The 72,089-nt window shown below is 42.7% G+C and overlaps 1 long non-coding RNA gene across 1 annotated transcript in view; it reads right to left on the bottom strand.

Annotated features, from left to right (window-relative positions):
* Positions 1 to 71,535: 71,535 nt before the first annotated feature.
* Positions 71,536 to 72,089, bottom strand: part of LOC146890395 (uncharacterized) — a 17,063-nt gene continuing 16,509 nt past the window's right edge. Inside the window, exon 3 of the long non-coding RNA XR_014998735.2 lies at positions 71,536 to 72,089. This exon is cut by the window's right edge and continues 68 nt beyond it. This is a non-coding gene — a long non-coding RNA (uncharacterized LOC146890395).

The raw sequence follows: 72,089 nt of genomic DNA, 5'->3' as shown, positions 1-72,089 counted from the left end.
AGTGGGATTGGGACAAGATGGGGGGATATGTAAATCTGCAGAGAATGGTTGTTTAGGAATGGGCGACTGAGCAAGACCAGAGATTCCGGGAGATAGGAGTGGCATCCACCCAGAAACGGCAATGCTAGTGTGGTGGGCGGAAAAGCATCCCCTCACAGCCCCAGACCTGTGGATGGTACTCTATGTGCCAACAGAAACAAGCTGAGAGTTGAGATGAAGAATTGTTCCTGGCTTGCAAGGGAAGACCCTAAATGCTAGTGTGTGTATCTCTTTAGGGGGAAGTGGGACCAGGGGATGAATACTCAAAAGAGAGGCCATGTCTCTCTTTTGACATGTCCACCATGTCAAAAAAAGAGGTGTCATGTCCACCATGACAGAGTGCATGATACAGCCACAAGCAAGGAAACTAAAGCCACCAGCAGCTAGAATAGAGAGGAAACAACTTCTCCCTAGAGCCCTCTGAGGGAGCCCTCTCTTGAGGACACTGGTTGTAGCTAACTGATGCTGACTCCCACCTTCTGGGCTTCAGAACAGTGAAAGAAGCTTCTGTTGACATAAACTACTGTGCTTGTGGTTGTTTATTAGAACAGTCTTGGAAACTAATAACACTGAGCTATTGGGTATGCAAAACGGATCTTGAGATAGTCTTATTTAGAGCAGGCTGGTAACAAAAAGGAGCAGGAAAAAGAGAAAAAAAAAAAACAAGGAACGGGATAGCTCAACTCACATGCTCAGTGGGAAGAACAGACCGGAAGGGTGACCCTGAAAAGCTGGAGCAGAGGATGAAATAAAGGTCACCGTCTAGAAATGACCACGACTACTCAAGAGCAAAATGAACATCAGCCCTCCTGGCTTCAGGAGGATATAGAAAGATCCCTGTCCCTAAGGTCACAGCTAGACCCTTGAGTTGGTCTTTCTTAAGTGTTAGGAATGGGCTAGTGTGGAAATACATGTCCTATCATTCTTCCACTTCAGTTCTTTAAGTATCATTGCAATTTTAATTCAACCTTGGATTTAAGATATAGAAATGTTGTGTTTTGACTGGTCCTTATTGAATCCTTCCATTCAAACACCTTTTACCTGGATTGAGGGGGATGGTGGTTTGAATTGTGCCCCACCTCCTCTGCCACCACCTATGTTTTGTGTCAGGCAATGCAGGACACATCCCATGACAAATATACTTCCAACTCTGCATGTCTATTCATGTAAATGGCTGCTGTGGCCCAGCTGACAACAGGGGTGTACCTGGAAGTCATTCTGTCGCCACAACACTTGAAAATAAACTGTATACGGAAGTGGCAATAAGCCACGCCCATCCCTCCTTCTCTACTTCAGTAGATAGGCCCCCAATTCCGCATCTCCTTGCCAGAAATCCAAACCCCTGTGGACATTTCAATATCGCCTTATTCAAGAAGTGTGGTTTTAAAAGCGGGGAGGGGAGTGAGAGTGGAAAAATAATGTAACAAGCCTTAGCAATAAAAAAAAAAAACTCTACTATCAGGGCTGCAGAGGTGGCTCAGAAGTCAAGAACACTGACTGCTCTTCCAGAGGATGCAGGTACAATACTCAGCATGCATATGGTGGTTTACAGCAATCTGTGACTCCAGCCCCAGGGAATCTCAAGCCCTCTTCTGGTCTCCATGGACACTACATGAACACAGTACACAGACAGAAATTCAGGCAAAGGCTAACACTCATAAAGCAGTATCTTTAAAATAAAGTAGCATCGAAACCGCACACACGCCACAGCACGGCTACGTTTTACTCGCCTTCAGTGAATATGCCTCTGGTTGCAGGCTTCAAAACGCATCCCAAGAGCCATATGCAGAAATCTACATCACTGGGCTCCAAGGGCTGACCTACTTTCAGAGCCACCAAAACATTTCTGCTAAGTCGAGTCCATCTCAACAAATTCCACGGGATTCTCGCCTTCATTTGCTGTCCCCCAACTTGACAGTGTTGAACATGCGGATGCGAGGGGCTCCTTGAAGTGCAGCCCACAGGTGTCTGTGACTGTCAAGGTCTTGTCACTGTGATGGCGTTGGCGATGGAACCCGATGTGCGTTGTCCTCCCGAGTTCATTTTGCACTGTTATTTAAAGTTGGTCATGTCATAACAAAATTGAAAATGAGTGAGCACCGACTTCTGCTTTTTATGGCATCTCCAGATCATCAGATTGTTGATAGAGATGAAATGTCTGGTATAAGAGTGAAGCCTACGCAAGTCAGAGATGGCTTGAAGACAACAAGAACATCAGAAAGACTCCCCAAGTCACCTAAATCTGTCCATTTTGTTTCTCTTCTATCCAGGGAGAGTCAACACATGCCTAGGAAGTGGCCCTCTAGTGCTAGAAGAGCGGAAGAACCCAGAAGAGCTGTTTTGTGGTACAGCGCCATGTGGGAGTGGGTTGGATAGCATCCATATCACGGATTTTCGTCAAAGGCTTTTCCCTCACACTTCACACTTCCTGAGTCTGTCTCTGTGCTCGTATGTGACCTTCTCCATAAGTAAACAAAGTAACAGATGAGACAAAGTGTGGTGGTTTGCAAAAGGAGTGGCACTATTACGAGGTATGGCTTTGTTGAAGTGGGCGTGGCCTCGCTGGAGAAGTGCATCACCGCAGCGGAGGGCTTTGGGGTCTCGTATATGCTCAAACCACACCCAATGTTCACTTCACTTCCTGTTGCCTGTAAGATATAGAACTCTCAGCTTCTCTCCAGCACCATGTCTGCTTGCACACGGCCACATTCAGCCATGATGATAATGGACTAAATCTCTGAAACTGTAAGCCACCCCAATTAAATGTTTTCCTTCATAAGGGTTGCCATAGCCATAGTGTCTCTTCACAACAATAGAAACCCTAACTAAGACACAAGGCAAAAATGAAAATCACTTGGAAAGGTGACTTACAGAGGTCAATTCATCGACCTAAACTGACCCATCTTGCCTTAGAATTGACTAAAGAAGAGGTTTTGGGGGGCCTACTACCCAAAGATTTTGATATAACAGCCCTGGCTGTTCTGGAACTCACTTTGTAAACCAGACTGCCCTCAAACTCACAGAGATCCTCCTGCCTCTGTCTCCCAGGTGCTGGGATTAAAAACATATGCCACCACACCTGGCTAGAGATACCTAATTTTAAAGAAACATTACAGACCTGATGCATAACCACCAGGCTAGCACCATGGTTATCAAAGGTAATGACAGAGAATTCCTTGAGGGCAGGGTAGCACAGAGGATAAGGACTTGGTATTTGAAGTCATTCTTAATTTTGAGCCAGTAGCATGCTGTGTCCCTTTGGCAAACTTCCTCCTTGGCCACTAAAAGGAATCAATAATGCCACCGTAATAAAACATGGGTGAAATCATGATTCCAAAGTCCCTGGAATATCAAACAGAGCTAAATAATCAGTAGGTATATATAGTATGTGGCAGGGTGGGGAGATGGGAAAGAAGAGAGATTTATAACAGGATGACAGCGGTTTAAAAAGAGGGAAAGCTTCAATATCCAGAAAAACAACACCAGAGAGAGTATTGCCTCCCAACTATGAATGTCTCGTCATGGTTAACCTATTTGGGATGTGGTTTAGCGACTGCTACTACGACTGGCAATCTACGGCTCTCCAGCAGAGGGCAGTATTTGACCCATCAGCCTTTTTATTTCGTCCCGAGTTTGGACTTTCCCTTCCCTCCTGTTGGCCCAGTGATCTGTGAATCCACTCATGAGATAGACCAGATAAGGCAGTCAGCACCCTCTGAGGGAAAAGCAGAGCCACCCTCCCGGTGTCTGCTCACACAAGTGCTGAGTTCCCTGGGCTTCCAGCTTCTGGAAAAAAGATGCATCTTCGGGGTTCTGTTTTTAGAACTGTGTGAAGCCGTGAATGAGCTGAAGATGGCCAATACCCAGCCAGATCTAACACTTCTGTGAAAATAAGCAAATACCTCCATCTCGCTTTCATCTTTAATAAATGGTAGCATTGTGTAAGTCTAGCGAAGACTTGCTTTTAAATCAGTAAATGTTTGACTTGTATACCTATTTTATGTACCTAACTCTGGAGTCAAGTAAAATCTCTCTTGGAAGAAGAGCTGTCGTGAGTGGGAAAGGTTAAGGAAGCCCTACTGCAGAGCAGGGCTCAAGTCAGGCACCTGCTCCTATAAATAAAGATTTATTGAAACGCAGCAGTACCCAATTCCTTAAGGACTGTGCTACAGCCAGTTCCTTTTGCTCTGCAGCAGAGTTGAACACTTGGAACAGACATTGCCTGTGGTCCACAAACCAGAAGGTTTGTTTTTTGAACCCTCAAGAAAACGTTTGCCAGTCCCTACTTGGAACCAAAGTGTCTGGCGATTTTGACTTCTGCCTGTTAGAAGCTACACAACCTTGAGCAAATCATTTCGTTTCTGCCGACTGTAAATAACCACAGAATCTCTGTGTGGGGTTGCCGGTGAGGACGGTGGCCTCCCTCACAACAGCAGCGCTCACACCACCCGGGGTTTAGAGGTGAATTTTACTCCTCCACTGGTGTACTGAACGGATGTCCTGGGCCAGGGCTCCAGTCTGTGCACCCATGCGCTCCCAGGTGGTTCCGAACAGGGGAACATCTGAGAACTAAATGGTTAAGTGCCAAAACTCCTGTTCTTTTTCACCCGGAATTGGAATCTGATCTCTGTGTGTTTGGAGGACTCTAATCCATGTGTTTGTTGAAAATTATCCATATGCTCTTGAGTTCTTCAGCAAGAAGAATGCATTTGATGCTCTCGTACCCGCCTATAGAAAGCAAGTTTGAGATGGGGTACGACGGTTAGGGCTCTCACACAGGAGCAGAGGAGAAAGCAGAACACAAGATGGCCTCCTCTGCGCTTTTCCTCTTTTCTTGTCTGCTTCTGCCCCTTGCTGGGGCTGTCTCGGCCTCCCTCCTGCCTAGTTCTCTTCCCCTAGAAAAAAAACTCTTTCGCTCCTTCCAGCTGCTGAAGAAAGCAGAAAGGACCGAACTCTGCATCGCATCATGGAGATGGTTGTTTAATCTGAGATGAGTGTGACATTACTCATTGCTCTGAGCCCCTTTGATCCGCCACCATTTGCTTCTTTTATCCTCACGCAGTACACACATTAGCGCTCCGAGCGCCTCCCCATCTTGTTGTCTTTTAGATGCTGTCAGAGATTATTTACTTGAGAAAGCAGATGGATATCTTGTTTAATGTCAAAATAATTACTATTTGGTTGGCCTGATAGTTTGTTTACGCTTTCAATATTTTTATGTTTACATCAAAAGAACATGGCCAAAATAATTTTTTGGTCTGTTAAAATAAACAGGATATGACAACCTTTTTTTAAACCTAATTTTTCTATTTGATGAATTGCTTTAGTAAAATGGTTAGAAGATAGCTCAACCAAGTGGGACTGGTCACTGGAATGGAAGTCTCCAGATGGATGCTTTTATTTGTATAAAAGCTAGAAAGGGGCTATAAACAGTGCTGTCGATGGGGGAGGGGACATGGTGTCGAGCTAAACACACTTTAGCTAAGCACAGTTTCAAATACCTGATTTGCTCTCAGTTCGATTTTCCTCTGAGCCTCAGTTTCCCATCAACAAAGTGGATGATGAGAGTCCTCAAGGAACTCATTTACATACATGAGCTATGTATGCAAATGAGTTCAGCATCGCCTGTTACTCAGATAAGGCCAAGTTTCAAAAGAGTTCTACAGTTACAAACAGGGACGGGAAAATTATGCTTTGGTGAGGGAACTAAAGGCTCAGAATGAGACTCCACAAACCACCATCTCTCAGTTTCTGTGGCCCAGGGCCAACTTGTCTCTGTTTCTGATTCTAGAAGCTGTGTTGCGAGACTGCATTGATGTCTTTGTCTCTCAATGGAGTCTACACAGAGAAGGCATTCCAAAGTGTGTTTTGGGCTCTCGGGATCGCTCACTCAGTAAGTTGCTTGTGTCCCAAGCATGAGGAACTGAGTTTGTCTCCCAGAACTCATGATAGATAGATAGATAGATAGATAGATAGATAGATAGATAGACGGATAGGTGGATGGATGGATAGATAGATGATAGATAGATAGATAGATAGATAGATAGATAGATAGATAGATAGATAGATAGATAGATAGATAGACGGATAGACATATGGATGGATGGATAGATAGATAGATAGATAGATAGATAGATAGATAGATAGATAGATAGACAGACAGACAGATAGATAGGTAGATAGACGGCTAGGTGGATGGGTGGATAGATAGATAGATAGATAGATAGATAGATAGATAGATAGATAGATAGATAGACAGACAGACAGACAGACAGACAGACAGACAATAGATAGACAGACAGATGGATGCCCAGACATGATAGCATACTGCTGGGGAGTAAGGAGAAAAAGGATGCCTGAGGCTTGCTGGCCAAACAGCCCAGCCTGATTGGTGAGCTCCAGACTGATAAGAGACTTTTCTCAAAGAAATCAACCTCTGACCTCCACAGGCATGAGCACACATGTATCCCTTACACACACACACACACACACACACACACACACACACACACACACACACATCTTAAAGGTAAAATTACACAAAAATAATGTGCCCACTATTTGTCTTTTCCAGGACCTGTTATAAAATGGTGTTCAGGAGTCTCCCTAGCCACCCACTTCTCATCATCTTCATTTCACAACATTTAATTCACCTCTTGAGTTCCCTAGAAAAGCCCAGCCGAGGAAAGCTCTCTCAGCAGTTACCCCGACCCCGCTGGTGGGAAAGAGCGGTAAGAGACGGCTGTTCTGCGCCGGCAGCTAGCCTGCTATTTTGACTTTACTCCTGTGTTACATGGCTTCTTTATTCTCTTCTTTATCCTAGAGCTTTCTAGCAAAGTAAATATATATTATTAGGTGTGAATGTTAGAGACCAAGTTGTTTTGGGGTTGTTTTTCAGCAGCCTCCCTACCTAGTTGCTGAAATACAAGTATTGGTCCATCCAAGCCTCAAGGTTCGATTTCTCAAGCTAACTATAGCTTGTGACGAGGGAAGCCAAATCTACAGCAACTTAGAATACAAGAGACACAGAGCCAAAGAAAATGTAATAAACATTGTTGTGGCGAGTGAGGATTTTCTTTTTAATTCCCTGCATTTCCTGTCCATATGCACTTTCCCACAGGGCTGACAATGGAACCAGCAGGCTAGATTTTCCCTTGAACTTTTTTTTTTTTGAGACAGAATCTCACTATGTAGCCCTGACTGACTTGAAACTCACTATATGGACAAGGCTGGCCTTGAACTCACAAAGATCCACCTGCCTCTGTCTCCTAAACATCGTGATGAAAGGCAGGTAACAGTACACGCACCTCAAATAACTTTCTGTATAAAATCCTTTGTAGCCACTAATATCTGCAGTTCTCCAGCCGTGGAAGCACGGACTTCTGAGAAAGCATATGAACAAGTGGAAGCATACTACAATTCCTTTGTAGTATGTCTACTTGGGCACAGAATTGAAAGTCACCCCCTACTTAACACAAACTCACCTATGCCTGGAATTTCCTTTCTACTAATAGATCTTTTTCCTTTTAGGTATTTCCTCTGTCTGCAAAGGTGTCATGATGTCTCTCTATCCAATCTTAACAGCTCATCTATGAAGCTGTTTTTCACTCCTTCATCCGGAACATTGACAACTACCCTGTGTTTCCATGGGATTCTTTTAGTTCGCAACTCAGCGTAGAGGGAGATCTCCCTGACAGACACTAAAGTTACCAAGATGGTTTTATAGACTCGTCTACGCTTCCACTTGTTCATATGTTTCTCAGGGATGAAATACATAGGAAGCCTGATGCCTTGCTGCATAGCGGAAGCCTAATCTGTTGCCCTGGTTTACCCCAACCATTTACTTACGTCTCTTTAGTGAGTCCACTCTCCAAGAAATGTACCTCTAATCCAAACCCATAAGTTAAGATTAGAAATGGAAAAGACAATATCTTTGTCTTTTTTATGTAAAAAGTAAAATTTAAAGACCTTTAAGGGCTGAAAGATCAGGTGAGCTGCAACAGGGCTGCTAACCAGAAAGAGATGAGGGGAAACACCGTGTCTGAAATTGTTGCACATCTCTGCAAGCCCTCCAAGAAGAATTCGTGGAAATGTTGAAAAATGTAGAAGGAAATCTGTATCGAGCACAGGATCAATTCAAAGGCAAGGGCCCAAGTTCTGAATTACAGAGAGCGTGTTTGCTGTTGTCTGCCTCCTTAGCTTCATAAGCATGCTCGCTCATGATAAATTATTATTATTGTGGAGCAGATGGATGAAGCTCAATCATGATACTATAATGGAAGATTAAACATTTTCTTAACTTCTATTCATCAAATTAAGTCTTTCGACTCACAACAAAGGACGAAGCATCAATGTTATCATTAGGGATTTTAAAATATAACTTTAGCGTGAAGCATAGGACATGATTAATGTGGTGGTGGAAGTAAATACTAAACATCAGTGTAGGTTGGAATCCCTTTGTCTGCCCCCGGCCCCAATTCGTGGCTCCTTGTCCTTTGACAAATTGTCTCAATGAGAAATAACCATCAGAATCAATTGATCTTTTTATTTTTATTTTATCTTTTTTGTGGCTATTTCTTCTATTTTAGCTACACCTTTGCTTCTTAAAAGTGGGGGGAGTCCCTAAGGAAAGGAAGGAAGGGAAAGAAATATCTGTTCTACCTCCAACAAGAAGACAGGTTTTTCATTTGGGCGGGTTTCATGCCACCCTGCACAGACTTGGACAGAGTAAAGAAAGTTCCAGTGACTCTCACTTCTCTTGTCCTCTTTTCCCCTGATGTGCCAGGTTGACTAGAACCACTCCAGGTCCCAAGCATCCCATCTGCAGTATCTGAGCTGAGTCCAGTCTCTCTCCAGAATGCATTTTCAACACTTATCATCATTACCGTCTTAAATTAATAGCAAGAGGCGGGGGACCTACACTCCAGAATAACGATCACTGCCCTGGGAGACACTGGGTGCACTTGACCCTGGGATCCCAGGTCAAGCCCCTGATCTTCTGCTTTATGGACCAGAGCACATCCTGCTTAGTCTCTTCCTAAATTCTTCCACTCAGAGCATTTATTACCCTCTCCAACAAAACACATGTCAAGCTTGTTGCATAGAACATCTTAGTTCACTTGCTAGGAAACCCTTCCCAACTCCACAAGTCTCGTACACACGGCTGCTGCTCTTGACAATTTATGAAAAACAGAAAAACCCGTGAAGGCGTCAAGAAAAACTGCATTATTTAACAAGCCTCATGAATTGTTCAATAAACTATGAATAAATATTTGAAAATAGAACTGGGTTTAGTAACTCATACCAAACTCAACACTCAAGATACAGAGCAGTGGGTCTCTATGAGTTCAAAACCAGCTTGCTCTGCATAGCAAGTTTCAAGCCGGTGGGGCCAAGTTCAGGCTATGTAGTAAGACTCTGTCTCAAAAGACAGCAAGAAGAAGGAGAAGGGGGAGAGGGAGGGGGAGGAGGAGGAGGAGGAAGAGAAGAAGAAGAAGAAGAAGAAGAAGAAGAAGAAGAAGAAGAAGAAGAAGAAGAAGAAGAAGAAGAAGAAGAAGAAGAAGAAGAAGAAGAAAGGAAAGGGGAGGGAGGTTGAAAGGAAAGAGAGGGGGGAAGGAGGGAGGAAGGAAGGAAGGAAGGAAGGAAGGAAGGAAGGAAGGAAGGAAGAAAGAAAGAAAGAAAGAAAGAAAGAAAGAAAGAAAGAAAGAAAGGGAGAGGAAAGGAGGGAGAGAGGAGAGGAAGAGAGGGAAAACAAAGGACTACAAAGGAATCTCAGTGGTTGGGAACACTTGCTGCTCTTGCAGAAGACCCAGGTTGGGTACACAGCACTCACATAGGGTAACTCCCAACTGCCTGTGACTCCAGCTCCCCCAGGGGATCCAGTGCCACCTTCTGACCTCTACAGGTGTCCACACACATGTGGCATACATTCACTTAAGCCCACACGTATAAATTTTAAAAATAGAACCAAAACTTTTTAAAAGTCTGTATTATTCTTGGTTTTATCTAATACAGATAGATGTGCTGTGCTGAATTTGGGAAGAGGCCATGAGGGAGCCCTGAGTCAGCCAACCCAGAGGCCACTGTATTCTGGTGAGCAGAGCATCGGACTCAGTGGCTCAGTCACACCAAGCTTGGAAAAGGCCCACCATTCACAATATGATGCCAACATCTCCCTTGTGGGGCTTTCATCATTGGATTAAGCATTCAAGGTGACATGCTCAGCAATGCCACATAAGAAATACCAAACTTACCCAACACACAGCTGTCTTCCCATACTAGGGTGCCCCCAGATCACCTTCCTTAAGACTGAGACCTCCTGGGCTCCATTCCTGCTCTTCTGTATTCAGAATAACCAGCTCATTTCTGCCTCCAAAATATAGCATTTATTTACCCAGTAAGTCACACTGTAAACCCAGAAACACACCATTTCTGGGGGTATTGGTGCTGCGAGCATATATTAAACAATCACTTGGAAACAACCTCCCCCGTATTTTTTTAAGTGTTAAGAAAAATTATCACCAATCTAAGCAATGGTTTGAGTTTCAACAGATCTCTGTCTCTTTTCAAGCAAATCCCACTGGTCAGAGTGTCATAAAGGTCATAGTAGTCACCAACCACTTTCTGATTGGATTTAAGGTGCTGAGTTCATTGAGATGGAATCTACACTTGACTAATAAAGGGACCATGAACCTGAGACTAGACAGGACATAGGCTATCATTATTCTGTGAAAGAAACAGCAAAAATTACTCCTAATGACATATTGCTATGCCCATAGATCAGCGCATCACTTAATCCTCATCAGAGAAGCTTCTTCTTGCAGTAGATGGAAATTAATACAATGACCCACAGCCAGACAATGTGCAGAAACTGGGAGAGTTTGGAACACTCAGTCCTACCTGGGAAACCTTCATCAAACCCCTCCACTAAAGGCTAGGCAGACTGCAGAGCATAGAGCCAATACAGAGGAATGTTAGATAGTCTGGAGGTCTGGTCTTGGATACATAGTGAAATTTGATTCTGTGTTAGGAAAACAGAGAGCAAGCTCCTTGGAGACAGACGTTTTGCCTTGTTCTCGGTTCTGTCCCCAGCACCTGACACATCACAGGAATTCTGCAGATGTTTCAGTGAGGACTCGGCTGCGGAGTCCTTGGCCCTTTGGTTCTCTGCCTTTTCACAACACCACATGTGTGTTCTTGTGTCATGTCGTGTTTTTATTGTCAGTCAACACAGAACCCACACATTTGGCTCTTGGAGTTGTGGTTGCGACCTGGGTGAGCATTTTGTGAACTTTGTAGATCCCACTGGGTCTTCGCGCCCTCAACGACAGACTGCCAGAGCCAGAGACTGTCAACAGCTACGGCTAAAGCAACATTCGAGAGACTTTCACTTCGTTATTTATTTAGTGGGTGTTCTGCCTTTGTTTGGTTTTATCTAGTCGACTGCTATGATAAACTATGTGTTTGGTTTTGGCATGACTACAGCATTTTGAGACAGCATATGTTCCTTAGATATTTCTAACTTTTGTTGACACTGAACACTTTATAGGAGTTGTCTGGGGCATCCTGCCCAAGTACAAGTTTATCTTCAGAAAAGTTTACCAAACCTGGCAGGGGATGTGTAGGAAAGTACCTGCATTTAAATCAGATTTCTAGAAAGTGGACATAAAAATGCCTCACTGTCAGAATAATATTATGGACCAGGAATAACAATTATAAAAAAAAAACAAGGGGGAAAGATTGTTACATAACCATTGACATTCTGCTGATTCAAGGCAAAAGCGTCTCTAAACTGAGCTTTGCAGGCTGAGTTGCAATCTCTGAAAGAACACACCAAACCTGAGAGGGACCTAGAACAGGATGGCTATTAGATTACCAATTTCATCAAAAGTAAGAAAAATCCTCAAGCATCTTTACCTGGAAGCCAATAATCCATTCTTTAATACTGCAAATATTGACGTGAAACTCAGGGCTACCGTAGATTGAGCGAAGAAAGTCTTACCTCAGAAGACACACCGTGGAACTAAAAGGAAAAGGTCACAGCACCATAATTACTTCTTGAGCCAGAAATAATTTGCGCTGACAGGCTAACCTAATGTACTTCACATGGATAGCTGTGGCTTTTTCTTAACCTCTCAAGTAATGCCCGTTAAGGTAGACAACAAACACAAATGTGATCTCAGCAGAAGAGAGCTCTTATCATCCTAATTTAGGGATTTATCTCAGAAGCTATTGCAAATTGTGGCCAGATTAAATTGAGCATAAAATTATAAACTGAAGAAAATGCTATTCTTTTACTACAGATCTGACTATTTTTCAGGGGAAAGGGAGTTATCTTTGTTGGGAAATGTTCTACGTTGGTTTAGATGCAAAAGCAACAGATTCACTAAGTATTCTGTTTTCTCTGTGTTTCCCGAATCATTAAAGTTGCTGAACCCACGTTAGACTTCTTCTGGCCAATCAGCAATGACAAATGGTGTCATATGTCAGTTTGAGACAGACACATAAGGAACTAGTTGGTGTGTTGAAATGGTATAGACTAGACTCTATCAGCCTGCATCCTTAAGTCGCTTGGTAACTCATACTGGACATTCACCAAGAGTAAGAAATAAACATTAGTCTCTAGAACCTTGTAAATGATTTGTTATGGGTGTTATTCTGATGCATACAAACTAAATAAAGTACTCCATTCTGAAAAGCCTGAGTATTGACAGAACTGATGTGCATGAGGAATTTGGTCCTTGTTCTGAGAAAGGGAAAGATATAGGCAGAAAACAGAGATCGCCGATGGAATCCCTACAAACCTCACATAGCACTCCGCCAGTCTGCTCCCGATTCCATAACATACTTGCTATCCATAGAATATAGAGAAGCAGCTGCACTCTGCACTAGGATAGAGACGCCATACACTTGTTCTCAGAAGCAGAGTCGGCGCTGGAAAGACGGACAACTGTCGGGTAAATCTATGAGATCTTTATCCCGTGAACTGGGGGGCTGGAGAATCTTCTGTGCTCATCTTGGACACAGATCACAGATCCTCACGCTTTCTTCATGTGTCTGGGTGGTTAGAATACTCTTTGAACCATGGGAAAACCTTTTTCTACGTCAAATAACTTACTTCCCCCTTGATTCTATAAAAATAAAATCCAATGTCAATATCCTAAAGTCTCGGGTTCTCAAAGTTAGAGGAGCACAAAAGTCACCCTCCTGTTACCCCTCTGCACCCCTTTCTAGTAATTTCAAAGACGGTTTCTGATGTCTGCTAGAACATGTCTAGTGGCAATGAATGCACTCCTGAACAAAGCAGCCTGTTTCCTTCTCTAGCCGGCTTTAGCGGTCCAGGTCTCCCTGACTGGGAACTGAAGTCTCTCATTCAAGGCCTTAGTCTCTCTCCAGATATTTGAAAGCAGATGCAAACGTGTCCTCCTCCTCCTCCTCCTCCTCCTCCTTCTTCTTCTCCTCCTCCTCCTTCTCCTCCTTCTCCTCCTCCTCCTTTTCCTCCTTCTCCAGTTGGTTATATTTGGAACAGTTATACCCGCATCCTCCTCACCAAGCCTGGGTAAGGTCTGTCCCCTTTTCCTCTACTAATTACTCTGCCCTTCATAAATAGATTAGATGGCAGAGAGGAGGAATAAAAGGGAACGCAGATCATGTTAATATCATGTTAATATCAACTGAAGACCTAATTAAGCAAGATTTCTTGTCTGCTCATTACCTCCTCATGAATCTCACCTCCAGGGACCCATTAAGTGGGTAAGAGCCAGGGCTGCCTTTTGAATAGATCAAGTAAGGGCCGCCCTCATGTTCTAACAGATGAGTATCCAGACAGGGCCTTCTGCCTTAAAGCCCAAGCCCAGCACAGAGCACTATCCATTGCTTTCTCTTTGGACAGTGGAGGCTTGCCTGATGCGTCATCTCAGGAATGAGTATGGAGCGGCATTCTCCAGCGGCATCTTCCTCGCCAAGAGAAGACCATCCATTCTCACCTGCTGACCTCACCCCGAAGAGCTCAAAACCGATGCTGGCATCCCTGGCCCTGTGTATTTGGATGATACTGAAATAAGGAACTATTTTTTCCTCACACCTTCCTGACTTTGTTAATAACACAAGCCCCTGATATATTATTCTCTTACAATTATAAATCTCTTACTGAGATTTCACACATTCTTTTGATTTTGAATCCAAACACTGATTGGGATGGACGAGATCTAGGAAACCAGACTTCCAGCTGAGTCTTCCCCTACCACCAGTAAATATGACTTAGGCCCTCCCTCAACCTCAGACAAGCAAACTCTGAAAGTTTTGCCCACAAACTCTCTAGAGGTGATCTCACAAATATGAACTGTGGAATATGCAGGGCTGAGGCTCAAGTTGAAAGCCAGAATTGCATGTTTCCAGTTCTTTTTCTTTTGAAACAATATTTTTATTAGATTGTTTGAATCGGGGTTGGCGAGATGATTAAGCGATCAAGACTACAGGTCGTTCCTCCAGAGGTTGTGGGTTTGATCCCCAGCTTGGCAGCTCCCAACCATCTGAAACTTCAGTTCCAGGGGATTTCACACCCCCTTCTGGCCTCCTTGGGTACCAGGCAGGCACGTAGCACACAGACACTCATTCACATAAATAAGAAGAAGAATTTTTAAATTGGGGGGGAAGGGAATTTTCTACAATGTATTTTGAACATACACCCACCCCCAGTATTTCTGGTTCTTACAGGTGCTTAAAGCTTGTCATGGTGACATGTGCCTGTAATGTCAAAACTCAAGAGGGGGAAGCGAGGGGAGCAAGAGGTCAGGGTCAGCCTTGAGTGCTCAGTAAACAGAAAACAGGCTGCGTGCATGAAACCCTGTCTCAAAAATAAATAAATAATAAACAAGGGGCAGGAGGGGCGGCCCAGTGGCTAAAACTCAGGCTGCTCTTACAAAGGATCTGGATTCGACCAGCGCTGCAGCTGTTCTTCCAGAGGCTGTGGATTGGATCCCCAGCATGGCAGCTCATAGCCGTCTTTAACTACAGTCCCAAGGGGAATCCTATGCCCTCTTCTGGCCTCTCAGGCCCTAAATACACACAGTGCACAGACATATATGCAGGCAAAACACCTGCACACATAAAATAAAGACACAAATTAAAAAAAAATCTCAAAAACAAAATAATAATAATAATAAATAATAATAATAATAATAAAATGGATTGCAGTGCCTAACTTTTTAATGCTATGCAACCCTTGTTTTAGTGGAATAAACGTTATGAAATATTTTTAAAAGAAAGACATTTAACTTGAAGCTCCCTTTCCCTTCCCTTTCCAAGGCCTGGCTTGGTTGATGGCATCAGATGGACTGCCCCACCTGGGTGCGGCGGATAATCTCCAGCAGGCATGTGAGGGGTTGGGCCTTACCATGACAAGCTGACAAGCACTCTTGGGGTGCAGCTGCACCAACAACCCGGGGCCCACATTCCCATTCAGAGAAGGGAGATCCGTGACTTTTCTTTTACCCAAATAACACAAATAGGAGGGAATTAGACACATACACAGAAGCTGGGAAGTTTATACATCTACGATTGTTTGCCTTTTGTCCAGAGAAATGCAGCAAAATGTAAATGCAGCAAAATGTAAATGCACCTTTACAAAGTGAAAGTAAATTATAAAAATATCCAGTGATGGCGAGAGATGCAGCCGTCGGCTCCGTGCGGCCCAACGCCACACAAGCTGCAGCGGGAAGCGCACAGTCTATGCAGAGGGAAAACAGCCCCTGGACGGGAGAAGGGGAGCACTTAGAGGCTATCTTTCCTTTCCACTTCCCCGGCACACTACCCAAAGGGGAAGATGCTTTTAAACACATAAGCCCAGAATCCTTCTACATATTGCTTCCTACGTGTTCTAACAGCAAGGCCTTAACTCAGGGGGCAGGCTGCCATCTACTGGGCCACTAACATCCCTGGATGCTTTTGTTAGCCTTCAGAAGACTCTCCTTAAAATCCTGCTGTGCCTTGAAGTCGCTTTGTTTAGCGACAACAACAATAATGAAAACAGAAGCCAAGCTAGCAGCGTCCTGAAGCTTAAAAGCCACAGCATTAATTTTAATCGTGTGACACCCAGCAAAACATCTATGCTTTCAGCTTCAGAAACCTCACAGACTCAGAGGGAGAAAGAAACCTGTTCTCTAGGACTTTGTTCTGCTGTTGTTTCCTAAGGACAGAGTGTTTTAATAGTCAGTAAGTGCCACTAATTGCTCCCTGGACAGCCCTAATCTAGCCATTTCCTCCCAGCCTTATACTCCATAAATCCTTAGACTGATGCATTGCCCAACACTCCTCAAGAGCACCCTCTGCATTCGATTGCTTTACATTCGATTGGCTGCAGGCCATTGCCATGCGCCCCACTCTGAACGCCTATTTTTATTAAAGCTATTAAGAATGCACAAAAGCATTCTGTATTTAGGCTAATGTTGGTAACACCAACATCAGCCAAAACCCTCCTTCATTTTCTTTTCCTTCTTTTTTTCTTCAATACCTTAAGTATACCATAGGTCCTCAATACCAGGCTACTATTTCTGACTCCCGCGAGGCCCATGCGTTTGAAGGAACCACTGCACATTTTTGTCTCAGGTTTTTTTTTTTCACTTATGAAACAGAAAAAAGGACCCCTGTCATACAGCACAGCTGTAAGAAAGACCCTCCTCTCTAAGTGCATGGCTCACAGCTCCTCTGTGATAATGCCAGCTCCCACTTGGAGTCCCCCAACTCCGTCTGTGAGACCTTCGCCCTAAAGAAGAGAGTAGGTGTTGTTGTATGGTTGACAGTGGACTCAGCACATAAAGCAGACTCAACATTCCCAGTCTGAGGCAATGTTGTCTCTGCTTCTTGCTGGTCTTGGGCAAGAAACAATACAAGGAAAAGTTCTCAGTGAGAACAAAGCTATCTGCAGATTCTATGGAGAACAAAAAAAAATCTCCATTAAAATGTTAACTTGGAAAAACTACCCTCTTGCAAATATATAGAATTTTGAACTACACATACAATATTTATTTAATGTTACCATAGGCAAGCAAATGTAGATGGGTAGATGACAGATGATTGGCTAGATAGGTAGGTGGATGGATGGATGGATGGATGGACGGATGGATGGGCGGACGGACAGACAGACAGACAGATCTCTTCTCTGTTAAGAACACTGTCAAATAGCCACAAGACACATTATGTTGGTTCTTTCCATTTCAGGCTTTCCCCTGCATGTTTGTAGATTGCTTAATGACTTCATTGGGCTTTGGAACTCATACATTACAGATACATGATCATCCAAGTCATTACCTGCACATTTTCCCATTAAGAATAATTATGGCTTTTACCACCACTGCCCACATACTTATGTCCTGCAGGCCTGGGCACACTGAAGTAATCATCTATTGAAAATTATCTTGATGGGCAAGTGTTGTGTGCACCATCAGCAGTTCGCAAGGCAGGTGGGGAGAGTTGCTTCTTCTCCATTATTGAGTGACTCAAAAATCACATCCCCATTTTTTTTATCACAGGGCCACACAGGACCCTAAAATCTTTCCCTGAAAAGCGAGTAAGTGCCAAGTGTGGAGGCAAGACTCCTGGGGCGCCGGATTGCTTCCACCTCTCGGGGAATCACCTTCCCAAGCACGTACACATCACCCATTTCCTGGCTCAATTTCACTGTCTACTAAATGGGATTTGTAAATTGCTTTAAAAATCTCCGATCATGAACTCAGAGATGAGACGGTCTTATAGATGGCAGCATAGCTTTTTCTACTGAGTGAGTGCCCAAGTTCTGGAATCCCTGCTCCTCGGCTTTATCAACTGCAACCCTTAGACATGCGCTATCACCCAGTAGAACCTCCATTTCCTCACTGGTAAAGAAAGACTGGCAACGATAGCTTGTGCTCCTTAGTCACTCAACGCGATGACAATCAGAAGCCATCTTGCCAGTGCCCAGCGTATGTAAGCATCCAGCCAATTGGCCATTGCTATTAGCATCAATTTAGGAGCAGTTTTCAATGAGGCACAGGATTCTAAATTAAAAGTACTCATTGTCTGCCAGGTAATATTCTTGGGGCACTCTGAAGAGTCCCATGCTATTTAATCAATAGATCATGAGTGGTTCCGTTTCAAAGGTAAGAAAGAGAGAGGCTAGTAAAGGATTAAAAACAGCTGGAGAGAAAAAGGTAGCTCGCTGGTAAGTGACCTGCATTTGGTTGCTCCAAGAGTTACTCAATTACTCAAGTTGGAAAGGAAAAAAAAACTTTCTTGTGTCATTTTCAATATAGATAAAATGTTTTCGCTGTTAAATTGTTTACATTTTTAATAAACAGTGAAAGCTTCTAAAAGTTGTTAAAATTTCCCACTTCAACCTGGAAATAAGTATGAGCATTTGTTGGAAATCCCACCTACGTGGGAATAACGTGCTCAGCCATTGGAAAAGTATTGCTGGCAAAGCCAATGATGAGGTGATAGAGACAGGAGACTGCTGTCACACAAGCTTAGAAACGTTCTCCGGTCGAACCCTTTACTGAACGAGATAAGCAGGACTGTTAGCCTGTTTTATGGTGACTCCGCCCCCTGCTTCAGTGTGACTCTTCCCAAGCGGCCAGCATCTTCAGTGTGTCCTGTAGGATTTTAGGTCCAAGCCATTCCAAAGTCAGGTCAATATACTACATAAGTATATATTACAGAAGTCTTTGAACATTCCTGAGGATGCTCCTTAGGGGGTCTCAACAGATCAGCTCTGTATGTTTCACACCAGAAGTGTCCCCCTAGCAACTGCTGGATGAGTTCCCAAAGTCACCAGTGACCGTTACACAGTATCTCCCCTCAAATGCAGAACAGTCCCAAATGACCTGGCTGTGCCACATCTTCAGGTGTAACACGGCTGTATCATTGGTCTTGAACCCTTCTCCCAATGCACACATTTCTTTGACTCATAAGGGCAATTTCAATAGAAGAAAGCAGTTATCAAAGAGCACTCTGGGTAGACAGAAATCAGAGTAACTCCTGGAGAACATCTCTGTCTTTTAACAGTGACATAACTCCACAACAGAGTTTTGGATGTTGTGTGTGGTGCTAGAGATTGGGCCCAGGATACATACATGTCAGAAGGACACTCTACCACTGATCCACAACCCATGCTTTCTACGCTTTTTTCGAGATGGGCTTGCTAAGTTTGCCCAGGCAGGCATCAAACTTGAAAATCTCCTTCCTTGAGCTCCCTAACAGCTGTAGTTACAGGCATGTACCACCATGATCAGCTGCAGAATATAATTCTGGCAAAGATGAACGTTTAGAATATGTGATGTTTTCGAGTAAAAAATTGATTTGCACTATGCTTAAATTATAATTTATAAAGTTCCCTTTAACAAAAAGATACCTAATCCAGGTATACCAAGAACAACATCACAATAAACCCAAGGCACCGGGAGAGGCAGATGAGAGGGTGGGATGGCACAATTTTCTTCCCAGCAGACCCAGCTATATGGTTGTTCTACTGTGAAATCTCCTGCACTAGAGCAGCTAGCTGTCTGGGTTGCAATCTGTCTCGATAATATCAAAGTTGATGGCCATGGCCCTTTGGGGCTAGATGAGTTAATTATAGTGCATATGCTTTATACTTTCAGCTGAGGTTATTATATGCCATCATTAATAGGCTAAGGAAAGAAATCTGTTGCTGTCAGCAGATAGGAGGTAAGTCTTCACTGTCTTCTTGGTCTAGTCTTCTGTGTTTAGAACATCCACCTTTTCTGAAAAGCTGCTGGAGTCATATGCTGTTATCATGTTGTAGTCATGTTTCCCTTATCTCTGAAACACATACTGCATCCAGCTTACCCACCAACCAGTGTCCTATTCTAATGGCCATTGCCTACTCACTGTTCTAGTAAATGTGCTACTTTTGCACCAAGCATTCCTATGAAGATCTCGTGAATTTAACCTCTAATACCTATCTCTTTAGCCAATATTTATTCACAGCCTGTCAAACCAGTGCTTTGCTCCTCCATGGTATTTCTTACTCTCCAAAATCCATCTGAGTCTTCGAACAGGAAAAATTACCTTTATAAAATTCCAAAGAGAGCTTGAAATAAAAACCTCAATGTCGGAGTATAAAAACATGACACTGTGTGTTTCCATGAAAACTGTATATATTCTAGAGTCTGAGAGAGAAGAAGCCATTGTATCCCTTTATGCCAGTTTCTCTACCTGCAGAAATGTAATAAGCCATTTCCTTGACCTGATTCAACTGTGAGGAGAAACAGCTAATAAAAAGTATTATGAAGTACCATGAATATTGAAAAGTGCATGATCATCATGATTAACAATAATACATAAAGTTCAAATATTGAAATGGCTCTCTGGCATCATTCCAAATCAAGAAATATCATCTCTGGTCTTGCATAGTAATGAAGAGAAACAGTGTGAGGTCCTCTTACTGTACCAGTTTAAATGAACATGGTGATGAATATCTTTAATTATGGACTGTGTTCTGTAACACTGTGTGAGTGTGTGTGCGTATGTGTGTGTATGTGTGTGTGTGTTAGACTAAATGTATTGGGATCTCAACAATATATTACAGGTTCAAAGAGAACCCCAACCCAAACCTCGCAGGCATTTCTATGTCTGAATATAACCTTGGTACGAATGTTCATTTTGAGAGAGGGTAGAAGCAGCTAGCAACCCTCACTTAAGAGGCTGGCTCTGATTTCATAGATCTCAAAATCTGTCATCCTCATGTTAGCCGACTGTCTGGCACCTAATGAGAAAAACAAATTGCTTTTACTTCCTACGTAAGACATTTGCATTTAGAATTTTTTTGCTCGTAAAAGGTTTATAAAGCATCCACTCAAGCCATTTTACCTGCGTTTTTCACCTAAAAGGGTCTTTATGAAATCTCACAGTAAATTTAATAACCCTCTTCAATAAACATGAGCTTTTATGAGCGTGACATATCTAAATTGACTCAATGGCCTGGGAATAAAATCTGCATCAGTAATATTTTCAGAACGGTAATATGCCACATTTGAAAAAAGAAGAAAGAAAAAGAAAAGGCCCTGAGCAGAGCAGAGCATTGCCTAAGGAAAGCATTCGTGTCCAGCCTTAAGGAAGCCAGTGGCCCATCAATGCTTGAGTGGCCCGGTGAGCGGCCCTGATGTACACAGCATCAAGCTTCATAATACTCGAGTATTAGAGCTGTCCTTTCCTCCCATTCCCATCAATCGCATATTACAGAAACAAATTAGGAAAAGGCCTTTACCAATCATTCACACGAGTTTCCTCAGGAAAGGGACTTCTTTCTCATGAAGCTTTCCTCTGCTGCGATCCCCTCCTCAGGGACTTCTGCTTGAGTGAGGAAGCTGAAGGGCACCCTATGGCTCTGAGTCCCTCATAGCTACTTTTACCAGGTAAGCTACCAAATTAGGCATGACAGGGAGATCCTCGCTTCTGCTATTGCTGGTGCGTATCCTTAAGGAGGACAGGAAAACGCTAGTGACTTTTTTTATAGCTGCTATATAACAAGAGAATGAAATGTCAAAGCCCAAAAAACCCATCTTTCTCAGTTCCGTCAGAGCTCGTCTAGGGCTAAGAATCCTGGGACTGGCGACTCACTTTCAACTTTGCCTTGTGAGCAGGAGGGGATGGAAATTTTGGCAGTGTAGAGCAGTCGGCTCAGGCAAGACACAGGAGCCCACAGCCGGTGATTGTGGGCCATCTGAACATGCCGAGAGCTTGGCTGAGCATTCAGAGATGCCGGTTCTCTCTCCCTCTTCCAACCCACTACACCGCCTCCAATTCAACACACTCCTGAGAAGTTGTGTGGAAACCATTCCCTTGAGAATTAGCTCGTATTTTAACACACCAATGAGGTGTGTCTAAAAGTATGATAAAGGGCTTGAAATACGTGTTTGATATCATGCTTGAAAGCAAGAGTTACATAAAGTCAAGACTTGCTCAAAGTAGAATGTGTGTGGGGACAGAGATAACAGAGCCACAGATTTGGGTTGATGGCTCAGTTGGTAAAGCACTTGCCTCGCAAGTGTAAGAACCTGAGTTCAGATCCTGAAAACACAAGTAAGAAGCCGGGCCTGCCTGTAATCATGACAATGGAAGGTGGAGCGTCATTGGCCAGCTGGCCTTACGTATATGGTAAACTTCACAGCCAATGAGAGACCTTATCTCAAACACTCAAGGCTGTGCTTTGACCTACACACACACACACACACACACACACACACACACACACACACACACCATGCATATGTACACCCAGACTCACAGTATGCCCGCACACATGAATGCACACATACAAATATAGACAAAAATAAATACGATTTGGGCAAGCACTATCACTCCAGATAGAGTGCTTGTCTAGCATGCACAGCGACCTGGGTTCACACCCAGCACTGGACAAACTGGGCATGCTGACCCAAACCTATAACCCTAGCACAATAGAGATCCCAGAGACAGGAAAGTCAGGAAGCCAAGATCATCCTTGGCTACAGAGTGAGTTTGAGGCCAGACTGGGCTCTATGAGAACTGACTTCAAAATAAAGTAAATAGGGGATTGTCAGGAAGACTCGGCAAGTAAAGGTGCTTGCTGCCAAATCCAATGACCCAAGAGTTTAACCCATGAACCCCACAAGAAAGAAATAGAGAACCAATATCCATAAGTTGTCCTCAGACTCTCTTGCATACCATGGTACACACACACACACTAAATAAATGTCAAAATTTTTAATAAGTAAATACACATAAATACTCATTAAGTCCTTTAAAAAAAAAAAAAAAACCCTTCCCTTATTGCCTCATCTTAAGCCAGAATTTCCTCAAAGCCAAATGGAGGAGTGTCGCCCTGTGGTCAGAACTGTTTCCTCTGCCTTGAAATTCAGACTTTGCGTCTCAAAACATTCCATTATAAGATGGCTCTTCAGGAAGAGTGCGGAGAGTGTAGATGCAGAACAAGGAACCAGCTCTGGTGCGCTTTGTTCTCTCACGGCCCCTAGCAGCATCCTGCCGTCATCTTCAGTCTCCAAAACCGGGGCGGAAGAGCACACAGAAACCACACCATGCCTGCTCCCACCGTGCACCATGTCAATTTCTCATACACACAGCCGCATTCACCGGCAGAATGATGGCTTCAAATTGCCCTCCTACTTCGACTTCTCACCCCGACCCCAGTGTCTTCTCAAATGCTCTCACCTGCCCCTCCCCCCAGGGGCCCTAAAGCAAATGAGGTTCTCTGCTTTGTTTTGCCCTTAGCAATGGATGGACGCGTGAGCGGAGCAGAGTTAGACACTCCCAGAATCCTTAGCGCTTACCCAGTCTCTCTGAACTGTCCTTGAACGGCACTACAACAGACCAGCAATTGATTCAAAAACTGACGAAATGTAATAGATGGGCAACCAATTTCAATCAGCGGAGAACGTCATGGATCCTAAATAGCCAAGAACTGGCAAGCCAGTACTTAAGCCTGGTCTTAAAACTTGTCTGTAGGGCCTTTCGACATGCCCGCTACCCACAGAGAAGTGGAAGAGTATCTGTTGGGACCCTGGCCAACCTTACCAGGAGCCACATCTTAGTGCCAATGAACCCCCGACGGTCGTAAAGAGTGTGCCTAAGGCTGGCATTGCTGTGCCCACTGAATGTTCTGTTCTCAGGAATCAATGAAGCCTACTGCTCCAAATTAGTGCATTTTTAAACGACCAAATAAAATGAATGAGGTGATGATACAGAGAAAGGAAAACATTTAAGGATAATGAGCGCCGAGCACAGAGCTTCATTCTATATGGGGAGGGAGAAAGGTCAGTAAATTTAGCACACGCATAATAACCCTCGCAAATCATCTAATTAATCCTTATCCAGGCAGAATGTACCGGTTTAACCTTTTCATTCTGTACTTCTCACAATATTTACGAACTACAGCCTCTCAACAGGGATGGAAGGATCCCCATTTCAGAAATCTGGGACTAAGTGTATCCTGGACGTGGTCCTGCAGGGAAAGCGGGGAGGGAGGACATGCCCTTCCAGTGCTGGGAACAATGTGGAAACCATAATCCAATCATTTCGAGATGCTGTCTGCTTTTCCGTGCCAGAGTTACTTGTAATTGGTAGCTGTAGGGTTTGGGGTTGAGTTTGGGCTTGAAATAACAATAATTGATCTCTCCTAAAACAATGGAGCTGACCTCAATAAAAATCAAGCCTTGACTTGGATCCTCCCTAGGAGAGTGTAATTGGTAATTTACTAGAAAGCCTTATCCAAAGGCAATTTAATCCGTAAGTGGACCACAGCTGCGGTTACTGAGATAGAGAACATTCAAGAAGTCGGTGGGGTAGGAACGCCAAAGGAGTATTTCTAAATACAAAGTTTCTCAGGGTAGGAATAATGGCAACCAACTTTGGGTTTTGGAAACTTTGATTTGAAAACGACACAGGAAATAAAGCACAGGCACCATCTATTAGATACGGTCATTTAAATGTTTTTAATTTAAACTTAGCTAAATTGATATATAAAACAAATATTATTCATATTGACAGCATGCTATGTGGTTTCTCAGTACATATCTACTCGAGCTTAATGTGTTTACATGTATCCAATACATGTATAAAATGAGTTAAATATGTTTACACAAATATTTCTCTTTCCCTTTATGGTGAAAACATTCCAAAATCCTTTCCTCCCACTCTTTGAAAGGTGCTTTGTAAGACTGGGAGTCTATAGTCACCCCTACGTGAGGGATACCCCTGATCACCTGTCTAATGTCAACAGTGCCCATTGCATCATCATGGGTGCGGTCATTGCATTGACCCCCACCCTGTGACTCTGAACCCCTGTGAGTCTCACTAAAAACAAAACTTACAGAAAATAAAGGAACAGCCTGGGATTTTGCATCTCCTCCAAGTCACTACAGATAGCACACACAGACCCCTCCAGCAAGCGTCAGTCACTTTAAATGCTGTCTGTGAGTTGTAGGGGAACTATGGGAAATGAGAGTTGGGATGGGTGGGCAGAACTAGACAGTGACCAGATGATATTCACTCTGGTGTCTACCTGGGTAAACAGATAGTATTTATTAAGCGCTTTCTATGTTCAGACATAGTTTTAAGTAGCTTATACTTACTAAGTGATTTCCATCCCCCATAATAAAACTCCATAACTCCAGGCAGTTATTACAGCCATGCCCATCTTAGAAGGTGAGAAACTGAGGCACAGGGGTTGTGTGATTTGCCTAAGATTGCACAGATAGGAATAAGAGAATTCAGTAGATTGTAACTTCTTCAAGGCCAGAGTTGCTATCTTATACCTCTCTGTATTCCGAGGACACTTAGTACCGTGATTTAGCTTCCCTGTGTAGATTGTAAGAAGAGGGGCTTGTTAAAAACAGGTGGAAGGGAATGGTTTTGATGCAGCTTGGGCAGCAGAGGCAAGAGGGGCACATTCACAAAGTACTCCATGAGCGAGATGCACCTTTCCTAAGCCTGGTTAGTATTTAAGATCTCTATGGTCACCAGAGAGCCTTCCTTTTCAACATACAGCACTTCACACGTGCACATGAGCCTCTATGCCCACCACTCTGCCTTTAAATGATGGGCACTAATTATAACTCTTAAGCCATGCTACTATTGCTGGGAATTTATTTAGGTTTAATGCAAATATTTTTTATTAAATATTTGGGCAAGGTGTTATTGTGGATGCCCAGTCAGAGTTTAAGACATAAAAGAAGGGCTCAGCAGGTTAAGACACTTGCCACCTGTTGGGAGCAGTGAACCCCCAGATCCTGAATTTCTTATAAACAACTTGTTTTCCCCTGATCTGAATGCCTACAGCTGCTCTGAGCACGAGACCCTCAGGAGTTCCTGATGGCAAGGGAATGGTTTCTGGTGTGTTTGGCTGGGGTGTGGCTATCCCTATATAAGCTGCCCCTGGACTCAATAAAGGGGGCATTCTTGGGGCATTCCTGCTTCAAGGATGACTCATGTCTCTGTCTGTGTGTCTTTGTGTGTTTCAATCTCCAGCCCCTTGCCCGGTTCACGAACGGTATGGCAGTGCATAGAGCGCAGATGGGCATGGTGCACTGCCAAGCTGGCTAAAGAGTTTGCCGGGGACACCCACACAGTGAAAGGAGAGAACTGGCTCCCCCGAGTCGTCCTCTGACCCAGACACACGTACATGGCATATGCACGCCCACTTCCCTACACTCACATACACATGGCAAGTAAATCAGCGTGTAACTGTTAAATATATGCAATTGAGGACTAATTGGCAGCCCCTCCACAACCCCAGGGTGATCCTGAAGGTGATCTAACCCTGCCTCCCATGGTAAGAGCAACCAGATGCTGGTTTGCAGAAATTTCAGCTTCCTGAAGTCAGATTTTAAAAGGAGAACACACGAAAAAAGGCATGCGCAGGTTCTACACCTATGGTTAACCCGATCACTGTTTCTGAGACACGGCAGGACTGATGTACGTGTGAATTCACAGAGACCGTGACTGCACACACAAAACCTGCCCAGGTCCGAGCCAGACAGAGTCCCAGCACCGAGATGGGGAAAGGGACAGGATTCCAACCTAGTCACAAAACTACCTGTAACTGAAACCTGCTGACCAAGTTTTCTCCGATGGAGTGCCTCTACATGTATCAACCACACCTCAGGGCAGGCCCCATGCTCAAGAGCAGCTGGCCAGCACAAAACTGACTCCATGTTTTTGTGTATGTACTTTTTTGTATATTTTGGGTTTTTTACTTTTTTTGTATATTTTGGGTTTTTTGTTTATTTATTTTTTTGTTTGTTGGCTTGTTTGCTTTGAAAGACAGAGAGAGAAATGAAAATGGATGGGCAGGGAAGTGGGGAGGATATAGAAGGAGTGGGGGGATACAATCTAATATATTTTATGGAAAATATTTTAAATTAAAAATAAATAAACGTAAGGATATGCAAAAACATGCATGCACGCATACACACACACACACACACACACACACACACACACACATTATACTCTGGAACAAACCGGGGGCAATTCTCCAGGCCATATGCAGGACAGATGAGATTCTGTGGGACTTAACCAGGTCCAGGCCTTTGACATGGAACCAGAAATAAATAGGAAACCCCAGAGTTGTATGATGTGAAAATTTTAATTTGTTTTGAGAGCAAAGGGCATAGGGCATAAGGCTCAGTCTCTAATATGACCATATGGAAACCAGGGACACTGGTTCAGTCTTCTGTGGAGTACCAAGGACTTCTTCTGATGGAGGAAACTCAGCTTGTGGGGATAGAAGACACACCACGCGTGACTCCCTCTAAATACATAAGATGATGACACAAAGTCAGGAAAGGACATCCAAACAGGATCCAAGGTCTAAAACATTCTGCCCAGTTCCACAAAATAATGAACCATCAATGAGACATGGATGTCACAAATAAATATTGGATGGCTACTGTATTGAGAAATGGACATTTGGCCTTTGTCCTCAATTTCTGACATGCAGCTCCTAAAAGTCCTCTGGAGTCTCCAGAAGGAAAAGCAAGTTTTTGTATGCTAATGAGAGTTGTTGGGATCCCTGGATAGAATTAGTAGGTCCCCAGAAAAGCCAAGGCATTATGAAAGATATTATTACAAACTTCCAGCCACCCCCAGACTTCCAGGGAGTTAAGAGAGCCTGAAGACAGAGTTAGTAGTCAATGACAAATGTTTTAATTAATAATGCTGATGTGTTGAAACCCCCTAAAACTCCCCAAACTGTACAATGAACACAGAATCCAGGCTAGTGAGCGCATCACGGTGCTGGTCAGGGTGGAACCTAGGACCACCTCCCATAGTGTGTTCTGTACCTCACTCCCGTTGGACAATTACCAAGTAAGAAGCTGCAATGCAGTGCCCTGTCCTAAGCTCCATGCCCCATTCTAGCAAATCGTCTACCCTAAGCAAAGAGTCATCAAAACCCTCACATGGATAGCTAACTGCTGGGAAGTAAAAGCAGCCTGGATTTGTGGGTAGGGTCTAAAACAAGAATATTATACTTGTGGGTTCCGGGCTAACTCTAGGTAGTTAGTGTTAATTGTAATTTATAAAACGCCTGGTTGGTGGCCACCTAGAACTGGGGAACTGTTTATATAGGAAATCTCCACATTTTTTAAATTTTTATTTAATATTTTTTTAAATTTCATTTTAACATTCCAGCCAGTTTTGCTCCCAGCCCTCCTTCTTCCCCCCCCCCTTGACTTCTCCACAGCTACCCCCTCTATCTACTCCTCCCAACGGGTAAGGGCTACCATGGGGGGTCAACAAAGTCTGGCTCATCAAGTTGGGCTGAGACTGGCATCCCACCATAGGGAATGGGCTCCAACAAGCTAGCTCATGCACAAGGGACAGATCCTGCTCCTACTGCCAGGGGTCCCTCAAATAGTCCAAGCTTCACCACTGTCTCCCACACATGGCAGACCGAGTTCAGTCCCATGGAGACTCCACAGCTGTCGGTCTAGAGTTCATGAGTTTCCAAAAGCTGAGTTCAGCTGTCTCTAGATTTTTCCATCGTGATCTTGACCTCCCTTGCTCAGATATTCCCTCCTCCCTCTCTTCAGTTGGATTCCCAGAGCTCAGCCTGTTGCTTGGTTGTGGATCTCTGCATCTGGTTCCATCAGTTACAGGATGAAGGCTCTATGATGACAGTTAGGGTATTCACCAATCTCATTATAAGGGAAGGCCAGTTTGGGCACCCTCTCCTCTGTATCTAAAAGTCTTAGCTGCCGTCATCTTTGTGGATTCTTGGGAATTTCCCTAGCACCAGTTTCCCTAACCCCATAGTGGCTCTCTCTATCAAGATCTCTCTTTCATTGCTCTTCCACTCCGTACCTCTCCCCCGCCCAACCATCCCGTTCCCTCGTGTTCTCACATCCCACCATCCCTTTGCCACACACACACACACACACACACACACACACACACACACGTTTACCAAAGAGAAAATCTCCACATATTTTGTGTCTGAATTCTATAAGTAAAAATAGTTTTTATTCTATTTGCTTACACAGAGCCTGGACGTTCTGCGTAGTAAATTAGAAAATGTGGAAAGTACCTTCTCATGAGAGAATACTGAAGACGTGAAGATGTTATTCTTATTACCAATTACGGGACAGCAGAAACTACATCCCGAACTCCTTGACAGGTTACTTAGATAAAAGCTGCTGGTCTCTCATATGCCTGATCCTGGCTCTGCTTCTGGCCATTCCCCAACCCCAAGTCTGTTCTGGAGACCAGAAGTATGTGCTACACTGGTGAGAGAAGGAAAAAGACAAAAGATGCAGGGGAGAAAAGTCAAAGAGGGTAGCATGGTGACCAATGTACAGAAGTCATAAAAGGTTCTATGCTTGTGGATTGACTGTCAACAATTTGGACTTCCTTTCTAGATCGCTGTGGCCTTGGGACTGAAGAAGCAAATGAATTCAAGCCAGGGATAGAGAGAAAGAGCAAATGGTGCTGGGGAGATATGGTTCTTGAAATGAATAAAGATACAAACAGAAAACGAACAATAGGTGGTCAAGGGCATGGGAAGCTCTCCAGCAGGGAAGCCTGGGATGTTCAGGCAGCCAGGGCTTTGTGGTGCTCCTACTTCCCAGGCTGCTATACTGACCTCATTATCTTCCACAGTTAGTACTTCACTGGCTTCACATTCTACCCTCTTATTGTTCCCTGCTGAGTCAACACTAGCTCACAAACCTTTGCCCAAACATCCCTCCTCCTTTTTACGGGCCATACTCTCTTTATCCATGGAGTCATACATATTTTCTGCTCTCATTGTATTCAAAACTTATGTGAATAAAGGTAGGGTTTGTATTATTATTGTTATTATTATTGTATTGCCAAATAATAAGATCACACACTACATAAATAACCTCATCTGCAATTCAATGAGCCCACACACAGGGATGTTTTAGTATTACAGCTAGTACAGACTGAGCAGAGTAATTTAAAATAAAGAAATGGATGACTACATATTATAATTTGTCACTGTTAAAGAATGAAGGTGATTGGCTAAGTAGACAGGACGGATGCATGCGAGATAATATCGACAGCATGCTGGCTAATCAAACACCCAATCATCTTGCCTGCCATGAGTAAGAATTTGGTTAAACATTTTGATGATGTACAGAATCGCTTGCCGAGGGATTTGTTCCCAGGTAATTGGCAGGAACTGCAGCTCATTAAATTAGCTCTCATCTGACATGCCAAATGGTACAGCTGATTCGCTAGATCATCAGCTAGCGATTGTTTATCTCTTCCGTGAGCCAGGATGACAAATAAGCAATTTTAGCCAAAAGGGTTAAGGCCAGTGCCAATCATTATTCACACCGCAATTTAACCGATTCTCTGGCAATCAATACCATGCGCTCAGAATGCAATACAGCAGTTTTTCCACATTGTAGGACCCTGATGTGAACACGCTGCCAGGATATAGACAAACAAACTACTAAATAAAGTCAGGTCTCAGATGTAGTGTTCATCATCTGGTTTTAAGGCAGTGAGGAAATCCATAAGCCCACAGCATTCACATAGGGCACAACCGAACAGATACATTAGCGATCTCCTACCCTGATTATTGCGCTGAACCATAAGAAATAATGAAAGGTGACAGAAGAGAAACAGTAGTGACCGCTTTAATGCCTCCACCGAGCTTCTCGGACTCATCAGGAAATCTGAGATAATGATGGGTAAATTACCTCTAAATGGCTGGATTTTGCCGTTCGTTCCCATATACTTGGGAGTGAAGGTCTTCATTCCTTCACTTGGAGTTAAGATATTCTTGGGAGTTCAGTCAAAAGAAGGATTTGTCAGTACTTCACAACGTCTTGCTCCATTTGCTCTTGATGTGTCTGGTTTTTGTCCAGTAACAAATGACGGTTTCCTTCCTGACTGACTTTCTCCCCTCTTGCCCAAAACTTCTGATGGCTTGGCAAGACTCTAAGCTGTTGAGAAAGCATTTCCCTAGATTGTATGAAACAGCAAAGTCTCTACTGGAGTAGGGAAAACTGTGAGGGAAGATGAGCGGTTAAGTCTCAGAACCAAGGCTCAGAAGCTTACTATCATCATGCCTCTTGCATGTGAGATGAAAGCAGGAACACTGCTCAGTCTCAAGCCTTGGTTTATCATGCACTGCAGTGTGCAGGTTCCAAGCTTTCCGTGCATCACTGGTTTTCATGACACTCTTTCGTACTTCTCTGTGGGAACCATGGTCTTCCTCCTACTTTATGACTCATATTTGGAATTCAGAGAGCAGAAATTCAAGAAATAGCCTCCTTTGCTGATAAAATATTCAGGGCAAAGGCTTGGATTTGCTGCCTAATATGCAACTTTGGAGATACATATTTATTGGGGGAGGCTGCTTGTTCGTTCCCAGACATCCAGATCCCAGAAATAATCACTCAGAAACTATATTATTTAAATCACTGCTTGACCAATCACTTAATCATATTGATAGCTAGCTCTTATATCTTTAGCTAACTCATTTCTATTAATCTGTGTATCACCATGTGGGTGTGGCTTACCGGCAAGGTTCCAGCTGGCAGCTGGCATCTTTCCCCTCTGGTGGCTCCATGGCGTCTCACGACTCCACGACTTCCTTTCTCCCAGCATTCAGTTTCGTTTTCCCCACCTAGCTCTACTATGCCCTATCACAGGCCAAGACAACTTCTTTATTCATTAACCAATAAAAGCAATACATATACAGAAGGACTTCCCACACCACTTAATACTCTAGTCCTTATATTTTCACTGGCCACCAAACCAAGATGATAAAAATTTGATAAAGGGGCTTGGTGAGTAACTCTTCTTATGATATATTCATGTCACACTTTAGCATGTACGCATAGGCACATTCACACTAGTGCATGTACACACACATATATACATAGGCACATTCACACTAGTGCATGTACACACACATATATACATAGGCACATTCACACTAGTGCATGTACACACACATATATACATAGGCACATTCACACTAGTGCATGTACACACACATATATACATAGGCACATTCACACTAGTGCATGTACACACACATATATACATAGGCACATTCACACTAGTGCATGTACATACACATATATACATAGGCACATTCACACTAGTGCATGTACACACACATATACACACAGGCACATTCACACTAGTGCATGTACACACACATATACACACAGGCACATTCACACTAGTGCATGTACACACACATATACACACAGGCACATTCACACTAGTGCATGTACACACACATATATACACAGGCACATTCACACTAGTGCATGTACACACACATATATACATAGGCACATTCACACTAGTGCATGTACACACACATATATACATAGGCACATTCACACTAGTGCATTTACACACATATATATACATAGGCACATTCACACTAGTGCATGTACACACACATATATACATATATATATATATATGTATATATATATATGCCACACCAAAAAAAAGAAGGAAGGAAAATAAGAGAAAAGAAAAAAGAAATTATAAGAAAAATTATAAGAAAGAAAAGCAAAGCTCTCTCTCTCTCTCTCTGTGTGTGTGTGTGTGTGTGTGTGTGTGTGTGTGTGTAATCTTGTCCAACCTGAATGACGAAGACTTGAAATGAACTGGTAGTAACATGGTGTGCTGGCAATCAGGCCTTGACTGGGAAGGAGTTAATAAATAATAATAAAGTAATAATAATAAAGAGGGTGAAAAAAGTGGGGAAGAATCAAGAGTCAGTCTAAGTTTCCAGCCAAAGTAACTGCAGATACAGTTTGAAGACAGTTGGGGCAGTGGGAGACAGGTGGGTACAATGGCATCAAGATCAAGATGCTCAAGTATCTCTGGGTAGAAAGATCTAGAAAGTAGTCAAATATTTGTACTTGCAGTTCAGGGGGAGATACAGTCCCAGAAGCAGACAGTGCAGAGTTAGTGCTGGAGTCATTAGGAGTGAATGGAACCTTTCCAGATCAGTATAAAGGGAGACTAGTTCACACAGGAGAACCCAAGAAGTATTGCATTTAAAAGCCCGCCAGAGCCAGGCACACATGCATTTAGTTCCAGCACTCAGGAGGAATAGGCAGGTGGATCTCTGAGTTCAAAGTCAGCCTAGTCTACATAGTTCTGTTCCAATCTACATAGTGAGACCCTATATCAAAGAAATAAACTATGGGGCAAGAGAGATGGCTCAGTAGTTAAAAACAATGGCTGCTCTTCCAGAGGAACCAGGTTTGATTCACAGCATCCACACGGCAGTTTGCAGCTCTCTGTAACTCCACGGGCTCCAATGCCCTCTTCTGGCCTCCACATGCACTTCACACACATGTGCACAGACGCACCTGCAGGAAAAACACACATGCACATAAAATACTGGCAAAATAATAAAAAAAATACTTAATGAAATAAAATATTATCACACAAACACTAGGGCCAGAGTTAGGTCTCCATAACACATAAAATAAATATTTTAAAAGCCAACCAGGAAATGTGTAGTCATCTAAGGAGGCTGAAATGGGACAAGAAATGTCAGGGTTACAGAAGCCCCTGGGTCATCCAGGGTTGTGTGCATAACTTTCCAAAAATAATTCAAGCCCTATCCTTGATAAGTATGCATTTATACACAACATAATCCAACCCAAAACCCCCACCCCTGACCAGCATCATTCCCTTCGGCTCCTTTCTCTAGAGAAACCAGAGTTTTCCAAAGCCAATCAATCACAGTTTCAGGTTTCCCCAAGTCAAATAAGAAAACCAAAGTAAAACATTTCTCACTGAGTTCAGAGGACAGGAAATTACTGAGGCGTTTAAAGACTTAATTTCCAGGAAATGGAGAAAGCAGGTGACAATTGCCAGGAAAGAGTCCTCTGTGACAGATCTCTTCTAATGCTGGGCAGTGGGAGGAAGGAAAGCGGGGAGGGGACTTAGAGTCTGTAGGGGAAAGCCAGAAGGGCTTCTTTACAAATAAATGATTAGGGGCTACAGCAATGGCTCCGCAGTTAAAAGCCTTGGCTGTTCTTGCAGAGAACCTGGGTTCTATCCCAACAAATGACTGGGGCTAGAGTTAGAGCTGAGCATGGGGCCCTGAGTTCAGCCCCAAGGACCACAGAAGATGACGTGGTGATGCACACCTGCAGCCTCAGCACTCAAGAGGGAGAAGCAGGAGGACCAGTGGTTCTTGCCTACAGGCTTTCTACAACTGGAAAAGGGCTCCCCCGCTGTGCAGACGTTATTGACCTGGACTGCTCAGGTATCACGCCGCTAAGCAACCCCACTGGCTGCAGCCACCTGGATTTTACTGATTTTACTGATTTTTACTCCATTTTGTGTGAGTGTCTTAGCTGAGTTTCTATTGCTATGATAAAACGTGATGACCGAAAGCAACTTGGGAAGGAAATGGTTTACTTCTTCTTATAACTTCATGTAAAGAAGTCAAGGAAGAAACCGAAGCAGAGGCCCCAGGGGATGCTTCTCAATGGCTTGATCCGCTGGCTTTCTGATACACTCCTAGGGCCATCTACACAGGACCAACTACAGTGTGCTGGACCCACCCACATCAATCACTGAGTCCCTCAATTGAGGGTCCCTCTTCCCAAATGACTCTAGCTTGGATCAAGTTAACATAAAACTAGCCTGTCATAAACACAGAAGTCTATCTGTGGAGCCTTTCCAAAACATCTAGCAGGTTGTCAGCCTTGGGTTAAAGGTGGGCTTGTTAACGGAACCTACCTCTGATTATTTCTTCCCAGGCTTTGCCTTAATCCAAACTTTGCCTAACTCTCCTTTCACCTAGGAGCCCTGTGAATGCAGATTGAGTTCCTCAAGTTTCTTAGTAAGATGGAGAGAGTACACAGATAGTACACACAGAAATTAGTCACTTGAGTGACCCCCTCTATTGTAAATTATTACACTGGGATTCTGGTTTATACACGAAATTTAAGCACAGCCATCACAACCATTTATTAAAGCTAGTATTTGGCACAGGATATTTGATTACTTCCCTTCCTTTCTCCCGCAACTGAACAGTTGGGGGCAGCGGTTGGGAGTGTGTGTTCCAGAACTCATATAGAATAATGATACATTTGACAATCCTTTGTCCAATACTGTGCGTGTGGAAACACTGAGAAGCAATAAGGGGTTGCTTTGGGAGCAGGGAATGAAATACCCAAGGAGAATATCCAGTGAATTGTCAGAAAGAGACTCAGACATGCCGTCAAAGAGGAATAGGAGAAGGTAGATGGGGTAGATGGCAAGAGAAAGAATTCAGAACATAGCCTAATCCTATAATCTGTCAGATCGACTCCCACATCCCAACCCCCCAACTATAAGTCCTTTGTTTTTTAAATCTGACTCTCCCTTTCCCAGAAATCATGAACTATTCCTTACTCCCGAATTTTGATACAGGCTTATAAATGTTTCCAGACTAGAAGCAAAACTTTTGACTTTCATTTGCATTAAGTAATAATGAGCTTTTAAAGATTCCGACTCTTAACTAGAAAAGTCTATCAGAGTTATCCTAATAAAATATTTCAGTGTTTATATATAATTCTTCAATCATAAGTGGACAGTCAATGCTGTTGTGTGTATCATTTCTCTTAGTAGCCAGTGGAGAGAGATTTAAGGTTTTTAAGAAGAACGGAAGAGCTGGGGATGGAATTCATTCAGTAGAGCACTTGCCAGACAGGGACTCGGACCTGAGCCTGAGCTCCAGAACCCATGCAGAAGCCAGTAATGGTGGCCCCCATTTGTACTCATAGTGCTGAGGAGGCAGAGGCAAGAGGAAGCTGGGACTCACTGGCTCGCCAGCCTAACCTGCTTAGTGAACTCCAGGCCATTGAGAGAACCTGATCCTCCAAAAACAAGACAGATGGTGCCTGAAGTTGACCTCTCGCCTCAGCATGCGCTCATGCGAGCACTTAAGATACACAGGGAGAAGCATCAAAATCAGTCTTGATTGCTGCAGGAATTCCTACAGCCAGTAGCCTTTAAGTTACCTGCCCACTTGAGCGTGGCCTCTTATACTATATATGCCGATGTAAAGCGCACATCCGGCCTCTCTTCTGGCTGCGGGATTTGGTTGCTATTCCTCCTTCGAGCAGAGAACTCCTTAACCACACTGCCCAAAGATGGGCAATTTCAACAGTTGGAAAATCTAGGTAAGCCAAACACGGTGGCACACACCTGTTATCCTAGCTTCAGAGAGCCAGAAACTGGCAAACTGCAAGTCCAGGCCAGCCTGGACTACATAGTGAGTCTGAAATACAGAAAAACCCTATCTCAAAAATCAGGAGAGAAAAGAAAATATAAACAGTAAAGAGGTCTCCCATCCCACCTCACCCCACACAAACTTTGGGTGCCATGAAATACAGAGCTTTTGAATACAGTCATTTTTAGGCAGCTCTCCTTCAATGAGGTTGTGTCTGCCATCCTGTACCATTTGACATAAATTATTTATTGCAAAAACCACGTTATTTTTAACTTTTATAAAGCATCTATATCTGAATTTAATACAATAAGCAAAAATTAGCTACAAACGCACAAATTTAACTTACAGAGTCTCTCCTGAAACTATTATAACCCTGCTTTGCATATGCTCCTGAAAGGCAGAGTGTGGATTCCAGCACCCTGGTTCTGTTTTAACATTCTGTGGCTCACAGTTGCCTAATGCTGCAAATGGTTGTGTGCTCTGCCATTTGTCGCTTCCCTCCAGGGCATTCTGAGCTTTGATAAGTCATAAATGACATAAACAACCTTGTACAGTTAGTACACAGTCTCATAGAAATTAAACGCATAATTAGGATTTTTCTCCCAAACAGATTCAACTTTGTAAGCTCTTTTGAAGTATATTTCAAAATGCATATTGATACCAAGGTGGGTTTTTTAATTTAGAAGTATAAATGCATCCCTTGATGAGAAGAAATTATCCTGGATTCTATGCATAGTAAATATAATTAATGCCCGTACTTTAACCGCTCTCTTTAGGAGGGAAAATAGAAAGCATTTGGGGAAAAGTGGCTCGTGAGAGAATCCGGAAGGAAACCTCGCCATTGATCCACATGCCCTTTTCTGCTGGGCAGGAGTTGCTAGCAGAGAGAGCCTGGAGAGTTGAGCTTGGGTTTTAAGAACACCACTCACGGCATGCCAGCTTCAGCAAGCCACGTACCTACCGGATCGGTCTCCTTGTGGGCCAACTAGCCTATTTCATAACGTTCCTGTGCTGACCAACGGAGCATCCATAAGTCAGAACTGTAAGTGAGTGCTCTCATCAGACTCGCAATACCTAATAATCACCTAATTTCTTCACTTTCTGTCTCTGAAGACATAGAGCCTCAAACTTGGATGATGTCACCATTTAGACACTAGGCTCCTTCCAATGTCACCTCATGACAACGTTTGTTTTATCCCAATTTTAAAGGGGACAGATTCAAAATTCAGAAAGGGGAGTAACATATCCATGGTCACCCAGCTGTAACCAGTGAGGCCGTGTTGACCTAGTCTCTTTCTAGAGCTGATGTTCTGCACTAACAGTGATTCTAACCGCTGTGTAACATTCCCAGTGGACAGTCTGCTCTGTTACACCACTACCACCAGCAAGGAGTGTTGTGTGTCAAAAAAAAAAAATGCATTCAACTAGCAAGTCCAAGAGAGTGATTCTCACAGCCCATCCACTCCAGGTTAACCACCTCATATTAATGTCAAAATCCTGAAGAACACGTCCAACTACAGGAAAACTATTGGGGCGCTATTCTCATATCACTAACAAAAGCAAAACTGGGGGAATGCAGCATTTCTTGGGACACCTGCTGGCCCCACCGCCTTAGACTGGAGGCATTTCTGTGGCTCCCTCAGCCCCAGCAGCCTGTATTCCACATTAGAAGACCACCACGGGTGAGCAATCAATGTAAGGTTTCTACCTCCAGGAGGCGAGATGGTAAGCCAGGAGAGAACAGGAGGAGCCATTTCTCTTCCGCGTCCTCAGCGACTGGGAACAGCGAAAGACGCGGCACATGGTACACACTGGGGAAAATGTTCATTGCAGAGCCCAGATGCCAGCGTGGAAAAGGGACGAGCGCTTCCAGCAGCCGCATCTGGCTCTTTGGCATGCTCTCTGCACTGTGGATCCTCCCGGATCTGCACTTCCGTGGCTTCGCCAGTTACCTGCAAACTAAATTGTGTCCGCTCGGACGACACACAGCTTGCGACATTCGCGAAGTTACCGCTGTGGTGTCTGTTTCCAAACTTCTGCGAAGCATTCCAAAGGAATCAATATAAAGACGCTTTCAGCTATAAAGATAGGAAACGCGAAGAAGAAATGCTCTGTCCTGGACTCCTTGCAGCTAAGCATCCTGATCACGTGCACATGTAATGATTTTAAAATCAGGGGGGAAGTCTGCCTTATCCTAAGTAAGCTCTCCTTTCCTGGACATGAGTGCAGGGTTCAGAGGGTTAATCTGGAGGTTGTACAGCTAAGAGACCCTAGTGAATTTAACCTACAAGGAAGCTTTGCTAAAACCTCACCTTTAGCCGAGCCTTTTTTTGCACATCCGGAAAGTAAGACACCTTTCAAGGGTTTCCCTCCCCACATTTTTATGATACACCTTTCAGCAAAAGCTTTTACAATGATATTAAACGTTAACTCTAGATGGGCTAATCCCAAGACACGGCAGCAGCCTTAAGGTTAATAGTCCTTTTAATTAAAGGATAAGTCAGTTATTGAACACAGAAGCTAATCACAAAAGGATTACCAGTGAAAATGAACATAGTCTGTGCAATTAGTCTGATAATTAAGACCTAAGTACCGGACAGAGATCAAAGGGCTTGTAATACGCAATAAAGTTCCAGCCGTGGTAAGGATATTCAGAATGTTAGCTGGTGCTTTTCTGCACCTTCCTTTTACCATGTGCCCATGATAGCAGCAAACACGTTTCCCCAGTGGATGTCAGCGTGGAGAACGGCAGCAGCTGTTACTACATAAGCCTGGTGTTTCTCACAATATGATTGCTCTGTCAACGATGGCCGTAAAAGGTGGCATCTGCATTCATCAAACAGAGTTATCAATAAATGTAAAGCCATACAACAATTAGAGATCTCAAAGGAAGAACAAATCCAAACGGGGTGGGGGGGAATGCCAGCCACACTCTTTAATTACTAAGATTGTTAATCAATGAAATGCCTTCATAACTTTTAATTAAAATTTTATTTGAACTGCATGTTTGGAGTATCAGATTCTTTGTTTTCATTACATTGAACAGTTGCGTTAGAAAAACTCCTGGCGGCATCTGTGAGAGCCGTCCCCTGGGGAACACTTTGTATCTGTAATTGCACGCTCTCACCTACAGAGGGTGTGAAGAATCCTTGCTAAGAATAAGAACAAGGACCTGTCTCACAGCCGCGATTATTACAGAGCAAATTACCAGGTAGAGCAATCCAGGAGCTGTCAAGAAAGGTTAGCAAAAACGAGCGTGAAGTTATCAACCATTCAGCAATTCATCATGGGCCAAAACCAGCTTTGAAGTTAAACCAAAGGAAAGGGGTGCTGGCTTTAGGAAGTTAAAACTGTCTCGACTTACAGCAAGAAGCAAAGATTGCAAGAGGTTATTGGCGAAGGATAAAAGGATGAAATGACAAAGGAAAAATCAATTATTTTAATCACACTGATGTTGGTCCGGCGTGTTATGATGAGAATAACTACTTATCATACCCAAGCTGTGTGCTCTTTACATTCCTGTTGCCTTACCTTTGATTTGTGCTGATAAGGATCTGAGCAACTCACATAGCCTGTCCCAGAGGTTGGCTGACAAATCCCACCCAGATCTCTCAGTCCCTTCAAGCTGAATGCATGCCTCACTGTAACACTTTGAAATGGTCGCTTATTGATTTGCAGAAGAAGAAAAGGAATCTCGAATTCCTTTCTCTTCTGGCCTTCCACCACTCTGTCGCCCTCCTTTCCAGCCCACAGGAACGAAGTACCAACACCTCGTATTACTTACTACAGTACTGAAATAACTGGAAAGTTCTTCGTTTGTATTTTTAGAGGGATGGTAGGTGAAGACTGGCGTATTTAGAGATGCGTTCTGAGGCTTTCCTTTAACTCACGTTGACTTCCTAGTGTGAATGGCAGTCGGCCAGCCCTTCTAGGGTTGCAGCAAAGGCTACTGACGGGCTCAGGGCACATAACTCCAACACCCGGATCCTGACGTTTGAGAGAGAAGCTGAAGCAGGTCCTTCTGCCCTTCTCTCAGAAGCAAGACCCGAAGTGTTCTCTGACTTCAAGAAGTGGTTCCCATGACCCTCATTTCATAGATTCTGTATCTGGAGGAAAGGAAGTCTGTTCGTGAAGACACAGGGACAAAAAAAAAAAAAAAACCTGAACCATCAGGTCTTGCTAAGTCCTCCAGGGTATTGTCACGAGGTCTTACTAAGTACTCCAGTGTGTCATCACGAGGTCCTATCTCTTTGTCCAGTACTTCTGCAGGGTTATCCCCTTCATAATGGAATTTAGCCTTAAAATGTAGAGGTTTCCCTATTTCTTTGTTTTGTTTCCAAGGGCTCTTGGATCACATAAAACTTGTATTGAATAAATTTATATGCTTCCCTCCTGTTAATCCATCCTTCATTACACAGGCCAAGGCTGTGAACTGGGCGGTGAGTGAAGAAAAGATATTCCTTTCTCTCTCCTGTGCAGGCATCTCTCAAATTCATAGCCCATAGCAGATAGAATGGAGCTCACGTGTTTTCCTCCTCTCAGGGAAAGTTAATGTGTTACCATCAAAACATGGCTTGGGGAATTGGCTAAGGAATGGGCTATATTTCACCAAGAGGCTCCCCTTCCACTTTCTTCAAGTTCTTGGAAAACAATGAGTACACCCCTGGGATCAGGGTCATATCTTGGGGAAATGACAGCTCCTTATACTTAAGTATAATGCATAACAGATGCCAGAAACTATTTCAAATTCCATACAGATATTAATTCATTTAAGCGGCATATAACCCATAGGAACTCACTTTTATTATCACCCTAAAGAGAAAAGGTATGTCCCCATGTCATAATGCTGCCAAAGTTGAACTGTGAATCCAGCCTGTCGGGTCTCAGTGTCTATGGCCTCAACTATACTTCTGCTTTTTAAAAAAAAAAATAGCATTTATTGAGTATCTACTTAGTACCAGATTTTTATTTGTTATTTTATTTCTGCTTGCATAATTCTGCAGAAGGGTTTTGTAGATAGAAAAATTAAGACGTAATGAAAAGAACTGGACCAGCTCAAGGTCAACTCAGTAAATAGGTATACGTGGAGTCACGTGTAATTCTGTATATTCCAAAAATGTGCATTATTTCCTATAGTTATGGTGAAAAATGATCCTCAATTTCCATTCCACCAACATGCAATGATGGCTGAGAGTCTGTAAAAGGAAGGTGACAAGGACAGGGAGACTACATGTATGTGCTATATATCATTTCTGTCATTTTGGCTCCAAGACAAAAATATTGACAAGATTTGGAAGGCTTCCCTAGGGGTAAGTTTGTTACTAAATTGTGCTCAAGTAATATAAAGGTTTTGTAAGAGGACATTCTATGTTGAGATCTTTGTCTGCAGGGGAATCCGACATCACACAGGGCAGAGAAACATAATGACATACAAGCTTATATGAAGAGCTTCTCATTCACACTAAGGTCAGGGTTTTGCCATTCTCCTTCTCAACGATGAATGTTGTGTTTGTGATATCCATTCTGGAATTTGCTCCTCAATACCAGAATAGGCAGAAAAACAGTCTTCATTTCACAGGCACTAACATATGTCTGGAGAGAACACTGAGTTTCTTCCACTCTGCTCAACTGCTGCGCCGGGAACCACAGCCTCCCCAAAGACGCGAGGCTATTTCCAGTAAAGACATTCCTCTGTGCCTTTTGACATTTAGCATATAACTTTTTCCTGGTTTTTCACTCCTAGTATTCTTGGAAATTGTTGACTCTCTAACCTCACATACAGTTAACAGTCCGGGCTTTGCAATCATCCTATCTCCTTCACCAAATAGAGATTCCAAATGTCACAGAACGACCTATTCCCTTTCCCACTTACTTAGTATGGCCCGGTTTGTTGCAAACATACCAAAGGCATTGATGGAAATGGTACATGAAATGGAAGAGCCATGAAAATGTTTAGTTTTTTGTTCACACCTATAAACAAAACACAAGTCATTCCAAGCACTTTAATCCCCTTCATTGCATTCAAATGGCAGTCACACGTGAACATCAAAGACGCCTCAAGCCTTAAATGCTGTGCAAGATGCATTGCAGCCTCAGAGCGTTACTCAATCTCTGCATTCCGTGATGATGGAAAATGAACCTGATTGAAATATGAAAGTCGTATTTTCTAAAACTTTCATTTTGCAAAGGTTAATTGACAAGCAGTTTGAGCAGAGAGAATGTGCTTCAAGAAAGTTTCCAATTACCAGAATATAGACGTGGGAGGATGTATAAAATATATAAGTCTTGAAATGCTAACAGGGCTTGCATTTGCTAGATAGAGAGAAAGCAACACATACTTGAAGGCATCATGAGTCACTTTATAAAGCTATAATTATCTATATAAAGATAAAATAAATATCGTGACTTTAATTCAGGAATAAAGTCTACAAAATTTGTCCATAGAAACCATCAATGATACGTTTGACAAACTTCTTTTTTCTACTAATAAAAAAAAACTGTGCAAGGCTACAGTTGCATGGTCGCATGAATCTCTACATATTCATATATAAACAGGGATATGCAAATTTGCTGCCAAATAGATTAGCAAAATGCAAGTGGTATGCAATTTGTGGGAGAGTCTATCTTGTTGCAATTTTACAATTTCTCAATCCATCAGTTAAATGTGGATTCAGGGCACAGACTCATATTTCCTTGTCAAATAAATTATGTCTTACATCAAAGACCACACAGATTCCTACTTAACAAAACAGGAGAATGTCTGAATAGACCATAAATGTGAAATATGCAAGAGAGCAAAATGAGACAGCCGATAAAATAAAAGATTTGTTAGTCCGCTCAGAACCATCTCCAAAATGGCGCTGCTGACAATCAGAGCAGTGATTAAAGAAATATCCTTTTTAAACTGGTGCTAATTTTTTTCCATGAGAAATGAGCTGGGGTGATAATGCAAAATGGTAACAAATTGCTACGCATAAAAAGTTTTGAATTAGGCAACACAGACACATGTGGGGCCTGTTCTTGCTGTTTGATTACGGAAACATAATATGGGATAAAAGAAAAATGCATGTGCTAAGTCTTTAAGAAATAAGCCAGGTATCAAATTATTGCCTAGCTATAAATTCATCGGTCAATACTATTTGTCATTTCCATTTGACTTTTTCCCCTTTCCAAGTAATTTATAGGAATTAATTCTCATTTATGTTTCCTAGTCTTTTTTTTCCCTAAAAAAAAAATTATGCTGGAAAATACAGCTGACCCTGTATAACAGCCACTATTCAAGATGTTAGTAGGTTTAAGGATTTGGGTAAATTCGATTGTTAGCAGCCTTTACATCAATATCATCTTTCCTTATGTGTTCCTTTGTGTGTGTGTTTCCCCTGCATGTGTACATATGTAGCATGAGTGTTCCTAAAACCCATAAAGAACAGAAGAGGTCGTGGGATCAAATGGAGCTGGAGCTACAGACGGTTGTGGGTACTGAGGACAACAGCTCATTCTTTTAATCATTGAGCCATCTCTCCCGCCCCCATTAATACATCTTTAAATGCATTACAATATAACAAAGTATAGTATAAAGAAAATTATGTAAAATTTCCTATAAAATTTCTTTACATTCTACCATTTTCTTAAGTAAGTCAGAAGACAGCACTGCAATTAGGCCAGAAAAAGCAGTGAACTTGCCTGCCGTGGTATCCAGCCCACTGTGGACTTTTAGGAAAGAGAGGCTCTGTACACCTGAGTTAGACCCAACAAAAACTGAGTCCTTTTCTCTCCAGATTCAGCATGTGCATCATTAGTTATCGCTAGCTGCCATAGCCAAACATCATACACCCAGCAGTTTAGAAAGCAGTGCTAGAGGTTGGAGGTCCAAGATCAGGTGCTGGTTTCCCATAAGTCTCCTCTCCTCAGCACATGGGTGACTCTCCGCTCTGGTGTCTCCTCTCTGTCCAAACCTTCTATTTTTATAAAAAAACATCAGTCAAATTGGATTAGGGGTGCCAGGATTGCCTGGGGGATAAGTACTTGCAAGGACCAGAGTTCTGTTCTCCAGAACCCACATAAAAACCAGGCAGATGTGGTGGCTCCCTGTAACCCCAAAACTCAGGAGGCAGAGACAGGGTATCCCCCAAGACAAACTGGCTAGTTAGATGGTGAGTTCTAGATTCAGTAGGAGGCCCTTCTTCTTCAATCAATAAAATGGAGAGAAGTGGAGAAAAGCACTCAATGTCAATCTCAGTTCTCAATAAGCATGTTCATACATAAGCATTCACAAGTGTACACATGCACATCAACACACATAGGCTCTGTGTGTGTGTGTGTGTGTGTGTGTGTGTGTGTGTTGGATTGTACTAAAGGCCTTATTTTCACTCTGTCACCTACACCCACATACTCATTCTGAAGCTAGGAGGGGGGTACAGCCCAGGAGTTTGGAAAAGACGCACAACACAGCACCTTACAGAGCAAAATCACAGGTAGACGCTGCCCAAGGGCTGGGAGTGGCATCCAAAGTACACCAAAAGGCGGGAGTACGAGGAGGAGAGCCGTTGAGCATGGAGGACCGAGGCTTCTCCCATTTTTCTCCTACAATAGTGATGCAGGCCCCCTCTTCCCTGAAGGTCTCTGTGACTCTGCATTTTTCTTCACCAAAACCCAACCTCTTGACCCCAAGTCAGGTCTTACTTGAATTACAGTGGAAATGGACATCACAGCACTCTGAAGGGGCGTTCCACGCCCCCACAGAGAAACTAGTGACCCCAAAAGACCCTCTGGTTAATGATGTAAGGGGTGGGGCAACAAGTAGGAAGTTGCCCAGTCTGGGTTTGCAAAGCCCGGCCGGGATCCACACTGAAACAGATCCCGTCTTCCAGACCCTTTTTCTGCTCTTGCTCAGTGCAGTGCTTCTGTGAAGGGAAGGAAATCAAGTCCCGGGGTGGGGGATGGGAATGGGAAGGAGAAGGCCAGGAGATGCTCTACATCTAAGGTGACTTAGAACATTTGTTTTGGTATAAACAAGGTTTTGTTTTCTAATTGTTCCGTCCTGTTTTGCTGTACTCTGGGATACTGTGTGCTCATCAGAAAAGAGTCCCCCTTCTTCAAAAAGATAACCGTGTCCAGAAGGGCTGGGGACCATTCAGGAGATTGTGTAATTAGCCCCAGCATGAACTTGGAGGAGAGGGAAAAAGCAAACAGCCTTTATCTGTTTTTCTCCTTTCCCAGTTACAGAAAACGGAGGGTTTGCAAATGTGTGCGCCTGTAATTCAAACCCTGGCGGAAAGCCTAGCGCAGGGTTATACGCTGTGTTCGTGTTCGATAAATAGATGTTGTCGAGTGGCAGCACCATTGTGGGGTCGCATTTGTTTCTTCAGCCAAGCTCGCAGCATCTGCATAGCTCCATTGTTCTTCGGGGCTCTTCTCTCCTTAAAAGGATGGATTGCCACGTAATAAGAACGCTTTCACCTGGCTCACCTCCTTCCGGTCTGCTTTTATGGCCAGGGCCTGTGTCAGTCTCTCATTGGCTTTCTGGTACCCAGCAGCTCCCAGCCACTCTGGTTTTAAAATACTGGAAGCGTTTTCATTGTAATCATTGGGGTTTGTCGATTAGAGGAGATATGGATTGTGTTTTAATTGTTCGGAAACAACAGTTTCCCGACTAGCATTAGCTAAGAAAGCCTCCCCTGAGCCAAGATGACCCAGCTGGTGAAAACTGAGTGGTAGACTCGGCAATAAAACCAGAGGGTGGCCTAGCAGACGGGTTATCATCTTCTTTGCTTAACTTTGGGGCCAATCTCCAAACGCAGAACTCTAAGAAAATTGAACAAATAAAACGAGCACCTAGACTAATGTTTTAGCAAATAATTATCAAAAGAGGTAAGCACATCCCTTATCTCTGTAAGTAGCACCTGCTGCCCTGGAGCTCGATAGGAGACACATTTTCTGCATCCACCAATCTGAACCCCTGGAAGAAGAACCAGTTGGGGGTTGGGAGAAGCCCAGCGTTTTTCTCCTCCACACAATCACCAAGTGTTGTGAAGATCCTGCAATAGAGTTGGGTACCAGACACAAGCTGCAGATTCGGTCCATAGCTCAGGACGGAATCTAATTCGTGAGCGAGCCGTGGACCAGCACAGCTTCAGTTTTCCACGGACACCCGTGATGTCTAAATTAGAAATCTGAATTCATGACTTTGTCATTTTTCTCCTGAATTTTAGAACAGTTGCAATTTATGTGTCCTTTGCCTTAATTAGCACTGACTCTGTTGTCTGGGCTTTTAGCAATCTGTACCTGGTGACTGAGGTGCCACCAGGCAGGCAATAGCACTACCACCTTCCCTAGACTTTGCTAAACTGCAAATTCGTAAGAAGATTCTAACTGGACCCTGTCCCACAAGCAGACCAGCAAGAGTACCTACAAAGGGTGTGAGGGAACAAGCCCTAAAACAAGAGCTAAGTGATCAGCATCCAGCTACCATCTTACTTCATTAGCAGATGAGGGAAGGCCACCACTGGGGACTTGGAGCATCCTTAGTAAACAAAGCCACACACAAGAAAATGTTAATTAAGCCTGCCACCCTGCCCATCTCCCTCTCCTTCCTTCTGAGCATGCCTCTTTGGATTGAAACTGCATATGAACTCTCTTGGCTCTTCATTGGATCATTGATGATGGCAATGTGATCATTGTATTTTATAGTTGATTCCAAATTAAGTACATGAATGGGGCCTCAGCTTCCCTATTTATCAAAGCGTTCTGAGGTTTATAGTTGGAAAGTTGGAGGATATGGATATGCAGTCCATAAGCTATGAATATCAGAAATACTTAGCTATCCAGGATGCAGATTTCTATTCTAACACCAATAAGAAGGGCATATGATTTTTCTTCATTAAAAACAATAATCTTTAGATTTATTGCATAAAGCAGCATGTAAATAAAATAAAATAAGATTATTAACTATGAATATTTTATATACATTTTAACTTACCATAACAAAGTAAGATTGAACTCTTTACCTATATTTTACCAAGAAATTTGAAAGATAGGTTCTCATTCCCAATAATTTCTCTAAAGATTTTTCCAGGATCATCATAAAACAAATAAAACCATAAATATCCATTCTGTGTTGAAGTTAAGCTCAAACTTTAGAATATTGTTTTTTTTTCACACTGGAATGAAAAAGAAATGATGATATTTTTAAAATCCTTCCAGGCCCAGTTGATTTTCTTATTTTATAACAAGCTAACAGAGAACATACAGAAAGCTTTTATGTTGCCCACCCATAATATGTCAAATAACTAACGTATTTGCCAGTGCAATTTTCTCTGATGACGTGTTAAGTAGGCTTGTCATCTCAGCATTTCAGAACAGGAAGTGCAAAAAGGAAGCTCTCCTCCCTCCGGTTCCATCAACAGTGGCTCAGGCCTCTGCTTCCAAAGCACACCACAGCCTGAAGCCCAACAGTATTTGCTTTGTAGGGGGCTCTGCTTAAGGAAAGGGATAGACCTCGCTCCGTTTGTGACCTCAGCCCCTGACTAGCCTTCCCAAACATGCTCAGTACATTGTATATCAATAAACAGTTTCTGGCACAATCCTCTTATATTCACATGTGAATAGAAGGGAAACTGAAGGAGGCCTGATGCCTAATATCAGCCCTGCAGTTGGTATGAAGCAGAAGGAAATACAAACCCAGATGTTTTTATTTTCATGTTGAAGAAATGTCAGCCAGTGAGGTGAACCTACAAAATCTACGCAGATGTGTTGAATGTACTCTGTAGCTCATGGTGCCTGGTTTATAGTATTGCCCTTAATATTATAAGTGTAATGAATTATTATCCTAGCCCATGGAAATGTCCAGCAAGAAAGCCCAGTAATTCAGAGCACAGTGGATTCAAATTCCAGGTCAGACACCAGCTGTGTGGCCTTGATAAGTTCCTTCGCATGAGCCTCAACTTCATCTCCATTAAGTAAACACAACGATATTGGCTCCTCGGAGTTGTAAGGGCAAAGCCAAGTGACACATACAGAACAAACACACAGCTCAGGGGCTGCCCCAGGGTAACCGGTGTAGCAATAATTTAAACTGCTTTGCAGGAATTTGCTTCATCGATGAGAAAAAAACAGATGCTAAAAAATATGTTAAATATGCCTGTATACATGATTATTTTTAAGCATAATCGAATAGACACATGTATATGTTAACGTATATATTATATATTTAACACATATCACACAGAGTTATATATTGAACACACGTATGTATCATATATTTAATATATATGATATATACCTCACAGAGGGGAAATTTGGGCAAAATGAACAACAAAATATTAAGATGATGGCTCTGGAAAGTGGAATTTTGTTTCAATCCATATTTTTCAAAGGTATTTTCTACAATCAGCATGAATGACAGTATCTGTGAAACAGATTTGTATTTTTACGTAATTACTGACTTCTCTCCGTCTTTGTAAAATCTCATTCTCTTGGTGCAAATCCTAAAGTCGCCTTCTGTGTGAACTACTGATAATGTCAGCCTTAGGCCATTTTTTTCTCGAAATCATCGTGGCAATTTTCACTTTTTAATTCATGAACTTTTGCATCTATTTGTCTCTTCTGTCGGACAGCTACCGTGCGGCTGACGCTGGTCTCTGTGTTTTGTAAATATTCACCCTCACCTAGGGAAGATTGCTAATATCCTAGATAGCCAGGAAATAGTTAAACGTGGAAATATGAGATGCCCAGGATTGTTTGAAAACTGACTTTTACCTGGGAAAACCAGGCCAGTTAAACCACCAGGCAGGTAAGAAGTTTCTAGACCTTATTTTATTCACCTCTTCAAAACAGCTGCCAAAATGGCCAACATGAGTAATACTCTACAATAAACGATCATTTTTCTAAACAATGTGGACATGGTTTTATAAAACATAATTTTGCAAAGAAACCACCAAAAATCTATATAAACTCCGTCAGACTCCTCCCCTACCACTTTCTTTTATTTTTAACCGAAACTGTCCATTGCTGCCTATCAGTGAACTCCACGTGCGTAATCTCCAATGTAATGTCATCAGAGTGAGAATCTTCCTCATTATCTCCCCCATCACACTCTCCTCTGCACACAGGGGCCCATGAAGCCGGCAGGCAGACTCCATAGCTGTGGAGGTCATAGAGGGGGCACAGCAGTGTGTAATACTTAAGCTGGTAGTCAACATGATATACCTTCAGAATCAGTCTAATCACCCTGAATAACACAGGAGCATCTTGATAATATACAACAGACTATCATTTGTCCACGCTTTTTCCTATCTGACTCTGATGACCATAACTCAACAACAAATTTGTCATAGAACCTTCCAAGAGAAGGGATAATGTCAATGGGCTTGCATACATCCGTTCTGAGGTCCTAGAGTGTTTTTCTAATATAAATCTAGATATATCCACAACCATGTTTGTTACATGCATAAAAGCAGCTATTTTTAAACAGCAGTGCTTCAGAGGCTGAGCATGCCAAATGTGCCCCTTCTGGTCCTTGAATGCTTAGCATTAGAAAGGAAGCCTGGGCACATTAAGGCAGAATCCTCTTACACAGAGGAAGCATCGCTTATGACCCTCGGCTGGATGTTGCCGGGAAACCACAACCACACAGGCCAGTGGCCAGAGCTCAATCTAGGAAAGAGTAATTACTTTCCCACCTGCCCTGATAGTCATCGTGCGACAGAGGATGAGTTTGCGCTTGAAGCCATAGCACAAAGCGACAGTCCTCCTGCTGCCCTGATTCTCCCGTCTGACTGCCTGTGCTGACTTCAACAGGAACTCAGCTTGTACAGTGTAGCTCAGGACTGCGGAAGTAACTGCCTTCACACCAAGAGATCAGATATCATGGAAGTGTTGAGCCATCTGCTCCTAGGGTTCAATCTAAAGAGATTTCCCAGCTTCCGGTAGGGGGAACAGAACTCTCTAGAAAAATGTTGCTATGTTTCTTTAGGAATCTCCTGTATGTGTCCTGAAACAGTACCCCAAAGCTTAAAGTCCCAGAGTCTGAAAAGGGGAAGGGCTCAGAAGATAGAACAAGAGCAGTAAATAGTAAATAGTGTTTAAAATTCATATAATCATCATCCCGACCCAGCCACCGACAAGGAAACAAAGACCTAGAAAACTCTTCCAGTTTGGTGAATTTCATGGAGACCCAGAGGTAGCTGCCTACCTAATTCTCAAAGTAGGACCCAGCCTTCGGGCCTTGGAGTCAGTGTCCCTGGCCACTAACACAGGCTGCCTCACAGGGGAGAGCAGAAAGCTGCTGAAGGTTTTTGAGCCAAAAATAGGATGCGATCATCCTGTGGGGCAGGAAATCTGACTGCCCCACATGTAAAGTGGATTACAAGATGAACTTCAGCACCTGTAGAACACCGGTGACAAGGGAATAGAGCCGAGCGAGGAACGAGCAAGAGATTTCCGCCATCCTTGTCTCACAGGCTCCACGACGAGAGCGCCGGCGGTGCTCCTAGTGCACCTAGTGTGTAAACGGGGTGCAGCCATGGTTTACTCATCTATCAAGCGGGCTGAAGAAGTATAAAAGACAGGAGGCGGTTAGTGACTGCTGAGCAGACGGAAGAGAGAGAGTCAAAAAACGCCACCAGATCCTCCAGTTACATGAAAGAACCTTATGGGAACCGGTGGTTGGAGCTAAGGCAGGAAGCAGGGTGTTGACGGCCATCCAGGGTGGACTCGGAGGAAGCTTTCTGGAATTACTAATAGAAAAGTGGCCGGTGAACTCCTAGACCGGTTGAGAACACCACAGAGCCCAGAAACAGAATAGAGGGTGGAGAGCCTAGTAGGGTTACCCCACGGTAACCAAGTGTGAGGGCTCAGACTCACACTTGAGTGACAGAGCCACAGAGTTAGCATTTGTTTAAAAACGAAGAGGGGAATTTGAAACCCATGTTCAGTGTCAGCGTGAAGACTCAAATGTATATGTACGGTAACAGGAACCAAATTTAGGATGTCCTGAACATGCCCAAAACTTTGCAATCAGAAAAACTTTTTAGAGACAAAACAACCATTTCCAAAGCAGCCTGTGATATTATTTTAGTAGCTGTTTAAATTTGTCGCTTCATGTTAAAGAGATATTTTGATTCTAAAGTACATACCAAATTGGGGAAAGAAGGCATCATAATCTTTTCAGGGCATGAAACGGACAGCAGATAAACCCTAGCCCTTGTGCACGGAAAAGGTAGTACGGCTTTTCTGCAGGAGCCCTGGGGAATCGTCACCACCCACGTCTGTTCTTGGCCTTGGCAACCTCTTCAGAGGTACCCTAGGGCTTTTCTGTGTCTTCTATGCACCTGGACTATCTAAGAGCCTGATCTTTAAGAGGAATATTGCGAGAAACCCTGTCTCAAAAATAAAAAAAAATAAATAAATGGAATATTGCATATTCTGTTGTTAATGCAAAAGACTTTTGAGACAGGGTTTCACTGTAGCTTTGGAGCCTGTCCTGGAACTAGCTCTTGTAGACCAGGCTGGACTTGAACTCACAGAGATCTGCTTGTCTCTGCCTCCTGAGTTCTGGGATTAAAGGCATGCGCCACCCCCGTTCAGCAATGCAGAAGATTTTCTTAAGCCATAAATACCAAGATCCATAGACAGAGTTGAACATGATTTAAGAGATGAACTAGCTAAATCCCCTGGAGGGAACCGAGAGCCAACTTCAAGCTCTAGGGATTAAAGAGCAGTGGGTTCTCAGCCGGGGCTGCTGTTCTCAGCTCTGCTGCCGGGAATGAAGCTGAGTGTGAATACAGGCTTCCCGCCATCACAGACCACCTGGGAGGACAGCATGCAGCCACGCAGCTTGAGGATGCAAAAGGAAATAAGATGCAAATAAAAAGTGGAACCTGGAAAAGTAGCATCCATGGAAGATGGAGGAATGGGTATGAGAGCCACAGACATGTACTGAGATTGGTACAATACAGGAAAAATGGTGCAGCTCCTAGGCAACAATGACACACAAATCCATGACGCATTCTTTACAAAATAAGGAAAAACAGCATCATTAAATTGCTTAGCAAACTGAATTCATAAATTCTGTTATATAAAGGTGCTTAGCCATCTTTGAATTCTTTTCTGCATGCTCGCTGACTTCTCTACCCTCCTCCAGTTTAAAAACTAAACTACTCATTTGCTTGCTTACTATATGCTCAGTAGACATATACTTATTATATTTGACTGTAGGTCACAAAATTAAATGGACACATCAAAGAATAACTTTTCCTGCTTACAGGAATTCGGTTCATTTCAGTTTTTATTGTTTCTTTTTCTAAAAAGAATTCTGTTTTCATAGTAAAAGCCATTTTCCTTCTGCTGGAGCTATCTTTTTTTAAAAAAAAAAAAAAAGCAAAATGGAGGGGAGGGAGGATGGATGTGTCCCTGGCACAGCGTCATTGGCATTTCATAAATACCCATCCTCAAAAGAAGTGAGGATATTTCTATTCTTTAGGAATATTTGAACATAATTTGAAAATCACTCTAGCTTACCCTGACTTCTAATGGAAATGGTTGGTAACATTTTTATTTGCTCTGTTCATTGTGAGTCGGATTTCAGGTTTATTCGGGGCTTATGTTCTCAAGTCGATCTCCCCAGCCTTCGTCTGTGCCAGCTGCTTTCACCACTCACCTAACCAGGGGATCGTGATATAACACACACTACTCCAGCTTTATCTTTAACTTTGTCAGCAGCCAATGTTTTCTGCAAAAGGCTTTGCTAAGAAGAGGAGGAGGAGAAAGAGGAGAAAGAAGATGAAGAAGAAGAAGAAGAAGAAGAAGAAGAAGAAGAAGAAGAGGAGGAGGAGGAGGAGGAGGAGGAGGAGGAGGAGGAGGAGGAGGAGGAGGAGGAGGAGGAGGAAGAGGAAGAGGAAGAGGAAGAGGAAGAGGAAGAAGAAGAAGAAGAAGAAGAAGAAGAAGAAGAAGAAGAAGAAGAAGAAGAAGAAGAAGAAGAAGAAGAAGAAGAAAGTTAAGCCTGGTTTCCTGTGGGCCAAATCCCTCAGGAATTCTGTGAACTCTGAGAAGGAGAAGGAGGTTAATTGTTAACAGTCCTCTGCCTGTGTCACCTACAGCTCACCACTGGATTCTCTCAGGCTAACACCCTTTCAGCGGTAGCCTTTAGCACATTGAGACCAGACTGAGTTTTTTATTGCAGACTTCAATAAGACCCAGGGGGAGTTTAAAGAAGGCCATCTTTAAGATTTATCCATGTGCCCTGGAATAAGAGTTCAGTAATTCCTTTAATCCATGTCATCGTCTGCCTTGACTTTATGCTTTGTGTTAGTCTCCTTACATCACACCTTATTTTAGCAATGATTATCACGATGCATAACCCAGGTAGTGCTATCAAGATCTCCAGTCGAAGCCTTAAGAGGAGGCCCTGCTATGTCTGTATTACTCTTCTGAAAGAGATCATATATCTTGGAAAAAATAAACTGTGTATGCCTGAACTGTTTTTAGTAACCTGTCTCTATAGTCCACCTTTAAAGACTCTCTGACAGTAAACCAAAGGGGGCTAATTGAATAAATTGTCCTTAAAATAAACTACTCTTTTAATACTCCTTTAACGCTAGTCAGAGCAGTGGGAATAAACCTGCAAATGCACGACAAAAATAATTTAAATTAATAAACAGGATCAGTTGAAGTAAAAGCTGAGCTTCAAGTAGGATTCACCTATCCCAACTTTCTTCCGGGCACTTTAAAAGCCCATCAGTTATTGATCTCTCTGTGTATGTATCCTTTGATATCACCAATTCTTAGTGAGAATTGCCATTGATTTCCTACTTCAAAAGACAGGACATAAGAGCTTCATTTCTAGAACATTCGGTGTCTGACCAACAGCATTTCATTTCTTGAAATTTCAAAAAATCTTATCTGTGTATCTGTCTCTAGATAATCAACAAAAGACACCCAAGTGTCTTACCACTTGAAAACAACGTGAGCGAGTCTACAATCCTGGAAGTAACCTAACAAGATCATTTGCTTCTATTTCACAAGCTTGGTCCCAAACTGGGTCTCTGCATATGATGTGATTCATCTGTGTATGAAATAATGGCTATTTCTAAAAGCATAGTATAATTTCATAACTCCACATTTCCTTAAAAATCTACTAGCTCACTCGCCCAGAAACCAGCCTCTAAAGAATAGCCATGAAGTTACATGTGCCCACAGGAACCATTTCTGTATTCCAACAGAGTCTAGAACCTTGCAGGGGGTTCAAGCACACATTACCACCCTAAAACATGGGAAGATCTGCCTTGGGAAACAGAACAGTAAAGAGGGGACTTTCAGTTCTACTGTGTGTAATTATGTTCTTTTGTCTTGTTCAAAATAATATCTACTAGAGATAGTATTGTGTGTTGCTTATAATAAATGAAAGCTAGATCTCAGAGAAAGAGAAAAGGAAGGGAGTAAGAGTAGATTATTCCTAGCAAAGATCAAGCTTTAAGGATTAGAGACATGTAGGCACATCTGGAGAATTTCTTCTGTATTAAGTGTTGTAATGAGAGGTCATATACCTCGGTCTTGGTATTTCTTATGGGGCAATAAGGAAAGAAGAAAGGACAAAATAAAGAGAGAATAAGAGAAAGAGAAGAAAGGGTGTTAGGTTGTTTAAGTCTGTTTCCCAAACTCAGTGGACCATGGAACTCTATTCAAGTGTCTGTGATCACCAGGAGTATGCTGTTGAGTGTCCCAACGAACAGTTCCAAAGACATGAAGAGGACCTGGTCTGCCGCTTCTGGCAATTTCCATGGCATACATTCCCTTCCCATAACCAACTTCAAGCTGCCCACAGGTCATTCACTAACTAGTGTAGCTTCCCCTCCACAAGTCTCTGTCTTGTGCATGCTGACATTTAAAATGAGCAAACTGAGGCCCAAATAGAGGAGAGATGTCATAGAAACTGCCCAGGTATGTAACTGTTCACGCTCACTGGCTTCTCCATCCTCGTTTCTGAGGTCAACAGTGATCGAAGCTGTCTCCATTCAAAACTCCATCTACATCCAGCTCTGTGAAGGGAAGGATAATCCTACAGCATCCGGTGATAAGTAAGACCCTTACCTCAGAAATACAACATTCTTATTGTCATCTTACCTGCTCCGCTCTTCTGCCGAGAGATAGCATAATTTAGATAATGTGCCCCATTACCAATGCTTTCTAAAAAGAAACAAATTCATGCTTATTTGTTTATAATTTCTTTCAATGCATAATCAAAAAAGTCAATGTGACGACTTCAAATATCATTATGAAGTAACTCAAGTTTTGAAATCTCTCGGATCTTTGTCTTAAGTTGAGCACCTGGCCTAGAATAGAACAGAGGAAGTAACGCACTTCGAGACAGAGGCAGATTAATTTTGCTTTATTTTACTGTTTTTGATGCTCAGACTTTCTCTCCATCGTCATTTATTTCCTCTCTTCTCTTACTTTGTCACACTTTCAAAGGTAATGATTTGTTGAGACCCAAGCCTTTAAAAGCTAAAATTATTTTTATACATTTATGTGAATGAATTTGGTTTTGTTCGTGGAAAGTCATGTTCCCTCCTTAGGTTCAAACTGAGAATATCTTTTTGTCATTTTGTTTTGAGACTCATTATCTTCTGTGGCAGAGAATTCCCTGGGAACATTTCTATAAATGGATTTGTCACTTAAATCCCAGGTGCCACCCTGACCAGCTTCCTGTGGGCTCAGATGAGACCCCGAATTTAATAACTGTAATTTGGTTACTCATAAAAGAGAATAGGAGAACCGTAATCTATACTTTATAAGGTGGTTGGTCTCCAATACAGAGATTCTGAGAACTGGCCATTATATTCATAAATTTCATCCTAACTTTTGTCCGTTTTATAACATCTCCTCTCTCTTGGAATCTTGATGGCAAAAAAAAAAAGAGCTAGGGTTCAAATTTATTTTCTTTAAACTATCTGAAGCAGGAAAACATCCAGATTCCCCTCGTGTCTCATTAAGAATGGGTGCCAAGAATTGGCAGCAGTGGACAGTTGGTATCTTGTAAATGTAATAATGGATTTTGGTTGCCGCTGTAATTGCTCCATGAACAGCAGGAATACGGGGACAGTCTTAAACACAAAGCCCTTACAAGATTCAATAAGCCACAGACACAAGATGAAAGGAAAGGCAGCTGAATAAGTGGAAAGAATTAAAGGAAGGATGGAGCTCCCTGCTGGTGGGATGTGGGCTGGTTTTGGCAAGGATACTTCAAACACCTCAAGGTGCGGAATAACCAGCCACTGACAGCTTCGATTGCCCTTCCGTGGGAAATGGTGCTCCGAGTTTTTCAGTAGTAAAATCATAACAACATCTACTTTTTTTTTTAACTTAAAATTGCCCCTCAATCTCCTAGATGCCCTCTGGTTGTGCAGTGATGGATTCCTTTGGCCAGGCACAGACCTTGTGCCATGACACAGTTTCCTGATTGTGGCGAGACGATCCTGAAGGAAGCAGGTGACTGTGGGGGACTGAGTCCTCCAAGGCCTGGGATCTGACGCTGTACCTTCCCTGCTCTGTCCAGGTTCCTTGTAGGCAGCATTATTTAAGAAGAGATTCTGGCAAAAATTCTGAAAATGGTGTTACAGGAAGTAAAAAAAAAATGAAGCCTTTAGATAGCACTTCACCGTCCAGGGAACCTCTCTCCCCAGTTGTATCATTTAATCCCCCAGTAATTCCTAAGTCTAAGACACATTGTTTCCATTTTATGAGTAAAGTTAGATTTCAAGAAATTGACTTGCGTAGGCCAAAGGCAATCTATCAGAAAAAGATGGAGGGTCCAAATACCAAATCCTGTGAGCCTTGCGCTGGGCCACATCAACTCTCACATGAACTTAGCCTGACATGAACTTGGTTTGTGCTCCCGCTACTCAACTACTTACTGGTGTCAGTTAGTCCCCCAGACCGGGATAACCGTTAGCAAAGTTCAAGTAAATACATGACTTCTGTACTTTTAAAATAGGCTTTGGACAGACACCCGCAGCAGGAGTGGGCCAGAGAGCAGAAAGGCTGTTCTACAACTGGATATCCTGACTCCAGCACCTACGAAGGCAACTTCTTTTTCTATTTCCTCATCCATACAGTGGGGTTAACCATAACACAATCTATTTTTATATGAGTCAAGCACAGAATGTGATCAGCGTGTAGCAAACATTCAATAAATGGTAACTTTTAAAAAGGTATGTGTCTGCTTGGGCCAACAGGACGCCTCAGCTGGTTAAAAGAGCTTGTGGTGCAAACTTAATGACCGGAATTCAAACTAAAAATATAAGCCAGTCTCAACATTATGGAGCTAGAGTCCGAGGTACACAGGAGGCTGAAGAAGTACGAAATCAGTGCATATGACATAGTAAGACCCCCATCTCAGGGAAGGGGTAGAAACGTGTGTGTGTGTGTGTGTGTGTGTGTGTGTGTGTGTGTTGCTCTCTACACAAGCACAAGAACCTGAGTTTGAATCCCCAGTCCTTGTGAAAAAAGTCAGTCGTGGTGATGCCAGGCTGTGATTCCAGAACTGGGGAGACAGAGACAGGGGGAGCACCGGAGCTGGGCCAATGTATTAGAGTGTTGGATATTTACCGTATAAGACATACAGAAATAAAGCTTGTGTAGCAGCCAATACACGCGCTTTGAATTTAAACATCCAGTCTCTAAGACAACCGACAAAGAAGTCCACGACCCTGGCACAATACAGCAACGGTTGTTGATACGACCCAGTTTAATTGTCTTGTCTCTCCATTTCAGCACACACCTAGCCTAAAATTTAAAAATTCTCCAGCCAATTCAAGGCACATGCTCAGGACGTTCATATGGGGCCCATCATTCTGGCCTTAACGGTGTGTGTCTGCAGAAATCTGAAGACCGTCCCAGGCCACCGACTTAATTACGTCCAGGATGCACACCCGAGGTGAAAAGCTTTCTGGAACTGTTTTTCAATCATCATCTTGCCTACTGAGCTGTGCTTGTGACACTAAAACCAGCAATTAAAAGCCTCGGGTTTGGAAATGCGTTCAGTTTCCCAAGTCCCCAAATGGCAAAGGTTAAGTGAATTATGTGGAGATAATTCGCCAGGTCCCTCGGGAAGGTCCTGCTGACTTCAGACGGATGGCCGTTTGAGCCTGGCTTTTGCCTTCTCCGCTCATAGGTTTTAGTCGTGGTCCTGACAATGTAAACACCGAGAAATCAAGAAATGTTGCAGATTAGGGAAATAAGACCCCTTCAATATGTTTTCTCTGGGGAAAACCCTGTGATCAGCGTGTTTGGTATTTTTGTGGCACGGAGGACTTTTTCCTGTAGCCATTTACAAGAATTAATTGTGAATAAATTTACATTCACCTCATATTAAAAAGAATTTTTTTGAGATCTTTATTGTGTTGCTTTGCTACTTAAATTGGACCGTGTCACTGGGTATCTTACTGTGTGAGGCCATAATGGGACCCGCAACTCACCTCCAGGCTGAATTAGAGCCCCCCATTACACCTCGAGTTGTGTGGTAACACCTCCACAGTGTTTCCAATTAACTTTGTAAGTTTTTAATCAGTGACAAATGCATCTTTGTAAATTCAATTTACCTTTTATTGCAACACCATAAACCGTCTTGCAGCATTCCGGTGTGTTGTGAACATTTTACTTGCTACTGACATAAGACAGCTGTTGGACCTACAACAAAGACTAAGTTTTATGAGTTACCTGAATTAGGATGTAGGTGAAGTAATTAAACCCCGAAGAGAACGAGGGAGGGAAGAGATAGCCCTCCACGATGCACGTGTACCCAAGTAGGTAGGTGGGAACTCTGTCGCAACTCTAGAAATTCAACACCCCCCCAAAAAACTCCCTTCTGATTTAAACTGGCAATATGTTGAAAGGGGAAGACCTGTGAAAAGGTCACGCGCATTTTATTAATAAATCTATATGGCTATTTGTTTTTCCTTTTAATCAGATTCCAATGCATCCTGTGAAGGAGTCCTGGGTGATTAGATCATAAATCTCGATGACCTTGAAGATGATGGAGGAAATGCAGCTTTGTAGAGACATCATCGAGCTGCCGATCCGTCATTTACACATCCTTACAGGTGCAAGGAAAAGGTTTAATTTCACATCACTTGCAGGAATCGCTCCGCATAAAATATTACGCTATAAGATCGCCACACAATAAACAAGCCAATCACACAACTTGACAATAGAGTTTTTTTAGCCGTGCTCCTAAGTGAGAACACAGCAAAATTAAAACAAGAGAGAAGGTCGGTTATAAACGTCTGACGTCATCAAACTGACTCGGGATGCTTGCTTAGGTTTGTTTGCGTATTACTGATGACACATTAACTCATTGACCCTTGTCACAAACCAGGAACTAATTGTAATGTGGCCAGGAGATGTACCTCTTCTTACATATTTAATCAAAAGCCCGCATTTTTACATAGACAGCAAATTTATGAATGACATTTATGGTTTCTTCCTAAAGTACTGAGGGATTCCTTGCTCATATTTTCAGATGTATCACTCAACCGTGAGACATTGGACATTCAGAATGTGGATCTGAGCCTCACTTTGATCACATTAGAGGTACTGTAAATGCTGCGGTTTGTCAAGAACTTTTAAGAGACTGACTGAAATTATTCTAATTCACTAATGCATTCATTTATTCATTAAGCATATTAAGCACCTAATATCTGCCAACATGAAAACTGAATAAAAGTGTCCTGCCCCCAAGATTCAAGATTATATATGTAAAAAACCCACCAAACTGTATTTATTTATTATTTTGGAATTTTATTTAGACATCATGTGGGGTTTTTTTTTTTTTTTAATGAGTCATGACCTAAAACTTTTCACTGAAAAGCTTCGTTTCTAAGCTACAGCCTTGGCTTTCTTTAACCTTTCCTGAAGGGCATAGTCAGAATACTGTTTAGATCCTTCTGTATGTATCAACGATTGTTTTGATAACTTAAGAATTCTTTAAAATAAATAAACAAACTAGTCAGAATGCACCTTTTATTTCTTTACCCTGTTTTCTATATGCTCTATTGCATGTACTAAGGAATCTTTTTTAAATGCCTGACAGGTTGCAGTATAAACACTTCACACAGGAATCAGCCGTAGCAAGTGCCCTTTTGCATTGCTATAAACCAACCATCATTTCTCACCATCTTTTTCTGGGTGCCCAGAGGAATATGATTAGATGAAAAAGAGGAGCTTACACAAATAATACTGAATCTGAAAATCACGGTATGATCTTTGCATAGCGGAAAAAAATACACTCACAACAATCTTGTGACATTGAAGGGGAGCACACTCAGGGGACTGCAGCCAGGCAGAAATGAGGTGGGGTGGAGGAGACTTTCAAGAGGCTCCTGATCTTTCTCCACCTCTGTTATCAGTGTAACCCTGACAAAACCAGCCCCGGGACATTCCTGAAAGATAGGGGGAGAGAGAGAGAAAGAGAGAGAGAGAGAGAGAGAGAGAGAGAGAGAGAGAGAGAGAAATATGACTTCCCAGGACTCACGCTTTCATTGTTTCCCAAGATCTCATCTGACACCCCAGTGTGACTTCTAAAGCACTCCTTAACTGTATTTAAACCAATCAGAGTTTAGATACAGGAGCTTTGGAGAAGGGGTCTAGCATACAGCCGGCCACTTACCTTCAAGAGCTTGAAGCGAGGCATAATAGTGCATGCCTGTAAGTATGGCATTCAGGAAGCTGAAGTGGGAAGATTGCAACAAGTTTCAAGCTTACATGAGCTTCACACTGAAATCCTGCCCTCAAAATGAAATAAAATAAGGAAAAGGGAGAATGGAGGAGGGAGGAGGGGCACTTGAAACTTTTGAGTGTCGAATTCACCATGGTAATCCCATACAATGAAGGAGACAGTTAGGGCTTGGGAAACTCCCCGGAATCCCAAAACTGGGGATCCGGAACTCAATGCTGTGCTGGGAGTCGCCAAACCCACCCCTCCCCAACCCTACCTTGCCTTTCTTTCAGAGGCCAGAACACCACACCATCTCTGAAGTCTAAATCTTTATTCTTTGAGCATCAAAGGGGAAAATCTTGACTTATCTCTTCAGTAAAAACATTTACACCCCCAGAACTACAACCTCGCGTGGAAAACGAGAAAATCATTGCTCTGTTCCTGTGCTGTCCTCTTTCACCTTGTCCTGCCAAGCCGTCCGACGCTGGCTATTCTCAACATCGCAAGTGTACGGCGAAGCTGAGGACATCCTTCACAACAGCAAGATCCTGCTCTGGTTTTACTGAAAAATAGGCCTCTATTTTAGGAAAGTAGATTAATTTTCCTCCTACTGGATTGTTTCCATTTAAACTATCTTACAGCCAAAGCCTCTTCACCATAATTTATGTTTAGCTTTTTCAATAAAAAGCTTCTAATAATGTCTCTTGCGCAGGATGGATTTTATGGTATTTCATAGGATATGTAAATTGTTTCCATCAAAACCAATCTAAAAGAAGGTTTGTATTCAGTGTTATTTAGTGATGTAAAGCTCCAACTTTTGAAGTTATCCATTAGGGGTCATTGAGAATGATCATTTTGGACCAGGTCAGGGAACATTTTAAAAATCGATGAACATTCTCTACATTCCCCAAAGGAGAGAGAAAAACTGAAAGCAAATCCCCAGGTATCGCCAGGCCTTCTCCACACACTCCTGCTCTGTATTGTCTGCAACAGTTCTGGCAGGGAGAAAAGCAATGGAATAATCGCAGCAACACCTTCCTTAATTCCCCTTTGTGTAACAACAGCATTTCAATAATCTTCAAAGAGACTATTTATGACGCAGAAGGTAAAAGGATTCTGCCATGTGCTGAATAAGAAAACTGAGAGGATCTTTATCCTGAAAGACTCTAGGGAAAGTGGTAGGGGTGACCTACCATGAAATCTTCAGTCTCTCCGCCAGAGAGTAGTCACAGTGTGCTGAGGACGGATGTGTGGACAGACAAAGTGACATATGAACATTGATCAATAGGGATAAGTTATATGAAATACATTATAGCCACACTATGGAATTTTACGCAATTATTGCACAAAGGAAACAATGAGAACCCTAATATACATATATACTAGATAGATAGATAGATAGATAGATAGATAGATAGATAGATAGATAGATAGACAGACAGATAGATAGATAGATAGATAGATGAAATATATATAATTAGAGTCTAATATATATCCAAATACATACATATATCCAAGATATTTTTATATATGTGTACGTATATTTATAATGTGTGTATTCCGTTGACTCACACTTACTTGATAACACTAACGGCATTCGTTTCTCCCCAGATATATTAATAAATGTCATGCTGTCTCCCTTCTCCCCCAGCCCCAACCCTCCACTCTAAGGAGAGAAGACTAGACCACCTGGAATTGCATGGTTTAAATCTTACCTGATTCATTATCACTGCGAAATAATTTATGCGTTTTCAACAGCTGCTTTTCCTCTCTTTATGTGTCAATCATGCAAACTGGCAAGACCTCAAAGAAACTAGCCCATAATAAATCAATTTTCTAGCTAAGTATTTCACCGGGTTCTCTTTCCTTGCTCAGACCTGAGCAGCTGTGAACAGCCACACTTCCTCGTTGTAGCTCAAAGATGAGGAGCTGTGTTTAAGCACATCTACACTTCAATCCGGTTCCCGCCACTTACAAGCATGTGTTTTCTTGCACAAATCATTGCACCCTTTGAGCCTCAGTTTTCTTAATCTGTAAAATGGACATAGAAATGGATTTTTCACAATACTGCCTGTTACGGTATTTAGAACCCTAGGGTACCCAGTACCGACTTTGCCAGAGACTCTCCTTTCAATGCTTTCAGTCCTGTGTCCCGGGAAACTCCTCAGTCCCAGCCAGATCAAGATAGCTTTTCCTCCTGACAGATATAAAGCAATGTTTAATGCAATGCTTAAATGGTTTCCAAAGAAAATCTTAAATGTACACCATTCTTGAGGAACTTGAAAGAGAAGTCAGTTTGGAAGACTAAAAAAGATGGCTTCTCAGTTGAAGCATTGCTCTGACAGAGAAGCAAGGGTTAGGGTTCTTCTCATGGGTCAGGCAGCTAACAACCACCTGAATCTCCAACTCCAGGGAAACTGAGGTCTTTCTCACCTTCTCAGGTACACACAGACACACACACACACTCATAAAATAAATCTTCCCAAAAATGTTCTGAAATTTTTAGTCAATAGAAACACTAGACAGGCAGGAAAAGGTTAAGGGACAAGCTTGGGGTCCAAATGTCCTGAGTTCTGGTTCTGGTTCTGGTTCTGCAGAATAACCGACTGCATGGCTGCCTTGGTGCCCCTGGGCCTTTGTTCCATCAGCAATAAATAAGGGATTGGGGGCTGGAGAGATGGCTCAGAGGTTAAGAGCACTGGCTGCTCTTCCAGAGGTCCTGAGTTCAATTCCCAGCAACCATATGATGGCTTACAACCATCTGTAATGAGATCGGCTGCTCTCTTCTGGCATGCAGGGCGTGCATATGTAATTATTTAATTAATTAATTAAGGGATTAGAGTCAGCTCTTTCCGTGAAATTCTATTTTGAGAATAATCTGAAAGTCTCTGAATGGTGCAAGGAATTCCTGACAGGTGGCAGAAGGGGATGAAATGCAGAACACCAAGTCCTGTCTGCCCCTCCTCAGCAGAATGGGCAGAGAAACTTCCTGCTAAGCAGAAAGTGAGATCAAAAAGCACTTCCCTCCCCTCCCCCCAGTCGAGAACGACAGAAATTCTGCCAGAATCTAAGAAAACTCTAGCAAGAACCGAGTTTGCCAGCTGGCCCCGAAGACAGACTCAAAAGTTACTTAAGCAAATGAGTTACGGAGTGCAGAGGCGACCTCCCGCCCTGCCGCCCGGCTGGTGGAAGAGAAAATGCTGGTCTGCCCAAACGCCACCACTGAGACCTCACAGAGGGGTCGACGGTGTGTGCTGAGAGCAGAGATAAATATTGCTAGGGTCAGACCAGTACCACCCAGACTGTGGAGGGGAGAAGAAAAGCCGGCCTTGGATAATGAGGACACAGCAAAGGAGGGCCTGGAGGAGAAGGGAAGTGAGACCCGGAAAAGCTCCCTGTAAAGAACAGGGAGATTCGAAAGCATCCATTAGCAAAGGGGACATTAGTTACAAGGACCAGAGGCTTCCGTTTGGGAATAGCTTGTGTTTTCAGGCTTACGGTGCACAAAGAAAGGACAACTTCAGAGAAGATGGAAAGTGTTAGGATTTTGGATTGATGGTGTCAATCAACAAAATAAAATTATCAGTCAACGATGAGCTTTTCTTTCCAGCTAACTTAAGTATCACTGCAATCAGGCAAATTACCTTCATGTGCGTGTACCAAAAACAGCAGTGCTCAACCAGTGGGGAGGGACACTTAACGTTTTCGTTAGGTTGAGGGGTTTACAAAAAAAAAGTTCTTTGTTTTAACACTGATTTTTTTTTAAGTACGTATTTATCAATCTATTCTCCTTTTAAGACATTAAAATGTTAGAACTGACTTTAAAAAAAAAAAATAGAAGAGAGGGCTCCGTGGGAGGAGCGTTGCTGCGCAACCTGAGGAAGGATTCGGCTCCGATTCCAGCACCTATGACAGAAGTCAGCTGTGACCACAGACACCTATAATCCCAGTGCTGTGGGTCTCTGGGGCTTGCTGGCTGCCAGCCTACCTCCAGATTCAGTAAAGGACCAGGAGAGTGACATAAAGGGGCACCCAGCATCTCCTCCAGTTTTTGTGCATACCACGCTCACACCACACACACACACACACACACACACACACACACACACACACACACACACCAATGCACGCACATACACAAATATGACTTATTAATGAAATATTTTATTAAGAACCGTTAATTATGGAAAATAAACTATGAAGAGTTCCCTGCCTCACATAACACACAACTCAGACACTGGTGTTTTGGGACCAGTATTTCCTTCTAGTTTCTCTCTAGGTATTTTATACGGTTATGGTATTAGGTAAATAATATGTATTACAGTTGGGTGACTTTTTCACTTAACCATAAAAAGCAGGAATTTCCTCATATTTCTATAAACTCTTACAAGAGTTTGCTAACAGTGCACTATTTTAATACCTGCATTCCATGATGGGGTCATATCATAAATTATTAGTCACACCTCGACTTGGCCGTTTAGGTTGTTTTTAATTTTTTGCTATTATGCATAATGCCAAAATGTGTAATGTGCACAAAAGGGGTTTTCTCATTTACTTCGACCCCAGAAATGTAATCATTTTTAACAACTTCATTGAACACAGTTCACACACTATATAATCAACCCATTTAAAGTACAGAATTGAATGTTCACCCTTGTAGGCACGGGTATATGTAGCCAGTGCCACGGTCAATACTGGGACATTGTTATCACCCAAAAAAGTAACTTTGGCTGTCAGTGGCTCCCCTCACTAGTGGCTCCCCTGCCACCAGAACTAAGTAATCAGTGAATTGCCTTCTATTTCTAGAGATCACAAATACAACCAAGTGTGGTCTTCTAATCTGCTTCTCCTTAGAAGGTTTTCCAGGTTCATCCGTATTGCAGCATGTATTAGTGGTTTATTCCTGCCTATAACCACAGAATACTCCATCGTATGGTTATACCACATTGCATTTACCCGTTTATCAGTTGACAGTCATTTGAGTTATCCCCACGCTGGCTTTTATGAATGATTCTGCTATTAATGTGTGTGGACAAGTTTTTGCATGAACTTGTGTTTTCTGGATAAGAAACCTAGAAACGGAACTGCGGGACATAGCACTGGGAATATAACCCTTGCTTAAAGGGTTGTGACGCTTTTAAGTCTCTTAGTGTGGTATCAACAAGTTGCTTCTCAGAACTGTTTTGGGTTGAGTTCTGATTCTGATACAGAATTTTGCTGATATTAGCAAGCAGTTGGTTTTCAGGGAGCAATGATATCAGAAGGAGAAAGACCAGACAGTGCTATCCAACAGAAATATAATGCGAAGCTGATTACATTTTATGGAAGTCATAAACTAACAGGAAATAATTTTCACAATGTATTTTGTCTTGTTCTGCTTTGTTTGACACAGTGTCTTGCCAGATAACTCTGGCTAAACCAAAAACTCACTAACCCAGGCCAATAGACCAGGCTGGTCCAGGCTGGTAGACCAGGCTAGCCTCAAATTCACAGGATTTGCCTGCCTCTGCCTCTCAAGAGCTAGATTAAGGGGGTGCATTCCCATGCCAGGCTGCCTACTGTTCATAATGTGTTTTATTGAACACTAAGTTCAAAGCATTAAGCTTTCAACCCGTAATACATTTAATGTGATAACTTACATTTTTTTTACTCACATTTCCTGAAGTCTGTTGTGTATTTTACAATTTAGCATGTCTCAGTTGGGGCCAGTCACATTTAAAGTCCTCAATAGCAGCATCTGTCTAGTCATTTCTATGTTAGATAGCACAGATCCTACAATGTGACTTCATCTGCACTGTGAGGTAGCGGGAACATCTAAAAAGTACCCTCACATTTATTTCCCTTTATTAGCATGGTCTTTTTTATTAAAAAAGAACAAAAAAAGCAGGAAAAAAAGAGCTAGCCACCTAAGGATGCCTTCAAAGTGGAAAAGGGATAACACAGATGCCGTTTTTGGCTTTCATTTTTTCTTCATAATTTCTACTTGGTACCTAGCGATGTCCAGCACATTATTTAAATCTCTTCTGTGCTAGTTAACTTGGCTAGACTCTGGGTCTGCTTCCCCCTTAGATCTATGGAATCATGCTGAATGCTGGACACTGGTGCTAACATTCCCTGTGCTGGGGAATAATTTTCTTCATTTGGGTCTTTACTGATGAAGTGAACAGGAAAGTAGAAAAGGCAATAAATAAATTGCACTGTGCACCACACTGGTGAACCATGTTTTCCAATTTATTCTTCACAACAAAGCATATTTGATCAGAGATTCTAGAGAGTCCCAGGACACCTTGATTGCTGTATGGCAACTTCCTGCCGTGCATAATTATTTTCCAGAAATGCACCAGGTCAGATATGAAGCTGAGAATGGGGGAAGAATCTCCATGGTGACCTCAGACAGATTTTTTTTTCTATGAGTGCAAATCAGTTGGATAGTTATTACCACCTGGAGCTGCTGATGAGCCTAGTCAGGGAAACAAAGCCCCCAAGCACCCCACAGCAGACTGCATCGCAGCCCAGGGCTGGGGGTCTTTCGGGGGGGGGGGATCTGCTGAGCACTGGCAAACACACTGTAAGGCATTCTGTCAATAACAGAAAGCAAATTCCTTAGTTTGAGAGGAAATGTGCCTCTCAGAAAGCATTATCAGTGGTTGATTCATTTGGACTGCTGGAAACCACAGATTTTACTGTGTTCACAAAGCAACTTCAAAAGCTTAGATAAATTAAAATAATTTACTTATGGTATTCTCAGAGAACGTCAGTCATCTTTTCCAAGAAAGCATTTTTACTCTGATTAAAACCACCTCTTAACAGTCTAAAATTTAGACTATTAATAGACTAACAGTCTTTTGAGACTTCAAATAGACATCAAAGCACGGTCGGTCATAACAAAAAATGTCGCCTGAAAGAGTCCTGCATTCAAATTTAAATCATATCATTTACCAGTGTTCTGACCTAAAACAAATTGTTTTTTACCTATTAATTGACCACTAAGTATATTCAAAACACAATGTCAAGTCCTATAGTTACAAAGACTAGGTTTGTTACCTGCCCTCAGCAATCTTCAAGCTCATTCGCGTGTCACCTGGTGTAAGCCTGGACCACATTGCTTTGCAATCCTTGCGTCCTCATTGGTCCCGCTCTCTCAGCTACGAGCAGGTATGCTATCTTAAGCACATTTGAGCACTTAGCACAGTACCTGCTCCCGAGAGGTACGCAGTCAATGTTTGTGGAAGCGAACTCCTTAATAGCCACTGCTCCTGGATTTCCGGCCACACTATACAAGCCTAGAAGGTGGACACATGCTTGTAAATTTCTTAATGCCGTGCGAAGGGTGTTACTTCTGTAGGTAGCAGTTGTGACAATGCCTTTGGTAAGGTGTGAGCTGCTGTGTAAGAACCAAATGCAGTTACTGCAGCCTTGGTTTTAATAGGTTCCTTTAGGGACAGGTGCATGGAAAATAAACATTTCTTTGTGCTGTTGTAGCTAATTGAGGAAAATAAGACAATGAAAATGTACTCCCTACATGAGTGGCATTACTTGCTGTTGCACCCTTTATTTTTCAATAATAATTAATAAATAATAAGTGGGAAAAGGAACAAAGAGAGATTTTCATGAGTCGTGTTGAAGCTTCATCATCTTGTACTCAGACTATTGTAGTATAGTCTTATATTAAAATAAGCTATAATCTTGGATAGCTATGTTTAAATTGGCTGTGTGATCTGGGCCTCTTTTCCAGTTCTGTGAATGTGATGTAGTCAACAGGAAGTCGTTCAGAGGACTCTTGCAGTGCCCTTGATTTAAAAAAAAAAAAAATAGGTTCTCGGGAGCACTCCTTTTCTGATGCCCTGCAGAGCGGATTGTGCCTTGCTGTATTAGTGATGAACTTTGTTAGGTGGTGCAAGCTTGCATCTGATGTTTTGAGGGGTGGATGGAGGCAGCTATAGACGTTCTTGCTCAACTGATGCTGGTTGTAATAGGCAGCCTAGAACCAACCGCTCCTAGACAGATTAATCCAAGCATGATGACTCCCCATTAATCTGGGGTGAGTTTTTATTTCCCATCATGAACTAAATATGTAAACACAAAGGAAATAGCAGAGCTCTTTCGAGAGGATCTAATTCTCAGGGCTCCCTCTGCTGGTGGTGAAAGGTGACAAATTAGCAGAGAGCTCCAAAATGAGGGTAATGTCGTTATTACCATGATTTTGCCATTTATATCAGAGCTAAATTTACTGTTGGACACTCAAGCAATCAAACCAAGTGGCTTGGTTTATAAACTATCTGGTTTTCCCACTAAAGATTAAGTGATATGCTTGTGGTTGAATTAATTAGTCTTTTCATCACAGAAAATTGAGTTATTTTGTATTTAAAATAAATATTTGCCAGAGTTATACCAAGTAATTTTTAACATTATTTATACAACTTATTACCACTAGCTTATGGAACAGAAACCGAGCCGCTGATAGAGATGCAGGGAAGATTTAGTAGATACCCAAACGACTTTACCCTGTCTATATAGTTCCTCTACGACATAAATACACCCCACAGGGCAACTGAGAAAATCACTTTTTGAGACATAATTCCATCTTAATAAAGCAAATAGATTATATTAAAAATTTGGGGAAAAATTTTAAAGTGGAGCCCTGAGAGGCTGAGTGCCCGTGCATATGATTTTAGCAGCTATCTTCTGGCATATATGTTGTTATACTTTTACATTTAGAATCGCCTTTTCTGTCAGCATCCTAATCGCCTCAAGCTGGAGCAGACGCTACTATCCCTGTTTAGGAACAGACATCCCAAGGGTTAAGGGACCCAAAATTACAGACTTCAGAGAAAAGACCCTTGGGCTTATTTATGGGCTCCAAAGAATGTCCTTTGGAAGCTATTTAATAAGAAACCATCCAGGAAAGGATGACAAAGGACGGACTCTGTGGTAGGGCTCTTGCCAAGCGTGGATGACGCCCTGTGTGGAATCACTGCTACCACACACAGCAGACCCAGAAGTTACTTCTAAAGTTTTCTAGGTTTCTTTTTCTTTCCTTCTTCCTTCCTTTTTCTTCTTTTCTCTTAACTTTAAAAAATTATTTATTTATTTTATGTATATGATTGCTCTACCTTCATGCATAGCAGAAGAGGGCATCAGATCCCATTACAGATGGTCATGAGCCACCATGTGGGTGCTGGGAATTGAACTCGGGGCCTCTGGAAGAGCAGGCAGAATTCCTCACCTCTGAGCCGTCTTATCTCTGCAGCCCACTCTCTAGGTTGCATCATCTCTTGGATTGCCTTTCCACATCTGTACTTACGGGACCCTACTCACTTCCGAACAAATTCAAGTCTTTTGAGCTGTGCTGTCAGCTAAGGAACCTGGAAGTAAAATGGGCCAAGAGAAAAGAAAGGCATGTGTGGCTCTGCCTGGTGGGGTTCTAGAAGGTTCTTTAGACTTCCGGCTAGTCCTCAGCTAGATCGTGTGAGTGCAAAAAATACTATCAGGAGACATTTTATACAAGATATCACACTTTATCATTATTCACTGTGCTGGAGTTCAGAAGGCGACCTGTGTCTCAAAATTCCAAGTTCTAAGACTGTCTGTTAGAATTCTAGGATTCTAGAGAACTGTTACCTGGATTCTATGTCAACTTCAAGGTAAGAACAACTGAATACTTCAGCTCCCCAGACCTGCTAGCAGACAGTCCTTTGAAACCAAATCATGAACTTAGCTTCTTTTTCCATGCACAAGTGAACAACTTTTTAGCAAACTTAAAGACAGAAGTTGAGAATAAAGACTCTGGTCTAACCAGCAGGCCACCGTGAAACAGGTTTGATGGTTTCAGTTCCATGCGCATCATGAAGGTACGCTGACAATTGATAGGATGGTCATGGGGAGCTAATGTACAGGTTCACAGATTAAATTACTTTTCACCCCAAGAGATATTTATAGATGTGATCTATCAAGGTTGCAGGGAAAAGCAGTGATGTGACGTAAGAACAATCAACCTGCGCTGTGCACTGGAACACAGAGACACCTGCAGACATAAGAACAATCAACCTGCGCTGTGCACTGGAACACAGACACCTGCAGACATAAGAACAATCAACCTGCGCTGTGCGCTGAAACACAGAGACACCTGCAGACGTAAGAACAATCAACCTGCGCTGTGCGCTGGGACACAGAGACACCTGCAGACGTAAGAACAATCAAACCTGCGCTGTGCGCTGGGACAGAGACACCTGCAGACGTAAGAACAATCAACCTGCGCTGTGCACTGGGACACAGACACCTGCAGACGTAAGAACAATCAACCTGCGCTGTGCGCTGGGACACAGAGACACCTGCAGACGTAAGAACAATCAACCTGCACTGTGCGCTGGGACACAAACACATCTGCAGGCTTGTCCTTGTTGCCTGCTGCAACTGATAACGTTTCACTAAAGATGTTTTGGCAGAAAAAAGTATACCTGAAGGTTTATATTTGCTTGATAGAGTCAGCAAAAATTCAAAAACCTATCAATTGTTTTAAGACTACTTATGTCTCAAAATATACATGAAATCATTATTTCCATAATAAGAGAAAGGTTTATTTAGAATACATGTTATTTATATCCTAAAATAAGGAATAGCCGGGCAATAGTGGCTCATGCCTTTAATCCTAACACTCGGGAGGCAGAGGCAGGCGGATCTCTGTGAGTTCGAGGCCAGCCTGGTCTACAAGAGCTAGTTCCAGGATAGGCTCAAAAGCTACAGAGAAACCCTGCCAGGAAGCCAACTCAATTTCAATTGCATTTCCAAGTCAGCTGTTCCAGACAGATGAAACTGACAAGTGTTTCACAAATTCTACTTCCGAAACTGCTCGTGGAAATGAAATCTGTTGTCCCTGATCCTTACTCTTCGGCTCACCCTTCCCATATACTGGTTTCTTGGTTTTTGTCAAAAGTTGAACAAAAAGGGCTTAACTATATGTTCAAAAGTATTCTCATACTGTAACTGTATCTCACAGGTCTGACTGATCCGTGCTGCAGGCTATAACAACCGAAGAATCAGATGAAAACTGAAGAGGCGTCAGAAGAATAATGCCAGTCCAAGTTCACTCTCTTTATTCACAATGAA

Source organism: Myodes glareolus, chromosome 21, assembly GCF_982192425.1.
Source record: "Myodes glareolus chromosome 21, mMyoGla1.1, whole genome shotgun sequence".
Taxonomy (NCBI): Eukaryota; Metazoa; Chordata; class Mammalia; order Rodentia; family Cricetidae; genus Myodes; species Myodes glareolus.
The sequence above is the reverse complement of the archived record's forward strand: the minus strand, read 5'-3'. Positions and strand labels throughout refer to the sequence as shown.